General features: G+C 48.3%; 1 long non-coding RNA gene across 2 annotated transcripts; it reads left to right on the top strand.

Annotated features, from left to right (window-relative positions):
- The first annotated feature begins 10,406 nt into the window (after window positions 1–10,406).
- LOC141082937 (uncharacterized) lies at window positions 10,407–58,183 on the top strand. 2 transcript variants are annotated; one of them, XR_012230614.1, is made up of 5 exons: window positions 10,407–10,530; window positions 13,983–14,071; window positions 21,022–21,189; window positions 52,044–52,146; window positions 57,326–58,183. It is a non-coding gene; the product is annotated as an uncharacterized lncRNA (long non-coding RNA). The 2 variants fall into 2 exon arrangements; XR_012230615.1 differs by lacking the exons at window positions 10,407–10,530; window positions 13,983–14,071 and adding an exon at window positions 14,290–14,354.
- The last annotated feature ends 13,906 nt before the right edge of the window (window positions 58,184–72,089 follow it).

Raw genomic sequence — 72,089 nt, forward strand, 5'->3', positions numbered from 1 at the left:
CTCAAACTAGGACCCAGCTCCCAAAACCCCCGCAAACACTGAACGGGACTCATCAAAGACCTGGGCACATGGCCCAACACCACTCGGCGACCTTTTCCCGCCTGATCCGTCTTAGACCGTCTCAACCAAAACTCAATGCCCCGCGCAGTAAACACAACATCCCTAGCCAAAATACCCCCGGCTGACTGCTTGTTCCCCGACACTAGTTCCCCTACCCTTAATGCGCCAAAAAATGCCAACGAAAAGGCTAAGCGAAATAACAAAACCTCATAGCGTGAAGAACACACCGTCTCCAAAATGCTGCCCAACCGTTCAAGCACCTCAAAAGATATCGGACGCCGCAAGTCATCCCCGCTTTTTAACCGGCGAAACCCTTTCGCCGCTTGTTTCACCAAAAATGTTTTCGTCCAATCGCGGCAGCCGCGCAAGCGAAATCCAAAGGACAAACCCGCTAAAACGCGCATGGCTTTTGCACCCGACCAACCCTCGGAGGCCCCCCGCCCTAACCAAGACAACAAAACTCCCTCCTGATCCAAGCCGGGCCCGACTGCTACGTCGGCTGCTAACTGTTCCTCCCACTTGCACCATACAGCCCGGTAAGCCTCCCAGGTCTTTGGAGCCAAAGACGACTCAATCAGCGATGCCGCGGCCCGTAGGCCACTATCCATAGCTCCTCCGGACAAGCTAAACCCATGACCTCCGCCTCTGGCGCCAAAGAGCGATACCGATCCCACTGTAAACGAGAGAGAGAGTCAGCAATATCGTTCTTGACACCTGGAACATGCATCGCGGTCACTTGTGCATTCAGGTCCAAACAGAGGAGAACCAACCGCTGTAACACCCGAACGACTGGGGGAGACAATGCAGTAAGACCATTGATCGCGCACACAACACCCATGTTATCGCAATTAAAATGCACATGCCGATCCCGAAACGCACATCCCCACAAATGGACGGCTACCAGAATCGGAAAGATCTCCAGCAGAGTGATATTGCGTACCAAGCCATCCGCAACCCATTCCTTGGGCCACCGGGACGCGCACCACTGCCCCCGAAAGTAAGCCCCAAAACCAACACCGCCAGCCGCATCTGTGAACAACTCCAACACGTCACTGCTGACCACCTCTTCCATCAACAACGAACGACCATTGTACCCCTCCAAGAATGACTCCCAAATCGGCCCTGAGTTCCGCTGACAACCTGATGAAATGATGAGGGGCCCGAACACCGGCGGTCGCACTGGCCAGGCGACGTGAAAAAACACGCCCCATTGGCATGACTCGACAGGCAAAATTGAGCTTTCCCAGCAACGACTGTAGATCACGCAGCGACAACTTCTTGACCCTGCGCGCTCGGACCACCTCCGCCCGCAAATCAGCCAACTTATCCTCGGGCAGCCTGAACTCCCAATTCACCGTATCAATGACAATTCCCAAAAAACGCAAACACGTACAGGGGCCTTCGTTTTTTTCAGGCGCGAGAGGAACCCCAAAACGCTCCACCACCCACTCGATGGCCTGTAGCAGTCTCTTGCAACAATCGGAATCCGCGGAGCCCACGCACAAAAAATCATCCAAGTAATGAATAACTGAATCAAAACCGGAGACATTGCGCACGACCCACTCCAAAAAGGAACTGAAGGCTTCAAAATACGCACAAGACAACGAACATCCCATGGGTAGACACCTGTCCACAAAAAACATGCCTTCCCAATAGCAACCTAACAACTTCATGCTATCCGGATGGACCGGGAGCAAACGAAAAGCGGATTCCACATCTGTTTTAGCCATAAGGGCGCCCCGACCACATTTCCGCACCCACCGCGCTGCTTCATCAAAGGAGGAGTAAACCACCGAACAGATTTCCGGATCGATACCATCGTTCACAGAACCCCCGCGAGGGTACGACAAATGTTGGATAAGCCGAAACTTATTCAGCTCTTTCTTCGGAACCACTCCTAGAGGAGAAACAACCAAATCCGAATAAGGTGGGGAAACAAAGGGGCCAGCCATACGTCCCAACGAAACCTCCTTTTGCAGCTTTTCTGAAACCACTGAACCATGTAACAAGGCCGAACGCAAATTTTTTAAAACCCGAGGAATAGCAAAAGGGGGGTGAGGGATCACAAAACCGTCCTTGAAACCCGCATACAGCAAAGCCGACTTCTCCCTATCCCCATATCTATTTAGATAAGGGACCATCCTTTCCAGCCTCACTGGGGTCTCCCCCTTGGGAATTACCACCGCCGGTTCGGGGCTTCCCTTTCTTAAAGCACTTGGCGGCTCCATGGGACGCGCTATTGCAGTTGGAGCAAAGATGTTTAAATTTGCAGTTCGCCCCGAATTTACACGGGCCGTCGTTGAACTGCCAGCACACCCCCAACTTATGATTTCCCGTTTGAACCTGCCCGCCCCCTCCTGAGACTCCGGAACTGCCGCTACTCTGGCTGGTACTCCCAGCCCCCCATGAAAGGAGCTACCAAATTTATTTTGAGCTATGAGCCGCATCCACAGCCCAATGTCCTTCTGGTCCCAACGGATAGCCGGACGGACGGCCTTCCTCTGCCGAAATTGCTCATCATAGCGCAACCAAGCCTGACCCCCGTACACCCTATAGGCCTCCCCGATGGCGTCAAAATAACAAAATAACGCCGAGCAATTATCAGGGGACTTTTCGCCAATGACTCTCGCCAAAATAGCGAACGCCTGTTGCCAATTAACGAACGTTTGCGGGATCAGACGCCATCTACGCTTCTCTTCATCCTCCTTTTTGCTATCCTCCTTCTTTCCCTTATCCAAATTAAATTTCTCTAATGGCAATAGGGAAAATATTTCCACATACTCGTCCTTCCAAATGCGCTCCTTTACTTTTTTCTTTAAATGAGCCCCCAACTGACCCTCAAAACAAGCATACACCTCCCCATGCGCTCTATGGTCCAAGTGCACGCGACATTCTTTCTCTTTCTCAGTCTGCACCGACACCGGTTCACTTGCTCGCCCGGCCAAATCCGACCCACTCCGCCCCGCCGGACTCCCAGCTTGTGCACAAGCTGCCACTGGTGACGGTGAAGCGAGACCCCACTCCAGACGTGACACTAAATTACGCATATCCGCAAGCACGTCGCTAACCCCCCCGGCCGTGGCTACGCCACCAAATCCCAACCCCCCGCTGACCCCGAGGGATTCCGCCAACGGCCCCCCACCCAACCAGGATGATGTTGCAATTGGATGACAAACAGGGGACACAGAGCCATACTCACTGGGCTGCGAGGGGGGTGTGTGCCCTCCAGCCAGAAAACCTGGGTCCTCGGATGTACCTTCGCCAGCTTGCTGTCGACCTCTGGGACTCCCCGCAGGATTAGCCAAATGATGACTGGGCCCCCGAGGGACCCCGATGACGGGACCCGGCAATGGACGCTGACCGGGACACCGTGAGGTCTGCTCCCGCTGCCACGGCTGGCTCCTGCAGCGAAGCACTGAGGGCCCCCCGCTGCGCCTCCAGGCCCCGGAAAAGAGCCCATTGCCACTGTACATGGGCATCGCTGTTGGCGGCCCCACAGGGGAGCAGGCCGCGGTCCTGGTGTGGAGTCGTCCCCCTCCTCTTGTAGCGGCCCCCGAAGCGGACCGCCGATGCTGGGCCCCTTCGCCGCGGCCCCCTGCCGCACTCGGTGTTCCCCCACTGCCTGGGGATGATGCTGGCAGCCCTGCCAGGCTGCAGGCCGAAGCTCCCCCGACGTCCGCCCTTCTGGTGGAGGGGGAGGCAGGCCGCGCGGCGAGGAGGTTACCGCCGCGGCCTCCCGCTGATGCCGGAGCTTGCCGCCGCCCGGCGCCTGACAGGCCCGCCCCCCGTCTGGAAGTAGGCCGCGGCCTAGCCATCGCCGCGGGCCCTCGCCTGGCCTGCGGATTCCTCCTGGGCCGGGTAGCGGCGACCGGCACAGAACGCTGCGCCCGGCCTGGAGGGTCCCCGGAGGGGCTCCGGCGGCGTCGCGAGGCCCTGAGGGATGCATCGGGTGAGAGCCGCTCGGGAGGCCTCACCCGTCTGTAGCGCTGCTCCCTCCCCGCTGCTGCTGCAGACTCTCCGGACGTCCCAGGAACAATTCTGGCCACCTGAGACGCCAGCCAGCCTGGGGGCTGTGACCGCGCCGCCGCTCGCAGCTGCTCCAACACCCGCTCCACATCCGACATGGTAAGGTGACTTCTCCTTGTGGAGAGCCAGATCCAAAGAGGAAGGGGACACCCACACCCCTCCTCTATAGACCCCCCAACTCCAGGGTACTCCCCCTGGTAGCCGACCACCCCCCCGTCATGCTGGCCTCCGCCTATGCCTCCTTGGGAGGGGGGGCAGGGGAGGCTCAGCTCCGGCCAATTCTGGAACCTGGACTGCGTTTGCCAAGTAAAGGTAAAGAAACTGCACCCTGTTGTGTCCTTGCCTCCTTCCTGCAACATCCTCAGCACTGCTACATCTCTGTACCAAACACTGCACCCTCTTCCTAAACATTCCGCTACTCTGCCCTGGGACTACAGCCCTACCTGTGGAGGGCTATAACTTCATTGCTGCACTACACCATCTGTCCCAGAGGATCTGCCTGCAGCGTCGGCTTAACATCTTCATTGCCGAACACCACAGGTGATGTCACGAATCATTTATAAACTTTATTCCCATCACTCAATCCCCTTTTACATGGGCGCCCAGGACCACGGACCGGGTCACTGCTGCTGTGACATTCCCCTCTGAAGGACCGGCCCGGTACCGAGTACCCCACAGCCCTGGGAGGGCGACCCAGGTGCAACAGTTTGGGGTAGAAATTTGCAATGTAGACAATGGGCAGCCTCATCACCCTGACCCTTAGTGCCGATTACTTAGGCCTGTTTCACACATCCGTTTTTTTACATCAGCTGCAATCCGCGAAAATGGCGGGACACAGATCTGCAGCCGTTTTGAAAGCAACTTGTGCTACCGGACCGTTGTTTTGACGGATCCAGAGAAGGCAGAAATTTAAAGGAACCCGTGCCTGGGAAGGGGAGAGAGAGAGAGAGAGAGAGAGAGAGAGAAGAGAGACGGATGTGTGAAAGAGGCCTTAGTCCACCACCACACATAGAGACAAACGGATGTGTGAAAGAGGCCTTAGTCCACCACCACACATAGTCATGTATTCATGGTGTCGCCAGATTCAGGTTCCTCATCCCAAGGAGCCAGCTCAGTGTAGTAAGTTATAGGATGAGCTCCTTCGGATGAGCAACTAGATTTGATCTAATGTGCCCATAGTTTGGGTTTAAGGCCTGTTTCACACATCAGTTTTTCACAATCAGTCAAGATCCGCCGTTTTGTGAAAAAAACGGATCCGCCAATTTTCCTTGCGGATCTGTTTTTTTCCCCATTGACTTTCATTATCGGCGGATTTTGACTGATGACTGTCCGTTGCATCCGTATTTCTGCGGATCCGCCAAAATTTTGGCGTTCGCAGAGATCACCGAACGGACCATGCAACGTTTTTTTGCAGTCCGGATCCGTATTTTTGCCTTTTAACCCTGAATCAAGTGCCGCTGCTGGTTGAAAATTCTCTCTCTTTCTCTCCTTACCCACAACCTCCATTCCTCGCGCGATCTCCAGCCTCATCATCGCACGAGATGACCGGTATTATTTTTTATTTTTTCCTGCCGCGGTTCCTTTAAATTTTTACCATCGGCGGATCCGTACATCCGCTGATCCGCTGTCCCCCGTTTCTGTCAGTCCGCCTGCGGATCCGTTTTCCGCTATTTTGGCGGATTTAGACTCACAGAAAAAACTGAAGTGTGAAACAGGCCTTAACAGTGAGGTCTGAGGTGAAGGCACCGGCCCAGACCGTCAGGATACGGGTATCATATTATAGCTTAACATCTCAGCATTGAAGCTGATCACACACAAAGCGGGACTGTTCATCTCATGACAACTGCGGCAGGCAGCTGACGTCTGTCACTAGCAGCTGTCCAGGAATCTGTTTCGGATGGAGATTGTCCCCCGTCTCCATCTGCCCAGTGCCTGTTCTTCTACCCCCTCAGGCCTCTCTGTGATGTGCTGAAGCGGTTGTCTTACAGGACTGGTACCGCTCTACTGATACGGCGCCGACCTATTCCGTGTGTAAACACAGTATATAACATATCATACAGCCATCATTAAGTGCATGATTCTGCTCAGTGGAAGCAGAAAAGATGGGCAAGCGTAACTAAGGATGTGAATGACTATGACAAGGGCCAAATTGTAATGTCCAGACGAGGAGGACTGTTTCCTATAGGAAGTACCATGATGTGATCAGCAGGATAAAAGTAAAGCAGGACCCTCTCTTCCAGCAGCACAGAGTATTTCAGGAGTGTAACAGTGACCTGTCCTCTTGTGGGATGATGTTAGTAAGGCCATGGTTATATGTGACAGGGTGGTTATCATGATGTGGAGGGGAATGTGAGTATAGCAGAACCTACTTCTCCAGTAGCACAGAGTATTAGAGGAGACCAGTGTGCTAATCTTTTGAAGGCAAGGCTCTGTGCACTGATTTGAAGATAGGACTGCATGTGACAGAAGGAAGTGGAGCACAGAGTATTTCAGGAGTAACAGGACGGCTTGGTAGGGTAATTGGCGCATGATAACCTGGTCTTATGATGCTCCAGATTCTCTGCTGTGCCTAATAGTCATTTGGAGATGCGAGCAGCTGATGTGTTCAGACCGCAGAGGATTCAACCTTGACCTTCCTATTGGCCCACATACCTGTGTCAGCGTCTCCCTTTCTTGGAGGTTTGGATCACACCTAATCTCCTCCACTTCTGCCCATGCTATGGTGTTGAATACTCTGAAACATGAGGTTTAATTTGGCGTCCACCGAGAAGTGCCTGGGACGCAGCATCTGTAGGCCATGTATCAAACCTCCACAAATATGTGTTTTGGCATAAAGTCAATTAATTTTGTGTTAATTTGAGCAAGTCAGCGGTTATCAATCAAGTGTGCTAATATTTCATCGCCGTAGTGGGAGTCTGTGCCCCGATATGTTGGCTGGGAAATGACTGCGGCCCCAAAACTTCACCCTGCTGATGAAATATTGTCCCGTGGTGATGTAACCTGTCTGTAAGATATGAGAGGTGATGTCACCGTGCAGATCATCAGCACTATATCACCCACAGAAGCACTTCTCTGGGGACACATACATTCATCAGAGGCCGAGATGATGCTGGGCAAAGAGGTGGATGCTATATAGCAGACTGAAAAATACGGGAGCCCAAATGTTCAGGGGGACCAAACAAGCATGGTGGCTATGAAGAAACTCCAGTCTTATCTGTCTTGCCAGCAATGCTTTCCCTCTTGGTGTAGGTGCACAGGTAATCAGAGACAACAAGCAGGGGCGAGGATGTAGTAACTTAAGATGTAACTTTTATATATATACCTATAGGGGCTATCTCGAGCAACCAAACAAGCTAACAACAGTTATCCTCGCAGGGATCAAAGCAAGAATACACTGGTAACACGAACACAACTAACCCGGCAAAGACTGGTCACTATAGGGCCGCGGTATGGCCGACTACGGGTCCTGAGTATTAACTACGTTTCACTTATCCTCTCTGACGTCCGGCAGAGTCGTGGTTGGTGCTGCTTCGGCGTTTCAGCTGCTGGGCCCTGCCGACGAGGACCTGGCGGAGACTTCGGGCGTTCCTACGCCCAGGCGAAGTGGGGGCACGGCAGGCCCCTGAAGAGTTCCTCTGCGTTACACCTCCCGGCGGAGGCGGGACAAAAGGTGTAGGCCGCAGCCACAAGCTGGGGACGGGCAGCGGTGACCGCAGGTGGCGGCAAACAGGCCGCAGCCACGGGCCGGAACCGTACTGCGGGGCCGCGGGCGGCAGCGGACAGGCCGCAGTCGCGGGCTGGAGTGAAGCGGCGGCGGGTGGCTGCAGACAGGCTGCAGACGCGGGCTGCAGTCGGGCGGTGATGGCTGCGGGCGGCAGCGGACAGGCCGCAACCGCGAGCTGGAGTGGAGCGGCGGCAGTGGACAGTGTTATGAGTTCATTTTCCCCTTCACCATTGAGGTCTGATGAACTCCCTCTTCTGGTGAAGGAAGGTAGTGAGGCTGATTACCAAACACCTGAGCTGGTAGAGGATGACTGGGTGACGGAAATTGCTGACTGGATATAAGGCAGCCAACGCCCATCTGCCTCGCTGGTGATTTCTCTGAGGGATTCTAGGAGACCAGTCTGATTCCTGCTCCTCAAAAGCTAAGTTTTCTGCCTTGCTTTTTGCATTTGTGTTTTGGTTTTATTTTGCCTTGCTTTTCTGGATTCTGCCATTCCCTGCTGGGGTGAGCTGAATTCCTTTGTGTCTTTTTGCTCTGTCTTCAGAAAATACCTGAGTACTGATATAGTCTTTTTGAAGCCTAGCGTCTTCAGGGCCTTTTTCCCTGTCAGTCTGTTGGCTCTTGTTTTGATAGGGTTTTTGGCGGATTGCAGACAGCAGCTTTTCTATCCTGTCCTATCTAGTTAGCTTGGGCCCCATCATTTGCTCAGTCTATCTTTCTATCTGTGTTAGTGTTTTTTCTTCTTGCATCACCGTCATTATATGTTGGGGGCTGCCTATTGCTTTGGGGTCTGCTCTGGGGCAGTTTAGATTTCCCTTTCTGTCTTTAGGCTATGTAGTTCTCCGGCTGTGATCGAGGGGTCTAGGGCACCGTAGGAAACCCCAACGGCTACTGCTAGTTGTTGTTGATAGGTTCAGGGGTCTGCAATCCGATAGCTACCAACTTCTCTGGTTTTCTGGACTTAGCTAGCATTTCTGTTTTTGCCTCCTATGGTGACTCGTTCATAACAGGACAGGCCGCAACCGCGGGCTGGAGTGGAGCGGCGGTGGCCGTTAGGAACGCGGTCGGACGATTGGTGTCTCTCCGCTGGACGGCTCGGTGCCATCTCCCTTCTGTCTGCAGTGAGTCTCCCTTCAGTCTCTCCAGTCGCTGCTCTCCTCTCCTTGCTCTGGCTCTTGCTCTCTGACACCCTCTAGCTTCCTTGCTCCTTCTCTCCTGCTCCGTCAACTGATCTCTGCTGGCGTCCTCAGCCCCTTTTATACTGGCTCCACCCCCAACCTTTCTAGAACTCTCTGTGTTGCGTCCCCTAATTATGTTCCCTGGAAACAGTCCCCCTAGGAACCTTGGTGACAGCCCCCTTAGTTCCGGCCCGGGTACACAGCGGGGGCACCTCCTCCTACAAGGACATCAGTGGAGCGGGAACAGAGGCAGCACTAAGCTCCCAGGTTCCTCCTGAACACTGGAGGATAAGCAAACAGTAGTAAAAATACTCAGGACCAATTTGACTCTGAAGCAATAATTGTAAATGTCATCAGAGAAGATAAGTGGGGGTGGGACATCAAGGGAGAGGTGACAGGAGCAGCACTAAGCTCCTAGCATTCTCCTGCACATTGAAAGCTATCCATGCAAAAGTAAAAAAACTAATCATGATCAGTTGGACTATAAACTCATAGTTGTAGACACCATCTGAAAGGATAAGTAGAGGCGGGTACTTTGTTCGGAGGAGCAACAGAAACAACACTTAAGCTGCCAGCTTGTTCCTAAACCTTCAAAGCCATCCTAACAGTAGTAAAAAAAAATCAGGACCAGTTGTAGTTGTTAAAGTAACTAGGGAAGATATGCAGTTGTGGGACCATTAGGGGAAGGAGTAATAAAGGCAACCCTAACCTATCCAAACAGAAGTAATCAATTCAGGACTTGTAGTTGTAGAGGTCAACAGAAAAGTCAAGCAGAGCTGGGACATATGGGGGAGGGATTATAGATGCATTAGTAAGTTCCCAGATTTTTATGAAGCTTAGAGGCTATCCAAACATAAGTAATTCATGAGTGGACCAACTACGCATTGAACTTGCAGCTACAGATGTAATTAAAGTAGATAAGCAGGGGCATGGACATTGGGGGAAGCAGAATACAAGCATCACTAAGCTCCCAGCATTTTGTCGAATATTCGAAGAAACGTTCCAAAAATTTGGAACTATCTTGACTTTGGACTTGTAGTTGAAGTGGTTATTAGGGAAGATAAGCAGGAGTGGAAACATCATTGGGAAAGGCAATAGAAGTGGCACTAAGCTCTCAGTTTTCTGCTGGTTTTGGAAGATTTCCGAACAAAAGAAAAATTGAGGACCAGATGGACTTTGGACTTGTAGCTATAGAAGTCTTAAGATAAGATAAAGATGGGTAGAGATCAGTAGGGTAGCTACTGGGGGGGGAGGGGCAGAGGGGGCCCACCGGAGCTACACTAATGTAACTGTATCGGCATGCACAGCGCACCCATACAGTTACATTCTGCGGCAGAGCAGGGAGAATCGATCTCCCTACTCTGCCACCCGGCCGCTATGGGCCCCTGAGAAGGCGTCATCCTGAGTTAATCTGTGGGCACAGGACCTGTGATGAGGTCACACGAGGGGCGTTGTCAGGGGGTCACATGATCAGGGACTTCAGTGGCTGGCCTGGCTTCAGGACTCTGCTGTGCTGGTTGTCATGCATTGGTGCTGGATAAGGTGAAGTTTATGTGTGGGGTCAGGAGGGGTTTACAGCCAGGTGGATGTAGCAGAGCTCTGTGTGTATGAGGTGTACAGAGCGGAGCCGTGTGTGTAGAAGGTGTACGAAGCGGAGATATGCATGTATGAGGTGTACGGAGGAGCGGAGCCGCATATGTATGGAGTGAGCAGAGCCGTTTGTGTACAAGGTGTTCGGAGCGGAGCTGTTTGTGTACAAGGTGTATGGAGTGGAAACGTGTGTGTACGGGGTGTACGGAGTGGAGCCATATGTGTTCAAGGTGTATGGAGCAAATGGGGGGTGCTGCCTTATACTACAGTCTGCCTATGGGGGGAGTGCTGCCTTATATTACAGGCTGCCTATAGGGGGGTTGAGGGGGTGCTGCCTTACATTACAGTCTGCTTATGGGGGGCTGCAATATACTATTGAGTCTACCCATGGGGGGGCTGCATTATACTGTAGAGTCTGCCTATGGGGGCTGCATTATACTATATTGAGGACTATCTGGTGTATTATACTATATGGAGGCTATCTAGGGGGCCATCATACTGTACAATGTGAAGATTATTGAGGGGGCCATCATTCAGTGTTGGAGCCATCATTGGGGGATACTAAGGGGTCAGTATGTATACAGTGAGGGGGCATATTACTGTGTATAGGGGAGCTGTACAGGGGGGGACTCAGGACTTCAATAAATGTAAAGTGGGCACTTATTGTTATTGGGGAACTCAGGTTACAGTGACTGTCAAACGGGGCACACAGAGGGCAATATTACATTCTAGGAGACAATATGTGGGCACTGTTTTCTAGGGCAATTGCACCCGGCATTACTATAGTATAGAGGGATGCTTTAGAATTTAGAGGTCACACAGAACCACACAGTAGGTGCAGTAATAGGGACACATATGGCAGCAGCGGCTCAGCATTGGGGTATCAGGTGCAGTAATAGGGACACATACGGCAGCAGCGTCTCAGTATTGGGGTATCAGGTGCAGTAATAGGGACACATATGGCAGCAGCGGCTCAGTATTGGGGTATCAGGTGCAGTAATAGGGACACATATGGCAGCATCGGCTCGGCATTGGGGTATCAGGTGCAGTAATAGGGACACATACGGCAGCAGCGCCTCAGTATTGGGGTATCAGGGGCAATAATAGGGACACATACGGCAGCAGTGGCTCAGTATTGGGGTATCAGGTGCAGTAATAGGGACACATATGGCAGCAGCGGCTCAGCATTGGGGTATCAGGTGCAGTAATAGGGACACATACGGCAGCAGAGGCTCAGCATTGGGGTATCAGGTGCAGTAATAAGGACACATACGGCAGCAGTGGCTCAGTATTGGGGTATCAGGTGCAGTAATAGGGACACATATGGCAGCAGCGGCTCAGCATTGGGGTATCAGGTGCAGTAATAGGGACACATATGGCAGCAGTGGCTCAGCATTGGGGTATCAGGTGCAGTAATAGGGACACATACGGCAGCAGAGGCTCAGCATTGGGGTATCAGGTGCAGTAATAGGGACACATACGGCAGCAGAGGCTCAGCATTGGGGTATCAGGTGCAGTAATAAGGACACATACGGCAGCAGTGGCTCAGTATTGGGGTATCAGGTGCAGTAATAGGGACACATACGGCAGCAGTGGCTCAGCATTGGGGTATCAGGTGCAGTAATAGGGACACATACGGCAGCAGATGTTCAGTATTGGGGTATCAGGTGCAGTAATAGGGACACATACGGCAGCAGTGGCTCAGCATTGGGGTATCAGGTGCAGTAATAGGGACACATACGGCATCAGTGGTTCAGTATTGGGGTATCAGGTGCAGTAATAGGGACACATACGGCAGCAGCGGCTCAGTATTGGGGTATCAGGTGCAGTAATAGGGACACATACGGCAGCAGATGCTCAGTATTGGGGTATCAGGTGCAGTAATAAGGACACATACAGCAGCAGCGGCTCAGTATTGGGTATCAGGTGCAGTAATAGGGACACATACAGCAGTAGCGGCTCAGCATTGGGGTATTAGGTGCAGTAATAGGGACACATACAGCAGCAGCAGCTCAGCATTGGGGTATCAGGTGCAGTAATAGGGACACATACGGAAGCAGCGGCTCAGCATTGGGGTATCAGGTGCAGTAATAGGGACACATACGGCAGCAGCGTCTCAGTATTGGGGTATCAGGTGCAGTAATAGGGACACATACGGCAGCAGTGGCTCAGTATTGGGGTATCAGGTGCAGTAATAGGGACACATATGGCAGCAGCGGCTCAGCATTGGGGTATCAGGTGCAGTAATAGGGACACATACGGCAGCAGCGTCTCAGTATTGGGGTATCAGGGGCAATAATAGGGACACATACGGCAGCAGTGGCTCAGTATTGGGGTATCAGGTTCAGTAATAGGGACACATATGGTATCAGCGGCTCAGCATTGGGGTATCAGGTGCAGTAATAGGGACACATATGGCAGCAGCGGCTCAGCATTGGGGTATCAGGTGCAGTAATAGGGACACATACGGCAGCAAAGGCTCAGAATTGGGGTATCAGGTGCAGTAATAAGGACACATACGGCAGCAGTGGCTCAGTATTAGGGTATCAGGTGCAGTAATAAGGACACATATGGCAGCAGTGGCTCAGTATTGGGGCATCAGGTGCAGTAATAGGGACACATATGGCAGTAGTGGCTCAGCATTGGGGTATCAGGTGCAGTAATAGGGACACATACGGCAGCAGCGGCTCAGTATTGGGGTATCAGGTGCAGTAATAGGGACACATACGGCATCAGTGGTTCAGTTTTGGGGTATCAGGTGCAGTAATAGGGACACATACGGCAGCAGTGGCTCAGCATTGGGGTATCAGGTGCAGTAATAGGGACACATACGGCATCAGTGGTTCAGTATTGGGGTATCAGGTGCAGTAATAGGGACACATACGGCAGCAGAGGCTCAGTATTGGGGTATCAGGTGCAGTAATAGGGACACATATGGCAGCAGAGGCTCAGTATTGGGGTATCAGGTGCAGTAATAAGGACACATACAGCAGCAGCGGCTCAGTATTGGGTATCAGGTGCAGTAATAGGGACACATACAGCAGCAGCGGCTCAGCATTGGGGTATTAGGTGCAGTAATAGGGACACATACAGCAGCAGCGGCTCAGCATTGGGGTATCAGGTGCAGTAATAGGGACATATATGGCAGCAGCGGCTCAGCATTGGGGTATCAGGTGCAGTAATAGGGACACATACAGCAGCAGTGGCTCAGCATTGGGGTATCAGGTGCAGTAATAGGGACACATACGGCAGCAGCGGCTCAGTATTGGGGTATCAGGTGCAGTAATAGAGACACATACAGCAGCAGCGGCTCAGCAGGATGATGGGTTTGTGCAGGTTGGGGATACATGGTGATGGGGCTGGAATATGAGAAGTGAAACGTGTCGTTGTTGTATTTTCTGTAGCAGTCGTGGCTGGAGAAGTTGTCATGTCGGTCTGGGCCAGATGGAAAAGACGTGAAAAGTGAACGATTCCATCAAAAAGAACGTCAGCGGTAAGTCACCATCTATATCTGTCATGTCGGACGCTGTTCACACCACAGCGTCCGGCAGGCAGCGGTAGTTCCATCTCCGTCCACTATAGCCTCAGTGGCGCCGGCTTGATTTTACTCAGGTTATCTGGGGTTAATCTAGCTGGAAATCAGGTGGGATGTTTGGTCACGCCCACGGTCTTTAAATAGTCGTGCTGGCCTGTGGGCGTCGCCGATTATAGCTTGTGTTTTGTGCCAAGTGGTTCCGGTCTGGAGAGGAGGTGTTGGAGAGAGAAATTCATATCTGGTGTCGTATGATCCGTTGTTACCGTTTCTCCTTCCTATATTTGTGCTTTGTTTTGCCCTGTTCACATTATAGTATTGTCCTGTGTGTATGCGGCGCGGTGCAGTTTAAGTCCTCCCTGTCTGTCATTACTGTGTGGGCTTTGGTGGTTTGACGACTCACTGGGTGGAGGGTGGAGGGTTCAGCTTAGGGCTGAGCAGGAGATAAGGAGAGGCTGGAGGCTCAGGCATTTGCACCTTTAGCAAAAACCCTGGGTTGAGGGTCAGACAGGGTTTTCCCTAGTTTGAGGGACTCCGCAGGGGCCCGGGTTTGTCAGCCTCCTTTGACCTAAGCCTCGCATAACATTATAATCGGCCTAACATTTTTTCCATGGATTCCATGACTTCCATTAACCGCCAGTTGGCGGCGCTGTCCGTACAGGTCACCGAGTTGAAGGGGGCAGTTCAGCAGCAGGGCCTGGTTGTAGCTAATGTGCAAGCGGCTTCTGCAGGTGCAGGTGCAGAGCCTAAGATTCCGCTGCCTGAACGATTTTCTGGGGAACGCAGCAAATTTGTCATATTTCGGGAGGCCTGCAAGTTATACTTTCGCATGCGCCCGGTCTCCTCAGGTAATGAGGCTCAGCGGGTGGGTCTGGTGTTATCTTTACTGAGTGGGGACCCCCAAGCATGGGCGTTTTCCTTACCAGCCGACTCTGCTACGTTTCATTCGGTTGAGAATGTTTTTTCAGCACTCTGGCTCATTTATGATGACCCCGACAGATTGGCTTTGGCGGAATCTAAAATCCGCGCCCTCCGTCAGGGGGAACGTATGGCGGAAGACTATTGTTCAGAATTTCGCCGTTGGGCAGTAGACACACAGTGGAACGACCCAGCGCTGCGGAGTCAGTTTATTCATGGGGTCTCAGAAAGAGTTAAACAGGCCCTCCTGATGTATGAGACTCCTGCATCGTTAGATTCTGCCATGAGTTTGGTTATTCGTATTGATCGCCGTTTGCGTCAAGGGGCGCAGGAGACGCTGCCTCTGGGGGAAAGCAGGGGTGCCAGTGTGGTTGCTGCAGGTGAGCCCATGGAACCTATGCAAATCGCGGGGGTATCGCATGTGCAGCGTCGCGTTCCTGGGTTCAGGAAGCATGGAGCATGTTTTTACTGTGGTAAAAGAGATCATTATGTAAATGCTTGTCCTGTGCTACCAAAGAAAGTCGCACCGGCGGAAAACTGGTAAGCTCAGAGGGTATGGAGGAGGCCCAACTGAGCGTATGCATATCCTCCATGATGGTATCTCAATGTATGCTCCCTGCCAGGGTTATTATTGCGGGCAGAGAGCTACCAATATCAGTGTTTGTGGATAGCGGTTCAGCCACCAATCTCATGGATGAGGAGTTTGCACGCATGGCAGGTTTCAAGATCGAAAAACTCCCTCATCCTATTCGCGTGGTTACCATTAATGCCGCTCCCCTCCCACATGGGGAGATTACTGAGTTTGTAGCTGAGGTTAAACTCCACATTGGGGTCCTACATTCTGAGTGGGTTACATGTAAGGTACTCAATAATCTCCCAGCACAAATAGTCCTGGGTTTCCCATGGTTGTGTAAGCACAACCCGGTGATTGACTGGAGAACCCAGGACATAGTCCAGTGGAGCAGTTTCTGCCAGGAAAATTGCTTGGCCACATGTGTGTCCGCCGTGAAGTCCAGCCTTCCGGAGGCATTGCTGGATTTTGCGGACGTATTCTCTGAGAGGGGTTGCTCAGAACTACCTCCACATCGAGCCTATGACTGTCAGATTAGGTTAAAACCCGGGGCTAAATTGCCAAAGTCGAGGATGTTTAGTATTTCTGGTCCGGAGAGACAAGCTCTTAAGGATTACATTGCGGAGAGTTTAGGTAAAGGGCACATCCGGCCTTCATCCTCACCTGTAGCAGCGGGGTTTTTCTTCATTAAGAAAAAAGATGGGGGGTTACGCCCGTGTCTGGATTTCCGGGAGTTAAACCAGATTACGGTCCGTGATCCCTACCCGATGCCTCTGATCCCTGATTTGTTCAACCAGGTGGCGGGTGCGAAGTGGTTTTCCAAACTTGACCTCAGGGGGGCATATAACCTCATAAGGGTCCGCCACGGGGATGAGTGGAAGACGGCATTTAATACCCCTGAGGGTCATTTTGAAAGCCTAGTTATGCCATTTGGGTTGACAGCCACGCCGGCTGTGTTCCAACATTTCATAAATGATGTATTTGCTCATGTGCTGGGGAAATTTGTGATTGTGTACCTGGATGATATCCTCATTTATTCGAGCGACCAGGACACTCATTTAGAGCATGTCAGGCAGGTGTTACAGCTGCTCCGTGAGAATAAGCTCTATGCTAAGCTTGAAAAATGCATGTTTTTTGTTCAAGAGTTGCCTTTTTTGGGATATATTGTGTCCGCCGCAGGGTTTAAAATGGATGCCGCGAAGGTGCAAGCGGTGCTGCGATGGGAACGGCCTGGTAATCTAAAAGCGCTCCAGCGGTTCCTTGGGTTTGCTAACTATTATAGGAAGTTTATTAAGAATTTCTCTACTATAGCCAAACCGCTCACGGACATGACGAAAAGAGGTACCAATCTCGCTATCTGGTCTGAGGATGCGGTGCGTGCATTTGAGCTTCTGAAGAACCGTTTTGCTTCAGCCCCCATTCTGGTGCAACCGGACGTATCTAAACCTTTTACGGTGGAGGTCGATGCGTCTGAGGTGGGAGTGGGGGCAGTACTGTCACAGGGCTCGTCCTTGAGCAATTTGCGTCCATGCGCCTACTTCTCCAAGAAGCTGTCGCCGGCCGAACTGAATTACGACATCGGCAACAGGGAGTTGTTGGCCATCAAATTGGCTTTTGAGGAATGGCGACACTTCTTGGAGGGGGCGGCCCACCAGGTCACAGTCATCACCGACCATAAAAACCTGCTCTATCTGGAGTCGGCCAAGCGTCTGTCTCCCAGGCAGGCTCGCTGGGCATTGTTTTTTACACGTTTTAACTTTCTGGTGACTTACCGTCCTGGGGCGAAAAACACCAAAGCGGATGCCTTGTCCAGGTGTTTTCCGGGGGGAGAACCTCGGGAAGATCCGGTACCCATCCTCCAGGAAGGTGTAGTGGTTTCGGCTCTCACGACTGAGGTAGAGGCGGAGATTGCCGAGGCCCAGGAGGAGGTACCACCAGGACTTCCCGCTAATAAGTCACTCGTACCCCTTCATCTTCGTCTTAAAGTGTTGGGGGAACACCACGACTCGGTCCTGGCCGGTCATCCAGGGGTTAGGGGCACCTTGGAACTGGTATCGCGCCGCTTCTGGTGGCCAAAAATCCGGCAGGACGTGGTTTCGTACGTGACAGCTTGCATCACGTGCGCCAGGGCCAAGTCGCCCAGAACCCGTCCTGCTGGCACTCTACAGCCGCTGGGGATACCTAGTAGGCCATGGACAGAAATCTCCATGGACTTTATCACAGACTTGCCTGCCTCGGCGGGGAACACGGTCATCCTGGTGGTGGTTGATCGATTTTCGAAGATGGCGCATTTTGTGTCATTGCCTTCCTTGCCCAACGCGAAGACGTTGGCTCAGGTCTTTGTGCAGGAGGTGGTCAGACTGCACGGAGTTCCGTCGGACATAGTGTCTGATAGGGGTACCCAGTTTGTGGCGAAGTTTTGGAAAGCTTTTTGCTCACGATTGGGGATCAAGTTGTCTCATTCGTCGGCATTTCATCCGCAGTCAAATGGTCAAACTGAGTGCATGAACCAAAAACTGGAGCAGTATTTGCGATGTTTTAGGTCTGACAACCAAGAGGTGTGGTCGACGTTCCTTCCCTTGGCCGAGTTCGCATTAAATAATCACCGCCAAGAATCATCGGGAGAGTCTCCGTTCTTTTGTGTTTATGGGCACCATCCTCAATTTTGTACCTTGCGTCAGGGGGGCTCTGGGGGCGTCCCAGAGGAGGACCGGTTAGGAGTTCAACTATCATCGCGTGGCTGACTCTAGACGCGTGCCAGGTCCGGACCTGTGTGTTTGTGATTGGGTGTGGTTAGCTACTAAAAACATAAAACTCAAAATTCCATCATTGAAATTGGGTCCAAGATTTATTGGCCCTTTTAAGATTGCTGCCATCATTAACCCGGTTGCTTATCGGTTGGAGCTTCCTGCGGTATACAAGATACACAACGTGTTTCACAGGTCTTTATTGAAAGAGGTGGTAGGCTCTGTGGACACGACGCCGATGTCACCTCCAGTCATGGTGGATGGCGATTTAGAGTTTGAAGTCTCCAAGGTGGTGGACTCTCGAGTACTGCGCCGTACTCTTCAGTATTTGGTGCACTGGCGGGGGTATGGTCCGGAGGAGAGGTCTTGGGTACCAGCCTCGGACATACATGCGGATCGGCTGGTCAGTTCCTTTCACCGCCGCCATCCGGACAAGCCGGGTCCTATGAGTCTTGAGGGCCCTGGGGTCCCTCGTAGAAGACGGGGTACTGTCATGTCGGACGCTGTTCACACCACAGCGTCCGGCAGGCAGTGGTAGTTCCATCTCCGTCCACTATAGCCTCAGTGGCGCCGGCTTGATTTTACTCAGGTTATCTGGGGTTAATCTAGCTGGAAATCAGGTGGGATGTTTGGTCACGCCCACGGTCTTTAAATAGTCGTGCTGGCCTGTGGGCGTCGCTGATTATAGCTTGTGTTTTGTGCCAAGTGGTTCTGGTCTGGAGAGGAGGTGTTGGAGAGAGAAATTCATATCTGGTGTCGTATGATCCGTTGTTACCTTTTCTCCTTCCTATATTTGTGCTTTGTTTTGCCCTGTTCACATTATAGTATTGTCCTGTGTGGTTGCGGCGCGGTGTGGTTTGAGTTCTCCCTGTCTGTCATTACTGTGTGGGCTTTGGTGGTTTTACAACTCACTGGGTGGAGGGTGGAGGGTTCAGCTTAGGGCTGAGCAGGAGATAAGGAGAGGCTGGAGGCTCAGGCATTTGCCCCTTTAGCAAAAACCCTGGGTTGAGGGTCAGACAGGGTTTTCCCTAGTTTGAGGGACTCCGCAGGGGCCCGGGTTTGTCAGCCTCCTTTGACCTAAGCCTCGCATAACAATACCTGTGCAGTAATCACATATGTTTTGTAGGACTGGTATTTACCACTGACCATATTGCGGTAATATCCATGTTGGTCTTTATATAGGGATTATTTTCAGTAACAGCGCAGTCTTCTACATCCACTATTAGGGTGCGTCACCGAGTTGTAATCAAAGTTACCTAGTTAGGGGCCCACTCAGAAGTTTCGCCCCCCCTAAAGCAAAACCGTAGCTACGCCTCTGGTAGAGATATCAGGGGGAGAGGCAATAGAGGCAAAACTGAACTCACAGCTGACTGCTGAACCCTGGAAATTATCCAACCAGAAGGTTGGAACATCAGGGGTGAGAACTATCAAAGCAGCACTAATTCCGGCATTTTGCAAAACGCTGGAGGCTATCCAGAAAGAAGCCCAAAATTATGGGACCACCATTGAGTTATGGAATAATAAAATGACATAAAATGGGGCAGACATTTTAGGAGGAGGAGAGTCAATAGAAGAAAAATAGACTCACAAGTTACTATTGAGGCTTTCCAAGCGGAAGTCCAGAAATTTGGGACTAACCTGATTCTGGAGTAAGATTGAGTGTAAACTAAGATTTCCATTTCGTTCCTAACTATATTGAAGGAATTATTATATATCCTTGAAGAAAGTGAAAATCAATCCTAGCGGAAGTTTCAAGAAGCGGAAGATGTCTTGCTGATCGTTAATGACCTCATATAATATGTCCTCATATAAAGAAATGCGGTTGTAGCCAATTTAAAGGGGTTGTGTACTCTGGATCATCCTTATTCAGTGGCCACTAGATGAGATCAGAGCAGAATGAGATCTGATTGATCAAAGTGGGCATCTTTAAACATCTATAACAGCCTTAGGCCTCTTTCACACTTCAGTCTTTTGACGTCAGTCGAGATTTGCCCTTTTTTTGAAAAAAAACGGATTCGTTTTTTTTGGCGGAATCCGTTTTTTTCCCATAGACTAACATTAGCGGCGGATTGTGACAGATGGTCGTCCGTTGCATCCGTTTTTTGACTTATAAGTTGGAGTTTAAGCATCCACCGTCTGGAGTAGATGGACAAAGTAACGTTTTTTTCAGCGGCGGACCCGCTTTTTTAAACTGAGCATGCCCAGAAGATTTTTCCATTCATGTAATTTAACCCTAAAAGCCGTTCTGGAACAGACAAAAAATCTCTCTCTCTCTCTCCTTTTCCAGAGTTCTGTTCTCTCTCTCTTTCTCTCTCTGTCCTTTTCCATAGTTCTGTTCTCTCTCTTTTGCTCTTTTTCCAGAGTTCTGTTCTCTCTCTCTCTTTTTCCAGAGTTCTGTTCCTTTAAATTTCATACACTGGCGGCTGTGACGGATCCGTCCAAAAATCGGATCCGGTGCATCTGTTTTTTGCAAATCTGCAACGGATCCGTTTTTTAACACTTTGACGGTTTGGAACTGACATCAAAATACTGAAGTGTGAAAGAGGCCTTAGTCCCGCCCTTGAGTAAAAATGCAAACAATATAAGTAAATATATATTACAGATTATGCTGCCTTAACTCTGACTCCTCATAAAAATGTATTCTCTGTTTATTTCAATTTTCTCCCCTTCATTAGATTTCAGAGAAGGAAAGAACTTCACAGCTTGTGCCCATTTCTCATCACTCCCGCTCCTGGCTGTGGTTACAGGCTGTCATTGTATTTCTAATGTGCCAACGCATTTCACAGAACTGTCTGATAAGGCAACAGGATGACACTCGAGGATTGACGGAGGGATCAAGGATGGTACAGGCTTTTTTATGATTCTTTATGGGTTTTTCAGAACATTTACTGCAGGAGGACATATGGGTTTTTCACAATTTGGAAATAGTTTTGCATGTCGGGAAACTTTCCAGTGAGAAGTAGAAGTACTGGGCATTGAGACGTGGACACCTCTTGAATAGTTGACAGTAGAGTTGAGCGACTTTTGGTTTTTTAGGGTCGCGTTTCGTTTCGTGAAACCCGACTTTTCCAAAAGTCGGGTCGAGCAAGATCGTCCGATTATAGGGAAAAGTCGGGGTCGTCCCGAAACACGAAACCCAATGTAAGTCAATGGGGAATAAAAGTCGGCAGTGAGAGGAGGACAGGAAACACACCTACAGTGCCCATTTGAATGCCAAAAGCATCAATTCTTCTTACTTAAGCTTGTCAACCTTAATTAACTTCATAATACAAGTTACGCACTGAAAAATGGGGGTTATTTGGCTAAAGTTGTGGGGGGGGGGAGGGCTGGCTGCAGGTTTTCATGTGCCCTGGGCGAAAGAGCGCCCCTTTAACACATACCACAACTCATCATGCTCCGATACGGCAGATAAATAGCGGTATAGTACAATGAAAAATACCTCACTTTTTACATCTCATGACGAGGCCCATCTATTTCTCCATACAGAATCATTGGTCCCATATAATGTTTGAAACAGTATATGATGAGCTCCACATAATGCTACAGTATATGTTGGTCCCCATGGATGAAGCTCCACTGTCTTATGGGCCCAAATAATGCTCCAAACATAATGGACCCCATTTCTAATGCTCTAGTGTATAATGGGCCCTGTGAATGCTGCTCCAGTGTCTGATGTCCACCTTTGGAATGTTCCAGTGTATGGTGGGCCCCATCTATCATTCTCCAGAGTATAGTGCGCCCCAAAAATTGCTGTCCCAACATTGAAAACAATCAAATAAGTCTTCTCGCTAGGGAATCCCTGTACTTGTCTGGACAGGTGCTGTAGCTTGCTTAACAGCTCGCCAGCCGTTCTCACGCCCAGTATGGATTGCACGTGATTGCACAAAGGTTAGAAAGGGTACCGTATCCCTGGATAACATGTATGGATAGCGTACACATTCAAAATATATGTCTCAGGAGGCAGGCTCAGACGGTGTTAGGCCCAGTATGGATTGCACGTGATTGCACAAAGGTTAGAAAGGGTACCGTATCCCTGGATAACATGTATGGATAGCGTACACATTCAAAATATATGTCTATACAGCATGAGGCAGGCTCAGACGGTGTTAGGCCCAGTATGGATTGCACGTGATTGCACAAAGGTTAGAAAGGGTACCGTATCCCTGGATAACATGTATGGATAGCCTACACATTCAAAATATATGTCTATACAGCATGAGGCAGGCTCAGACGGTGTTAGGCCCAGTATGGATTGCACGTGATTGCACAAAGGTTAGAAAGGGTACCGTATCCCTGGATAACATGTATGGATAGCGTACACATTCAAAATATATGTCTCAGGAGGCAGGCTCAGACGGTGTTAGGCCCAGTATGGATTGCACGTGATTGCACAAAGGTTAGAAAGGGTACCGTATCCCTGGATAACATGTATGGATAGCGTACACATTCAAAATATATGTCTATACAGCATGAGGCAGGCTCAGACGGTGTTAGGCCCAGTATGGATTGCACGTGATTGCACAAAGGTAGAAAGGGTACCGTATCCCTGGATAACATGTATGGATAGCGTACACATTCAAAATATATGTCTCAGGAGGCAGGCTCAGACGGTGTTAGGCCCAGTATGGATTGCACGTGATTGCACAAAGGTTAGAAAGGGTACCGTATCCCTGGATAACATGTATGGATAGCGAACACATTCAAAATATATGTCTATACAGCATGAGGCAGGCTCAGACGGTGTTAGGCCCAGTATGGATTGCACGTGATTGCACAAAGGTTAGAAAGGGTACCGTATCCCTGGATAACATGTATGGATAGCGTACACATTCAAAATATATGTCTCAGGAGGCAGGCTCAGACGGTGTTAGGCCCAGTATGGATTGCACGTGATTGCACAAAGGTTAGAAAGGGTACCGTATCCCTGGATAACATGTATGGATAGCGTACACATTCAAAATATATGTCTATACAGCATGAGGCAGGCTCAGACGGTGTTAGGCCCAGTATGGATTGCACGTGATTGCACAAAGGTTAGAAAGGGTACCGTATCCCTGGATAACATGTATGGATAGCGTACACATTCAAAATATATGTCTCAGGAGGCAGGCTCAGACGGTGTTAGGCCCAGTATGGATTTGACGGCCCAGATTACACAGCGGAGGAGCAGGGAGAGGTAAAGATTGCAAATGCTGGGGCCCTGCCCAAGCAAGGGGGGCCCACTCGTGGGCGTCGGTACTGGCACTGGGCCCCTCATAGTACAGCGGTGTGCCTGACGGCGGGTGTGCACCACCACCGTCAGAGACACTTGATTGCACTATGAGGGACCCTGTGCCAGTGCCCGCGCCCAAGAGTCGGCCTACCCACCTGTCCAGGGCAACGGCACTCACAGGGTGTCGTGCGCTAGGTGTTGACCCCGGCCATGGGGGGGGAGGCAGCACAGTTAGGGAGTTTTAGAAAGTGGCATATGTTGATGTTGGACATTCAGCTGATGCAAAAGGCGAAATAAGTGAAGTACCAGGAAGAGGTGGACCAAAGCAAGCCATTTTTCTGTCACCCTATGTGTCATCAGGGGAAGGTGGGACAAAATCCTTGGAAACCCATGCGTGGTTCATTTTAATGAAGGTTAGATCATCCACATTTTGGGTTGACAGACGGGTCCTTTTTTCTGTCAGGATTGATCCAGCTGCACTGAAGACTCTTTCCGATAGCACACTTGCAGCTGGGCAAGCGAGCTCCTGTAAGGCATATTGGGCCAATTCAGGCCAGGTGTCCAGTTTAGCGGCCCAATAGTCAAAGGGGAATGACCTGTGTGGGAGAACATCGATATGGGAGGAAAAGTAGTTTGTAACCATAGTTGACAACTGCTGTCTCCTGTCACTTTCCATCGATGCAGTATTACCAGTTGTGTGAGCGGTATTTGAAAAATCAGTCCACAACATTGTCATGAAACCCCTGTCTCCAACGCCACTTCTGCTGTGTGCACCACGAACACCTCTGTCAAGCTGCCCCCGGCCCGTACGGCTCGTGTGAGAACCATCACCGCTGCTGTGTGCTGGGAATGCCTCAAGCAACCGATTTACCAGAGTTGCTTGTTTATTAGCCAATATTAGGTCAAGGTTCTCCTGTGGCATGATGTTTTGTAATTTGCCTTTATAGCGTGGATCCAGGATGCTGGCCAACCAGTAGTCGTCATCGTTCATCATTTTGGCAATGCGGGGGTCCCTTTTTAGGATCCGCAAGGCATAATCTGACATGTGGGCCAATGTTCCCGGTGTCAATGATGCACTGCGAGTGCTGGGTGGAGGAGCACTTTCTGGCAAATCCACATCCCTCCAGTCACGCACAAACCCTGTACCAGACCTTGCCACGCCAACATTTTCACTTGCCCCACGAGATGCATCCTCCTCCCCTAAGTAATCATCCCCATCATCCTCCTCCTCCTCCTCTTCTTCCTCCACCTCGTCCAGGAGAGGTTCCTGAGCAGACAATGGCTGAATGTCATCAAGGATTCCCTCCTCCTCTTCCTCCTCATCAACATTGGCTGCAGACACCTGCTCCTTAAGGTGCGTCAAAGTTTGCATGAGCAGACGCATAAGTGGGATGCTCATGCTTAGGATGGCGTCGTCTGCGCTTACCAGCCGTGTGCATTCCTCAAAACACTGAAGGACTTTACAAAGGTCTTTCAGCTTCGACCACTGCACGCCTGTCAACTCCATGTCTGCTCTCAAAGTGCCTGGCCGTGTATCCTCCCACAAATGCATTATGGCCTGCCTCTGCTCGCACAGCCGCTCCACCATGTGCAGGGTGGAGTTCCACCTTGTTGCAATGTCGATAATGAGGCAGTGGTTGGGAAGGTGGAGCAATCGCTGCAGCTTCTGCATACGAACGGAGTGTACAGGCGACCGGCGGATGTGCGCGCACAGTCTTCGCACCTTCTGGAGCAGGGCTGTTAACTCCGGATAATTTTTGAGGAAGCACTGCACCACCAGGTTCAAGGTGTGAGCCAAGCAAGGTATGTGGCTGAGTTTTGAAAGGGCTATGGCTGCCACAAAATTACGGCCGTTATCACTAACTACCTTGCCTGCCTCAAGATGTACACTGCCCAGCCATGACTCAGTTTGTCGCTTCAAGTACTCGGCCAGCACCTCGGCGGTGTGTCTGTCGCCCAAACACATCATCTGCAACACAGCCTGCTGACGCTTTCCACTAGCTGCTCGATAGGGGGACACATCGTGTGCAACAGTGGCAGCTGCAGATGGAGTGCTCGTACGACTGCGCTCTGTGGACGAGCTTTCGCTTCTGGAGGAGGAGGAGGAGGAGGAGGGTCGAACGCCTACAGCCAACTGTTTCCTATACCGTGGGCTAGGCAGCACTGTCCCACCACCGCTGTCCCCTGTGGACCCTGCATCCACCACATTAACCCAGTGCGCAGTGATGGACACGTAACGGCCCTGGCCATGCCGACTGGACCATGCATCAGTTGTGAGGTGCACCTTTCCGCTCACTGACTGCTTGAGTGCATGGACAATGCGGTCTTTCACATGATGGTGGAGGGCTGGGATGGCTTTGCGAGAGAAGTGGCGACTGGGTAGGTCATAGCGTGGTACTGCATAGGCCATGAGTTCGCGGAAAGCTGTGCTTTCCACCAACCGAAAGGGCATCATCTCAAACGAGATTAGTTTGGCAATGTGGGCGTTCAAACCCAGTGTACGCGGATGAGAGACTGAGTACTTTCTTGACCTACTCATAGTGTCTGGGAGGGTGAGCTGGACTTGAGAGCTGCATATGGTGGAAGTAGCGGTGGACAGGGCGGACTGAGAGAGGGTTGATGATGGTGATGGAGTTGGTGTTTTTTCTGATGGCCTAGAATCAGTCTTTCGTTGATATAACAGTGGGATTCCCTGACTGCTGTGGTCTTGCAACGACACCTCAACATTTGCTGCTGTGCTAACCGGTGGGCTTACAGTGGGGGAAACAATGTAGCGTTGCTGACTACCTTCGTTGTGATCAGTTGCACATGTGGCACTTGAGGTTTGGTGTTGTGTCCACGCTTGCAAGTGCATGCTGGTTAAATGTCTAAGCATGCAACTGGTATTCAAATTTTTCAGATTTTTCCCTCGGCTAAAGATCTTTGCGCACTTCTTACAGATAACCTTGGCCTGATCATGAGGATTTTGTTCAAAAAAGTGCCACACTGCACTCTTCCTACTTTGGCAGACATTTTGCGGCCTAGCACGCTGTGATCTTTTGACCCTCTGGACAAGCTGTCCAGCAACTCTTTTGATGTTTGGAACCTGTCTTTGGAGTGCTCCGGGCCTGCCAGATAACAGCTGTTGCGATGTCGATGTCTGCTGTGGATGCGCCTCATCTGAGCTATTGGAAGCAGCACCCTCTTCCCCCAATGGATGCCAATCTGGGTCAACAACTGGGTCATCCATCACCTCCTCTTCTATGTCATGTGCACCTTCCTCTGTGTCACCGTGTCTGGTGGTATAGTGTGCGGGAAGGGGCACCTGAGTCTCATCAGGGTCAGAATCTGGCTCTGTACACTGCGAGGACAATGTAGTGCTCTGAGTGAATGTACCAGCAGAATCATCCATCAGCGGCTGTGCATCAGTGCACTCCATGTCAGATTCATCTTGGCCTGGGTAATTCACCATTTCACTTGATAATCCAGGCATGGTATGTGAAAAACTGCTCCATGGAGTAATCAGTAGTATGGCCTGCGTCATCCTTCAATCTTGGTTGGGGTGAAGGACACAAGGAAAGGTGTGGTTCATGAACATGAGCCTCCAATGACGACTCAGTGCTTTTACTTTTTACAACTGAAGAAGAGGAGGCGATAGAGCTGGAGGCTGAGTCAGCAATGTAAGACAAAACTTTTTCCTGATGCTCTGGCTTTAAAAGCGATTTGCCAACTCCTAGAAAACTAAGCGTTCGAGGCCTTATGTAGCCAGACGATGACGCAGGGTCAGCACCTCCTGCATTCGGTCCTATTTTGCTCTTGCCACTACCATCAGATCCACCACCAACACCATCATTACCAGCTGCCAACCCCCGCCCAATTCCACGGCCTCTTCCACCAGCCTTCCTCATTTTTGGTAGAAATGTAGACAAAATCCAACAAACTATATAGTAATGTAAAACAAGGTACAAGGTGTCTATAGGACAGGGGAGATTTAGAATTTCTGCACACACTTGTGGACAGTGGACACTTTTGGATTGTGTGAGGCCCACTGATATCTGAGCGCTATGTGACAGGCTCGATGGCACAGCTGCCTGTGACAAAAGTGACGAGAGGATAATGGAGATTTTGAATCTCTGCGCACACTTTTGGACACTGGACACTTGTGGATTGTGTGAGGCCCACTGATATCTGAGCGCTATGTGACAGGCTCGATGGCACAGCTGCCTGTGACAAAAGTGACGAGAGGATAATGGAGATTTTGAATCTCTGCGCACACTTTTGGACACTGGACACTTGTGGATTGTGTGAGGCCCACTGATATCTGAGCGCTATGTGACAGGCTCGATGGCACAGCTGCCTGTGACAAAAGTGACGAGAGGATAATGGAGATTTTGAATCTCTGCGCACACTTTTGGACACTGGACACTTGTGGATTGTGTGAGGCCCACTGATATCTGAGCGCTATGTGACAGGCTCGATGGCACAGCTGTGACAAAAGTGACTAGAGGATAAGGGAGATTGGATTGCTTTTAAAAAAGCAGTTTGCGGAGCAGTGGGTAAACAGCAATGCCAGCGTGTCAGGAAGCCTTAAAAGGCAGTCCAACAACCAACACCACTGATACACCACTATATAGCCTCCCCTTGCACTGCACACACAGTGACTGGTGTGTTGTGCAGGCCAAATCGCTAGCAGCAGAAGCAGTTTTTTTGTCTTCTTCCCTGCCTAACGCTCTCCCTACAGAATCAGCAGCAACCTCTCCCTATACTAAGATCGGCAGAAGTAAGATGGCGGTCGGCGTGCACGCCCTTTTATACCCCCTGTGACGCCCACCAAAGCAAGCCAATCACTTGCATGCCCTTCTGAAAGATGGTGGTGACCCGTGCCTAGGTCATCACATTGCCCACAGTGTCCGTGGATCCTGATTGGCTGAAAAAGAGCGCAAAACAAACTTTTGAAACGCGACTTTGGCGCGTAAGTCGCCGACCTCGTGGCCGACCTCATCCTAGGGTCGGGTTTCGTTTCATGAAACCCGACTTTGCCAAAAGTCGGCGACTTTTGAATTTTTTCGACCCGTTTCGCTCAACTCTAGTTGACAGCACTTTTCCTGAAAGGGTGTAATGTACTAGAAAGGAAGAAATCTTGATTGAATGGACCCCTAATGGATCCTGTCACCACTTGTGACTGTGAAAAGCGTGGTGAGGGTCAGATGTAAAGATGTAGGTTCTTCAATAAATACAAAATTGGGAATGGAAATGGGGTGCAATTTTCCACTATAAACCTTGTAAAGAATGCATTTATGTTAAGGCTGGGCCCCTTTAAAGTGTTCTGATTATGGCCCAGTAATTTCTTGTAGAAAATCCCATAATTATGCACCAGGTATCCTTGTATACTCATTTCTGAGAAATCTTTTAGATCTTCAGTAATTTCATAGTTTGGCTATATGAGATTCATTTGTATAATAAACTTGCCTCAGTAAGTAATTGTCCCTTGTGGTCATAGCAACCTATCAGAGTCCACATGTGAGGCTTAGCAAATAAGAGCTAAATACTGATTGGCTAGTTTGGACAATAAAAAATATCAGAAACTTGAAACTCATTGTACATTATTTTTTTTCTAATAAGTTCTGATGACTAGTTAGTTCTGTATAACAAGTAAAAAAAAAAAAAAAGTTTTATTATACTCACCCATGGAAGGTCTGGTGCGGTCCGGGTCCGATGGGTGTCGCCGGTCTGGATCCGATGCCTCCCATCATCTTTCGATGCCACCTTTAGGCTTGCTTCATCACTCCAGGGCCATAGTGCTTCTGCACAGGCGTACTTCTCTGCCCTGTTGGTGTCAATATGATCACTGTATCACTAGATTCATTTATTGAGAGGTGTAGTTCATAAAATGGGGGGTTCTCCTGTTTTGGCACCTCATGGGCTTTTCCAGTGGGTCATGGCACCTGCAAACCATAACAGTAAAATCTGGCACTCCTTCCCTTCTGAGCTCTGTGCCAGAACAGTGGTTTACCCCCACATATGGGGTATCAGCATTCTCAGGACAAATTGCACAATAACTCTTGGGGTCCAATTTCTTCTGTTACTCTTGGGAAAACAAAAAAATTTGGGGCGAAAGATCATTTTTGTGGAAAAAATATGATTTTTTATTTTTATGGCTCTACTTCTGTGAAGCACTTGGGGGATCAAAGTGCTCACCACCATCTCGATAAGTTCCTTAGGGGGTCTAGTTTCCAAAATGGTGTCACTTGTGGGGGATTTCCTCTGTTTAGGCACATCAGGGGCTCTCCAAACACGACATGGCATCCGATCTTAATTCCAGCCAATTCTGCGTTGAAAATGTAAAACAGCGCTCCTTCCCTTCCGAGCTCTGCCATGTGCCCAAACAGTGGTGTACCCCCACATAAGGGGTATCAGTGTACTCAGGACAAATTGCACAACAACGTTTGGGGTCAAATTTTTCCTGTTACCCTTGGGAAACTAAAAAAAAAATTGGATCTGAAGTAAATTTTTTGTGAAAAAAAAGTTAAATGTTCCCCCCCAAAAAATAATGGTGTTGTAAAAATGAGAAATCGCTGGTCAACTTTTAACTCTTATAACTTCCTAACAAAAAATATTTTGGTTCCCAAATTGTGCTGCTGTAAAGTAAACATATGGGAAATGTTACTTATTAAGTATTTTACGTGACATATCTCTGTGATTTAAGGGCATGAAAATTCAGAGTTGGAAAATTTCAAAATTTTCGCCAAATTTCCATTTTTTTCACAAATTAACGCAAGTAAAATCAAAGAAATTTTACCACTATCATGAAGTACAATATGTCACAAGAAAACGTCAGAATCACCGGGATCCATGGAAGCGTTCCACAGTTATTACTTCATAAAGGGACAGTGGTCAGAATTGTAAAAATTGGCCCAGTCATTAACATGCAAACCACCCTTGGTGGTAAAGGGGTTAAACAATAGTTAATTATAAAATATTGGGGTGTTTTATCATGGTAATTTAATTAGCATTTTTATTTAGAAACATAAGTGGGTATGATTCTTGTCAGTGCTCTTAACCACTAGGCCATTTTCCTATTTATAATTGATTTGGGGATTATTTTCCTGCAAGGTTGCTGACAATTCAACTGTATACCTTTTCCTCTTCTCTCTGGATAAGCTGTATGGTTACTCGTCTGTGAAATGCGTGACTCACTCAGCTTTTACAAAAGTTTTCCACCTACCATTAAAACCGTTTTCCTTCCCAGTAATTGTCCTTTTGGCAGGGGCACGGATCAGTAATCTGCCCGCTTTGGGTTTTAAGGGATAGTCCATATAATAATAGGATAAGCAAACCTTAATCATATGGTTTAGAAACAGATAAACTCCTTGCAGTTCTTTGGCCTGAATAGCACAAGGTTTGTGTCTGGTAATTTGGTTTATATTACCTGGACAAAAGTATGTGCACCCTCCTACTAAATAGTGGGTTTGGACATTTCAGCTACACCTATTGCAAACTGGTGCATACAATCCAGTCTACAGTCCTGTGGACTCTGTAGGTTGAATGGATCTTAGGTTTGGTAACTGCCATCATAGTCATCAAGTGGCCTCCTCTTTGACTGGTCCAGGTGGTCAGATGTCCACCATAATGAAGCTGTATTCATAATTGTTGCAGCTTTGGACCCATACCGTAAGAACGCTATTACCCCTCAGGAGTTTCATAGATCGAGGGGTCATGCACTGGCGTAACTACCGGGGTAGCAGCCGAAGCGGTTGCTTTGGGGCTCGGCCCATATAGGGGCCCGGGTCCCCGGCTCCGATAGGCGCTGCCTGGTAGTGCAATTAAGTACATTACTGGCCCAACCACCGGTCCGCAGCCCAGCACCGGTCCGTTGCGGTGCTCTTGCTGGTCCACGGACATAAGGGGAGCCAGCGGCTGTGATGTAGCAGCTGATACTCACCCTGTCATCCCTGTCGGCGCGGCGGCTTCATCCAGCGCTGAGCGGTCACGTGCTACTGCTCTTTTAAGATCATGAATATGGACGCCACTCATCTCCCATAGGCGTGGCGTCCATATTCATGGACCTTAATGAGCGGTAGCACGTGACCGCTCCGCACAGGAAGAAGCTGAAGCGCCGCGAGATGCAGGGACGTGCAGCGACAGGAAGGAAGTTCAGCGACAGCGACGTGAGGGGTAAGTATGATGGGGGAGGATGAGGGAGCCCAGCCATACATACCCGGTTGGGAGCAGAGCCATAAATACAAGGGAGGGAGAGTGGGAGCGGAGCCATAAATACCTGGGAGGGAGAGTGGAAGCGGAGCCATAAATACATGGGAGGGGGAGCGGGAACGGAGCCATAAATACATGGGAGGGAGAGTGGGAGCGAAGCCATAAATACATGGGAGCGGAGCCATAAATAGATGGGAGGGAGAGTGGGAGCGAAGCCATAAATACATGGGAGGGAGCCATAAATACAAGGGAGGGAGGGAGAGTGGGAGCAGAGCCATAAATTCAAGGGAGGGAGAGTGGGAGCGGAGCCATAAATACATGGGAGCGGAGCCATAAATACCTGGGAGGGAGAGTGGGAGCGAAGCCATAAATACATGGGAGGGAGAGTGGGAGCGAATCCATAAATACATGGGAGGGAGAGTGGGAGCGAAGCCATAAATACATGGGAGGGAGAGTGGGAGCGGAGCCATAAATACATGGGAGGGAGCCATAAATACAAGGGAAGGAGAGTGGGAGCAGAGCCATAAATACATGGGAGCGGAGCCATAAATACAAGGAAGGGAGAGTGGGAGCGGAGCCATAAATATTTGGGAGCGGAGCCTTAAATACAAGGGAGGGAGAGTGGGAGCGGAGCCATAAATACATGGGAGGGAGAGTGGGAGCGAAGCCATAAATACATGGGAGGGAGAGTGGGAGCGGAGCCATAAATACATGGGAGGGAGCCATAAATACAAGGAAGGGAGAGTTGGAGCGGAGCCATATATACAAGGGAGGGAGAGTGGAAGCAGAGCCATATATACAAAGGAGGGAGGGTGGGAGCGGCGCCATCAGGATGGGACAGGGGAGCCATGCATACAGGATGGGACAGGGGAGCCATGTATACAGGATGGGAGGGTGGGAGCGGAGCCATGTATACAAGGATCGTGACAGGGGAGCCATGCATATGGGTCGCCCTCCCAGGGCTGTGGGGTACTCGGTACCGGGCCGGTCTCTCAGATGGGAATGTCACAGCAGCGGTGACCCGGTCCGTGGCCCTGGGCCAAAAGTAAAAGGGAGATTGAATGGTGGAATGTAGTTGATTAAATGAATAGTTTGTGACGCCACCTGTGGTGTTCGACAAGGGAGATGTTGAGCCAATGTTGCAAGCAGATCCTCTGGGACTGGTGGCATGGCGCAGCAAAGATGTTATAGCTCCCCATAGGTGGAGCTGTAGTCCCAGGGCAGTGTAGATGAATATTGCGGGAAGGGTGCAGTGGTAGGCACAGGGATGTAGCGGTGCCGGAAAGGTAGCAGGAAGGAGCCAAGGACACAACAGGGTGCAGTTTCGTTACCTTTACTTGGCAAATGCAGTCCAGGGTCCTGATTACAGATGGCACAAGGGTAGGCTAGCCTGGAAGCAATTCAGGGATCTCTCTCAGCAGATGGGTTGTGTAGTCTCCTTCCTAGCGCTCACTTGAGGGACATCCAGTACTGAGTTACACTGGAGTTCCTCCTTATTATTGTCTCTCAGAATTCCTCGTATGGCAGACAGCTGTAGCTGCTATTTCTCTCTTCGCTCACACCATGCTGTTGTGCCTTTGAGTCTTAGGTGGGAGTCGAGTATTTACAACTTCCTACTCCTCTGATGTCTGCTGCAGGACCATTAGTATCCATACAACCATGGAGACAAGGCTCCAGATCATGCGCTGTCGCTTGAGATGAGCCTTTCCTCTCTGCTTGATCTCCCAGCTCCTTCTCCACATCTGCACACTTCACCCTCCTCACACTAACTGTTCCCTTCCTGGCCCTCAGAGAGCACTCCTCCCCCAATCCTGGTTCAGAGCTCCCTCTGTTGGCCTGGAGTGGGAACTGTGTTGCATGTATAGATAAACTGCTGGAGAGACCCTTCCTTGCTTCCAAGCATGACATCACCCTCCCAGGAGGAAGGCAATGACATTGTGGCGACCATACCCCTGGGAGCGCCACATTCCCCCCTTGTGCAAGTCAGCACTCCTGGGCTGATGAAAAACATATAAAACATGCAAACAATATGAACAATTATAAACATGCAAACAATATGAACAATTATAAAGGTTACAAGATTTGAAAAAGGGAAAAATTTACAAAAACCAAAAGCTCCAAAAATAGGCCTGTGATGATAAGTTCATACATCAACATCCATGGTCCATTCCTGGGCAAATGGTGAACTATTTACAAGATTGATGACCACACTCAGTCCTGTGGTTCAGTGTCCATGAAAACAAGTGGGAAAAATTCAAAAAGAACAATCTTACAGAATATCTGTAGGCACAAAACTTGAACAGTTAAGTATTTACATGTTAACAGTTACACTACTTTAACTTATTTTAGATCCCAGTCAGCATCTGGTGACGTTACTTCAGGTGTAAGGACTCCCATATCCAAATCAATAGGCAGCTTGCCAGGCCTCGCTCTCATTAGGTAGGCTGGAGTACAGTTGGTGGAATTCACAGGAATGTGATTGTAAAGGTCTACCAGATCTGGTAACTTTTCTGGCCACAGATTCCTTTCTTCCAAAGGCAATGTTTTCAGGAGATCAATCACTACCTGGTTCATCTTTTCACACATGCCATTGGTCTGTGGATGGCACAGTGTTGTCCGGATCTTCTTACAACCATACAAGTTACAGAATTCCTGGAACACTTCTGCCTCAAAGGTGGGACCTTGATCTGTAAGCACTCGCTCAGGATATCCATTTGGTCTACAGAAGTGCTGTTGGAATGCTCTGGCTGCTGTCCTGGCTGTTTGATCTTTGACAGGCACAACTACCAGGAATCTTGAGTAGTGGTCTGTTACGTGTTACAGAACCACTCAGCACCCAGAATATGTTGTGCAGTTATATGTATGTATAATAGGTTCTATGTGAGATGCATGTCCCTAATGCATCAGCCCACAGGCTGCGCCCCTGGGCAGAGGGGACATGATATTCTCCTTTTGTCCGCCCTCCCCCCACCTTTGTAATTCCCACAGTAAACATCGGCAGGCTCCGGCCACCTGCGGCTTTTGTAATGCATGTCTGGCCTGCCGCTTTTCTATTGGCCTGCCCTCTGTATTTGTGCGATATATTCTGTGTCCTGTGAGTAAAGTGTTGTCAGACTGGAAATACATGGAGAAGCAGTGATCTTTTATATGCGCCCATGTAACAAAGGAATTCCAGCCAGCGTCATTCATTCAGACTCCAGCCAACGCAGAGCGGACCTCCGAAAACACGGGGTGGTACTGAAAGAGGTACCCCAGCTTGGGTAGACCCCGTTACACTGGTGGCAGACAGCGGGATTTGATACCCATTCTACAGGAGGAAAGGAATGAATGGAAAATAACTACCAGAAGTTAAAGAGGACTACATTAAAAGATCTGGTGGAAGCCCGAGGGTTGATCGCCAGCAACAAAACAAAAGCGGATTTTATAGCAGCCATCATGGAACACGACAGTGCAGCGCCCCCCAATGTGATAGTGGAGGAGACCGAATTCCAGAGGGAGGTAAAGAACAGACTGGCGTTCTATGGCCCAAACCCTGCAGTAGAGATCATACGAGAGGTGATGGCTGATGTGTGTACTGATCTGAAGGAAAAGATGGCCGAGCGGACCAGGATAGAGCTAGCCAAGATGGAGATGGCAGAGCGGACCAAAATGGAGCTGGCCAAGATGGAGATGGCAGAGCGGAGAGAGGAGAGTCAGCGAGCAGGGGGAGCTCTGGCCTTCGACCAGGTACCTTCAACAGTAAGCCACAAAAAGATCCAGTATAATGCCTTCCGACAGTTGGGGGAGGCAGAGGAAGACATTGATGGCTTTCTGCAGGACTTTGAGCGGCAGTGTGCCCTTCATCAAGTGAAGCAGGAGGAACGGGTTCAGATTCTGGCCAGCAAGCTGACAGGCCGGGCAGCAGACGCCTATCGCACGGTACCTGATGAGGACTGTATGGACTATGAGCGGATCAAAGAAGTGATCTTGGCCCGGTATGCGCTGACACCAGAGGCCTACCGCCAAAAGTTCCACGGACTTATAAAACGCGTAACCGATACCCACGCTGAATGGGCCTGTAAATTACGGCGGTCACTGCTACAGTGGGTACAAGGGAGTCAAGCAACCACTAAGGAGGACGTCCTCCAGCTCTTCCTGTTAGAACGATTCTTTAATGGACTAAACCCCGAAACACAGGAATGGCTTCGGGACAGGCGGCCAACGACTCTTGAGGAAGCCGCTCGTCTGGCCGATGAACATCATGATGCCAGGAGGCCGCAGTTGTCCGGATCAAAGGTGGTCACTAGGGGCCCGCCCATGGACCTGGAGGGCCCCAAACTACCGAAGATTGTAGGGGGACCAGCTAGAAACCCGGCCTACCACAGTCCCCCTGGGGCGCGATGCCACACCTGTCGTCAGCTGGGCCACCTGCAAAGACAATGCCCCAACCGGACTCAGCATACCCAGTGGCCAAAGGCGGGAACAGCTACCTTCAGCCAGGCTGCTGTACACTGCCACCAAGGTGAAGCTGACCCGGCATTGGAGGATACAATTAACCAAGGTGTTATGAATGAGTCACCGAAGGAGGAAAAAACAAAAATACAAGTTAAGTCCAGAAAACCGGAGAGGTTGGTAGCTATCGGATTGCAGACCCCTGATCCTATCCACAACAACTAACATTAGCCGTGGGGGGATCCTACGATGCCCTAGACCCCTCGATCACAGCCGGAGAACTAAATAGGCCTAAAGAAAGAAAGGGGAAATCTAAACTGCCCCAGAGCAGACCCAAAAGCAATAGGCAGCCTCCAACAAATAATGACGGTGAAGCAAGATGAAAACACTAACACAGATAGAAAGATAGGTTGAGCAAACGATGGGGCCCAAGCTAACTAAAAAGGACCGGATAGAAAAGCTGCTGTCTGCAATCCGTAAAAAACCCTACCAAAAAATGTCCCAACCGTCTGATAGGAAAAACAGGCCCTGAAGTCGCTAGGACTTCAAAAAGACTATATCAGCACTCAGGTAAATTCTGAACACAGAGCAAAGAGACAAACTGATCAGAGACAAAAATGGAACTCAGCACACCCCCGACCGGGGATGTATGAACTCCAAAAAACAAGGTAAACAAAACAAAACTAATAAGTTCAATAGCAGAGCAAAAACTTATCTTTGGGAAGCAGGAATCAGACTGGTCTCCAAGAATCCAGCAGAGAAATCACCAGCGACTCAGAAGGGCGTCGGCTGCCTTATATCCAGTCAGAATTTCCTGTTACCCAGTCATCATCTACCAGATCAGGTGTTTGGTAATCAGCCTCACTACCTTCCTTCACCAGAAGAGGGAGTTCATCAGACATCGGCAGTGAAGGGGAAAATGAACTCACAACACCAAGGGGTGGAATAGATGGAGGAAGTGCTGCATGAAGTAGACCCCGTGCAGGCAGCCTGGGCAGATAATCGACAACAGCATCGACAGGTCGTGTGGGTTAATGGGAAACGTATGCAGGTACTAAGAGATTCCGGGGCAACTTTGACCCTTGTGAAGCCTCATCTCGTCCGGGACCAAGAGAAGACGGACCAGACAGTGGCAGTCCGTATAACAGGGGGAGCTATACATCAACTACCCACGGCCAGGATTCACCTGAACTGTGGAGTCGGGGATGGCCTTGTTGAGGTCGGCTTGATGGAGGATTTGCCTGCAGACGTCTTGCTGGGAAATGACTTGGGGCCCATGTTGTCTGCATTCTCGGTGGCCCCTCTGGCTGAGACCTATCCTGTGACCACCCGGAGACAAGCTCGAGCTGCGGAGGCGGAATCACACTCAGAGGAGGCCCAGGTAAGACATCCCAGCCCTGCACGTATTCCCATAGCCAGACACATTTCTTGGGCCACCCCAGATGAATTTAAGAGGGAGTTACTTGAGGATCCTTCATTAGAGGGATATCGTGGGAAGGCACAGGAGGGGAGAGGAGTACTGGAAGGGGAACAGTTTGTATGGAAGCAGGGACTCCACTACCAGATCACAGAGCAGCACCACACAGGGACGAGCCGCACTATAAAACAACATCTGGTAGTTCCCAAGAAATATATGCAGGAGTAACTGCGAATCTCTCATGATATACCCTTGGCCGGGCACTTCGGCGTCAGTCGCACCAGGCATCGTCTGACACAAAACTTCTTTTGGCCGGGGGGTAACCTATGATGTTCGTCAGTACTGCCAGACCTGTGACAGTTGTCAGCGCATTGGCAAGAGGGGGGATCGATTCAAGGCCAAATTACGCCCCCTCCCCATTGTGGAGGAACCATTTAGCCGAGTAGCGGTCGATCTGATAGGGCCATTAGCCAAACCCAGTCCGTCCGGGAAAAAGTATATATTGACAGTGGTAGATTATGCCACACGGTATCCAGAGGCGGTTGCTTTACCTAACATACTGGCAGAGACGGTGGCGGCCGCCCTGCTCCAGGTTTCTCACAGGTTGGATTTCCCCGGGAGATTATCTCGGACCAGGGTACCCAGTTTACAGCAGAGGTGACCAACCAACTGTGGAAGCTGTGCGGCGTAAAGTCCATTAGAAGCGCCCCGTACCATCCGCAAACCAATGGGTTGTGTGAACGTTTTAACGGGACATTAAACCAGCTCATTGGGACTTTTACCAGGACCTACAGGGACTGGGAGAAATTCTTGCCACACCTCCTGTTTGCCTATCGGGAGGTGCCCCAAGAATCCACGGTGTTCTCCCTGTTCGAGCTGGTATACGGGAGACGGGTAAGGGGACCCCTAGACTTAGTGCTGGAACACTGGGAAGGGGAGGGCCTCATAGAAGGGGTACCTATTGTACCCTATATGCTGGAATTCCGGGACCGCCTACAGGAGCTGACTCAGGCTGTACGTGAGAACCTGCAGGCGACACAGCGGTGCCAGTGCGTATGGTACGATCGGAGGGCCAGAGAGCGCACTTTGGAAATAGGACAGAAGGTCCTGGTGTTAGAGCCCACTAAGCAGAATATGTTTCAAGCTGCATGGCAGGGGCCCTACCAGGTAGTGGGGAAAATAGCCGACACAACCTATAATGTCGCCGATTGTCACGACCCCAGGGTTATCTGCATGTTCCATGTGAATATGCTGAAGCCCTACTGGGAGCGCCCTGAAGAGGTCGTGGCCATCTGTGCTCCTGAAGCAGAGGATTTATCAGGACTTCCCTTGCAGGATGTCTTAGGGGAAAGGACTCAGTCTAAAACATGGGACCAGGTACACTTGGGTGAAGACCAAGTCCCCCGGGAGAGACAGCAGGCGGAGGCGTTGTTGAGGCTGCGACAGAGGATGTTTTCAGAGAGACCGGGGTACACTCGCCTGGCACAACACAAGGTTGAGACCCAGGATTAGACTCCCCCCTGCGACAAAACCCCTTCCGTGTCCCTGAGTCTGTACGAGAGAGGATGCGACAAGAGATACAAGAGATGTTGCGTTTAGGGGTCATTGAAGAGTCAGATACTCCCTGGGCATCCCCCGTAGTGTTGGTGCCCAAGATGGATGGGACTACACGGTTTTGTGTAGACTATTGTAAGCTCAATGAGAAAACAGTGACGGATGCATACCCCATGCCGCGTGTGGATGAGTTGTTAGACCGGCTGGCGGGGGCAAAGTATTTGACCACCATCGATCTATGCAAAGGCTACTGGCAGATTCCACTTAGTCCTGACGCTATTCCCAAGTCGGCATTTGTCACCCCGTTCGGCTTATTCCAGTTTCGAGTTATGCCATTCGGGATGAAGAATGCCCCGGCGACCTTCCAAAGGCTGGCTGACCGGCTTCTGGATGGTCTCCAGGACTATGCTTGTGCCTACCTGGACGACATCGCCATCTACAGTGCGACATGGGAAGAGCATCTAAATCACCTAGAGACAGTATTGGACAGGATCCACCAGGCCGGAATCACCCTGAACCCAAACAAGTGTCACGAGGGCAAAACAGAGGTTCAGTATTTAGGGCATTGGGTGGGAAGAGGGAAACAGCGACCAGAACCAGCCAAGATTGAGGCCATAGCCAAATGGCCCATCCCACGCACTAAAACCCAGGTCATGGCGTTTCTAGGGACAGCGGGGTATTACAGGAAATTCGTTCCCAATTACAGCAGCGTAGCCAAGCCCCTCACTGATTTGACCCGTAAGAACCAACCCCGCCAGGTAACCTGGACCTCAGAGTGTGAGGAAGCCTTCCGCCAACTAGAGGACGCCCTCACCAATACACCTGTATTGGCCGCACCCAATCCAACTAAACGTTTCCTTGTTCACACAGACGCTTCTATGTTTGGATTGGGGGCAGTACTGAGCCAAGTCGGGCCGGACGGCCAAGAACACCCGTTAGCTTACCTGAGTCGGAAACTACTGCCCCGTGAAGTAAGCTATGCGGCCATCGAGAAGGAGTGCCTGGCGGTAGTATGGGCACTCAAGAAGTTGCAACCATATTTGTATGGACGACAGTTTTCCCTCCTAACGGACCATAATCCCCTAGTCTGGCTTAATCGGGTCTCTGGAGACAACTCCAGATTGCTGTGGTGGAGTTTAGCCCTACAACCTCTGGACTTCACCATCCACCACAGACCCGGCAAACAAAATGGTAACGCCGATGGACTAAGTCGACAAACGGAACTTGTACCAACCCCATAAACTTCGGTCATCCCCAAACCGATCCGTTGAGGATCAGACTGTGTATGCCGATCGCGTCACTGAAAAGGGGAGCCGTGTTACGTGTTACAGAACCACTCAGCACCCAGAATATGTTGTGCAGTTATATGTATGTATAATAGGTTCTATGTGAGATGCATGTCCCTAATGCATCAGCCCACAGGCTGCACCCCTGGGCAGAGGGGACACGATATTCTCCTTTTGTCCGCCCTCCACCCACCTTTGTAATTCCCACAGTAAACATCGGCAGGCTCCGGCCACCTGCGGCTTTTGTAATGCATGTCTGGCCTGCCGCTTTTCTATTGGCCTACCGTCTGTATCTGTGTGATATATTCTGTGTCCTGTGAGTAAAGTGTTGTCAGACTGGAAATACGTGGAGAAGCAGTGATCTTTTATATGCGCCCATGTAACCAAGGAATTCCAGCCAGCGTCATTCATTCAGACTCCAGCCAACGCAGAGCGGACCTCCGAAACCACGGGGTGGTACTGAAAGAGGTACCCCAGCTTGGGTAGACCCCGTTACATGGTCCACTATGGTAAAAGCATAGATGTAGCCTGACCGGCTTGGGACCAGCTTGACATGTTCCAGGGCGACCAACTCGAGTGGCTGTTTGGTTATTATTGGCTGCAGAGGAGCTCTCTGGCTGTTTTGATCCTTTCTGCGCAGGTTATATTGTCCACACTCCCGGCACCACTTTTCAATGGCTTTCCTCATACCCACCCAGTAGAATCTCTCCCGGAGCAATGCTTCCAACTTCTTCCAACCGAAGTGTCCAGCTCCATTGTGGTATGCTTCCAAGACCATTGATGCCTCTCTTTTTGGGACTACCACCTGCCAGACCAGCTCACGAGTGCGGGCATTGATACTCCTCCGACACAGATGAACAGCCGGCTTCTTTCCTTCCACAACTGCTGGGTTTCTTCAGGAGCATCCGACTCTGGGCGTGAGTCAGCTTGTGACAGTAGCTCCTTCACCAGGCGGACTGCGGGGTCGCTATCCTGCGTTTCTGCCCAGTCATGATGAGGCAATGGATTTAGGGTGACCTCTTTCAAGCCAGACCGTCTGTTTCTCACTCCTTGAGCACGTTGGGCTGCAATTGGCCGATGGAAGGGAGGTAGCTCTATTTCTTCAAGAGCCTCAGGTTCTTCTCCTGCATCTGGCAAATTAGGCATTCTGGACAGCGCATCAGCATTGGCATTCTTGTGCCCTGCTCGGTACTTGATGGTGAATTCATAGTTGGATAGCCGAGCCATCCATCGCTGCTCCAGTGCACCTATGTCATGATCCAGGACGGGATTTCGCTTTGACCCGTCCTGGTTAGACTAGGGGTTAATTGTGCTGCCTCTCTCTGGCAGCAGGAGGCTATTTAGTGCTCACTGGACCTGGGTCCGGTGTCAGTTATACTCCTGCCCTCGGCTGAGTTAAGTGACCTCTTGTATACGTGTGCCTTGTGCCTGATATCTTGCTTGTTTGTTCGGTTGTGATCTGGTTCTGTTCCTGTTACGAGTTCTGCCTGACCCTCTTGTACTGCGCTACCTCTCGTGTATGACTCTCTGCTTGTGACCCGACTTCTCTCTGCTCGTCCCCTTGGTACCACGTCGCCCTCTTGTGTATGACCTTTGGCTCTGTCTGACTACCCGTCTGTTTGTCTCTCCTGTACCTCGTTCGCCCGTACTGTGTGTGACCTCTGTTTTGCCTGACTCTGAGTTGTTGTATGGTGTCCTGTCCTATCTGAATACAGGACGCTAAGCCCCGCCCCCTTGCAGTCACATGACCATAGGTCCCGTGCCAGATTATTCAGTTTCAGTGTCCGCAGGTCCTATGCCTCTTTACTTTCCAGCGCTGACTGGACCCTGACACTATTAGCCTGAAGCACGCATGGTCACCTCTGCTGCCCTGCTCCCCAGGTTACTTTTAGCACTGCTTCTGTTCTCAGGACACGAGCACTGGCTCTATGAGCAAGTGCAGTGCGGTGTCTCTGACATTATAACTGACCCATACCATTTTTTTTTCTCTGCTCCCATTCACCTGTGTGTGTGTGATGGATCCTGTGCACACTCTTTCTGAGCAGGTTAAGCATCTGACGCAGATGTCTCAGAAACTCTTTGGAGAACAAAGAGTCCTGGCTCAGTCTCAGCAGCTGATCGCCGACACTGTGCAGGGGGTTCTTTCATTGGGGGCTCGGGATGTTACATTAATTTCCCCTGAGTCTCCAGTGAAGTTACCAGATACCTTTTCTGGAGATAAAAATGACTTCAGAGTGTTCAAGGAGGGCTGTAAGCTTTTTTTTTCCTTAAGACCACACTCTTCTGGGGATGAAAGTCAGAGAGTGGGGGTCATTATGTCTCTGTTAAGGGGAGCCCCCCAAGCTTGGGCTTTCTCCCTTCCTACCACGGCCCCTGAGCGTATGACTGTGGATGCATTTTTTGAGGCCCTGGGGCATATTTATGATGAGCCTGATCGGGTGCGTATGGCTGAGGACAGACTGATGAATGTTTGCCAGGGGAAACACTCAGCCGAGTGGTTTTGCTCAGAGTTCAGACGCTGGGCTGCTGAGGTCTGCAGGAACGACGCTGCTCTCCGGGGGTTGTTCCGCAGAGGCCTGTCTGAGCATCTGAAAGACGCCTTGGCTCTCCACCCCCCACCTGATGCCCTGGAGGAAGCTATGACACAGGCCGTCCGAATGGATCGCAGGTTACGGGCAAGGGGAGTGATACAAACCGAGACATCATTGTTCTCCCAAGGAAGGGGAGCCAGTTCTTCACTGAAAATCACGGCGATGGGAACCATCAACCGTAAGGAGGAAGAAAGGAGGCAACGGCACGTGAGAAAATGCTGTGTTCACAGTGGCGAGTCTGGACATGGGAAAAAGGATTGCCCCTCCCGGCCACTAACCAACAAACGACTGAGCCCGCGTGATTATCGTGGAGGTCACCCAGGCTCTCAGGTACCCTTTTCTGCATTTTCTAAAATGTCATTCCAAGTGGAACTTTGTTGTGGGGGTGTCTCCACATCCACAACTGCCTACGTGGATTGCGGTTCATCATTGAACTTTATTGACTCTGACTTGGTGGCCAGGTGTAAGTTAGGGACAGTTAGGTTGGAGACTCCGATTCACCTTGTTGCTATTGACAAAACACCACTGGGTAAGAATGACATTGTGTTTTGTACTGAAGAGTTTCTCCTTAAAGTGAGTTCCTTACATCAGGAACGTATTTCATGTTTTGTAATGAACAACCTGCCTGCGGGACTGGTGTTGGGGTTCCCCTGGTTACAGCTGCATAATCCTGTGATTAATTGGGAATCTCGGGATATTGTTAAATGGGGTCCCTATTGCTCTGAGAAATGTCTTGTTTCTGTGTCTGTGTCGTCCGTGGGTCTAGAAGGCATTCCGGAGTGCCTGATAGATTATACTGACATTTTCTCCGAAAAAGAGGCTGCGGTTTTACCACCACACCGCCCATTTGATTGTGCCATTGACCTGGTTCCAGGTGCTAAATTGCCCAAAGCCCGCCTGTATAACCTCTCGGGTCCGGAACGGGCTGCGATGAAGGAATATATTTCTGAGAGCCTCCGTAAGGGACATATTCGTCCTTCTGTTTCTCCTGTGGCGGCAGGGTTCTTTTTTGTAAAAAAAAAAGACGGTGGTTTGCGCCCATGCCTCGATTTTCGTGAGTTAAATAAAATAACTGTGAGGAATACTTATCCCCTTCCACTTATTCCTGATTTATACAATCAGTTGTCCGGAGCTAAGTGGTTTTCGAAATTAGACCTACGGGGAGCGTATAACCTTATCCGAGTCCGGGATGGAGATGAATGGAAGACCGCCTTTCTCACTACTGAAGGGTTGTTTGAAAATTTGGTCATGCCCTTCGGCCTGACCAACGCTCCAGCGGTCTTCCAAAATTTCATAAATCATGTGTTCTCCGATTTGATTGGACGTTTTATGGTGGTGTATTTGGATGACATTTTAATCTACTCGCCTGATAAACAGACTCACATTGGTCATGTTCGGGCAGTTCTCCAAAGGCTCAGGGAGAACTGTCTGTTTGCTAAACTTGAAAAATGTTTATTTTTTGTTCAGGAACTGTTCTTTCTGGGGTTCATCGTGTCTGCTGAAGGGTATCGCATGGATCCTAATAAGGTGCAGGCCATTCTCGAGTGGGTTCAACCGTGTGATTTGAAGGGTCTGCAACGTTTCCTAGGGTTCGCTAATTATTATCGGAAATTTATAAGGGGGTTCTCACAGGTGGTTAAACCCCTCACAGACATGACTCAAAAGGGGGCCGATATCAAGAATTGGTCAACCGCAGCGGTAGCGGCATTTCAGTTTTTGAAAAAATGTTTCATGTCGGCCCCGTTTCTTATCCAACCGGACCCCTCTGAACCATTTATTGTTGAGGTAGACGCCTCAGAGGTGGGGGTGGGGGCGGTATTGTCCCAGGGACCCGCCACTTTGACCAATTTAAGACCTTGCGCCTTTTTCTCAAAGAAGTTCTCTCCGGCAGAGAGAAACTATGATGTGGGGAATCGGGAACTTCTGGCCGTAAAATTGGCTTTTGCAGAATGGAGGCATTTTTTGGAGGGGGCTGTCCATCCTATAACGGTAATCACGGACCACAAAAACCTAGCTTACATCGAGTCTGCTAAAAGGTTGACTCCCAGACAGGCTAGATGGTCACTTTTTTTTTCTCGATTCAACTTCTCGATCACTTTCCGACCAGGATCCAAGAATATCAGAGCGGATGCGTTGTCACGCAGTCTGGATCCGGTGTCCCCCCCGGAACCTCCATCCTCCATTCTTCAGCCTGGGGTGGTGGTGGCAGAGGTTTCTAATGTGTTGGAACTAGAGATTCGAGAAGCCCAGGCTCTTGCACCTCCAGCTAAGCCGGTGGATAAACTTTATGTGCCAGCTCAGTTTCATCTCAAGGTCCTCCAGGAGTTCCATGACTCAGTTCTGGGTGGACATCCAGGGATCTCAGCGACCCGGAAGGCCATTGCTAGAATGTTCTGGTGGTCTTCTTTAGCCTCTGATGTTGGGGAGTATGTGTCTGCGTGTGAGGTTTGTGCCCGTGTGAAAACTCCCCATAACTGGCCGGCCGGGGAATTGGTACCACTGCCAATTCCTGAGAGACCATGGACTCATCTGTCCATGGATTTCATCACCAACCTTCCCCCTTCCAAGGGTAATACCGTGGTCTGGGTCGTAGTGGACAGGTTTAGTAAGCAGGCACATTTTGTACCTTTGGCAGCTCTACCTAATGCGGAAACATTGTCCAGATTGTTTGTGGAGCATGTGGTGCGGTTGCATGGGGTACCCCTGAATGTGGTGTCTGATAGGGGAGTGCAATTTGTGTCCAGATTTTGGAGAGCTTTTTGTAGGAGGTTGGGTATTAGTCTGTCCTTTTCATCCGCCTACCATCCAGAGACTAATGGGCAGACTGAGCGGACCAATCAGTCTCTGGAGCAAATTCTGCGTTGTTTGACCTCAGCCCGACAGGATGATTGGTGTTCTGTGTTACCATTGGCTGAGTTTGCTTTTAACAACCGCACTAACCAGTCTACGGGTACATCTCCTTTTTTTTTGCAATTATGGGTTTCATCCTCATTTTGGAGAATTTTCCCGCTTGAATTCTGGGTGTCCTGGGGCGGACGAGTCGATCCAGCGGTTGGGGGAGGTATGGCGGGAGGTCCAGAATAACATTACGAAGGCCCAGGACAAATTTAAATTTTTTGCGGACAAAAAACGATCCGTGGTCCAGTGTTTCAGGTCGGGGATAAGGTATGGTTATCCACCAAAAATATAAGGCTCAAGGTCCCCTCTGCGAAGCTTGGACCCAAGTTTATAGGTCCCTATGTAATTACCGAAGCAGTTAACCCGGTGGCTTTTCGGTTGCAGCTCCCGCCATCTCTGCGGATCCCAAATGTTTTCCATAAGGCCCTTTTGAAACCTGTGAGGTCCAGTGGGGAGGGATCATCATCTTCCCCGACACCGGTTCTGGTAGATGGGCAGGCTGAGTACGAGGTGGAACGAATTGTCGACTCCAGGTTGGTCCGTCACTCCCTTCAGTATTTGATACATTGGAAGGGCTACGGTCCTGAGGAACGCTCGTGGGTTCCTGCTCGATCAGTTCATGCGGATCGGTTGATCCGAGCCTTTCACGCCAAGTACCCTGAGAGACCTGGGGGTCCGGTGGCCCCCCATTGAGAGGAGGGTACTGTCATGATCCAGGACGGGATTTCGCTTTGACCCGTCCTGGTTAGACTAGGGGTTAATTGTGCTGCCTCTCTCTGGCAGCAGGAGGCTATTTAGTGCTCACTGGACCTGGGTCCGGTGTCAGTTATACTCCTGCCCTCGGCTGAGTTAAGTGACCTCTTGTATACGTGTGCCTTGTGCCTGATATCTTGCTTGTTTGTTCGGTTGTGATCTGGTTCTGTCCCTGTTACGAGTTCTGCCTGACCCTCTTGTACTGCGCTACCTCTCGTGTATGACTCTCTGCTTGTGATCCGACTTCTCTCTGCTCGTCCCCTTGGTACCACGTCGCCCTCTTGTGTATGACCTTTGGCTCTGTCTGATTACCCGTCTGTTTGTCTCTCCTGTACCTCGTTCGCCCGTACTGTGTGTGACCTCTGTTTTGCCTGACTCTGAGTTGTTGTATGGTGTCCTGTCCTATCTGAATACAGGACGCTAAGCCCCGCCCCCTTGCAGTCACATGACCATAGGTCCCGTGCACATTATTCAGTTTTAGTGTCCGCAGGTCCTATGCATCTTTACTTTCCAGCACTGACTGGATCCTGACACTATTAGCCTGAAGCACGCCTGGTCACCTCTGCTGCCCTGCTCCCCAGGTATCTTTTAGCACTGCTTCTGTTCTCAGGACACGAGCACTGGCTCTATGAGCAAGTGCAGTGCGGTGTCTCTGACAACCTAGTTTCGCAGTCTCCAAGTGAGTCAACAGATTGTTGTCCGCGAAGATAGTAAACTTGGCTGAAGCTAGGTAATGCTTGAATTTTTCAGTGACAGACAGTCTATGGCAAAGAATTCCAGCTTGAAGGAACTGTAGTTGTCAGGGTTCCTTTCAGTAGGACGAAGCTTCCTGCTGGCGTAAGAGATCACTCTTTCTTTGCCATTCTGTACCTGCGACAGTACTGCTCCAAGTCCCACGTTGCTGGCATCAGTGTACAACACAAAGGGTTCGTCATAATCTGGGTAGGCCAGAACTTCGTCAGCTGTGAGAGCCATCTTTAGTTGAGTGAAGGATCTCTCCAACTCCTCAGTCCATTCAAAGGTGGAACTTTTCTGTTTGGTCTTCTTGGACTGCCCCACCAGAAGATTTTGCATAGGGGTGGCTATTTCAGTAAAGCCTTTGATGAATCTTCGGTAGTAGCCTACCAGTCCAAGAAACTGGCGTAGTTCATGGAGGTTACTGGCCAGTCCCGGATGACTGTGACCTTGTCAGGATCTGGTGCCACACCTTCTGCACTCACCACATGACTGAGGTACTGTACCTTGGGCTTCAGGAGGTGGCATTTGAAAGCTTCACCTTCAGGCCAAATTTGGACAAAGCCTCAAACACCTCAGCCAGGTGCTCCAGATGGTCCTCATATGTCTTGGAGAAAACAATGACATCATCAAGGTACAACAGGACTGTCTCAAAGTTCATGTGTCCCAGGCAGCACTCCATCAGCCGCTGAAATGTTCCTGAGGCGGTGCAGAGCTCGAATGGCATATAGTTGAACTCACAGAGACCCATTGGGGTGGTAAATGCTGTTTTCTCCTTGTCTGCCTCTGCCACGGGAACCTGCCAATACCCACTAGTGAGATCCAAGGTTGAAAAGTAGTTAGCAGTTTTAAGTGCAGCTAAAGATTCCTCAATTCTAGGTAATGGGTAGGCATCTTTATGTGTAATGCTGTTAATTTTCCTGTAATCAACACACATTCTCATGGTACCATCCTTTTTCTTTACAAAAACTATGGGAGCTGCCCATGGGCTACAACTGTCTCTGATAACCCCAGCTTCCTTCATCTCTCTCAACATACCTTTGGCACATTGATATTGTGTTGGAGTATAGGCCGGTACCTTTCTTTTATGGGGGGATGATCTCCAGTAGGGATATGATGTTAAACCCCTTTTGCCTTCCCAAAATCTAGGGGGTGTTTACTGAATACCTGCTCATACTCCTGGGTCACCCTGTAAACCCCATTTTTCTGGTATGAAGGTGTAGAGTCAGTCCCCACCTGCAGTTGCTGGCACCACTCCTCCAGCTGCTTCACAGAGCCATTGTCCTCCACCTGGTCAGGTGAGACCAAGGGCTCTACTGCCTGCATTGCATTATTACTGACAGTGAGCATCTTAGCAACTGTGGCGTACTGAGGTATTGTGGCCTCCTCCTCCCCACAATTCAAAAGGCGTACAGGTACTCTCCCTTTACGTACACCAACTACCCCTCTGGCTGTCAGGACAGTGGGCCTGCTATCAGAGTACACTGGTTCTACCAATGCCTGGTAGTCTTTTCCTCTGAGACCTATAGCTGCCCGACACCAAACCAACATTTCACATCTGGGGGGTATTGCAATGGGGAAAGCATCACTCACTCTGATGCTGCCAATTTCTCCGCCAGAGAGTTCTACCTGTTGTCTTTGCATCAGGGCTCTGATCTCCTTCTGCAGGACTCGTTGTTAACCGGAACCAGAAGTCTCAGCCACCTGTTGCAACAAGACAATAACCTCGGAAAGACAATTTTCAATTACATTGGTACCAAGAGTCATCATGGGATTACATTCACGTCGATCAATATCCACAACTATCAGACCTTGAGATTTTAGCTCTACTCTACCCACTTTAACAGTAATTTCTTTACATCCTACTTGGGGTAAAGACTGGCCATTACTGGCAACTACTGTCAGTTCATCAGTTGGGCCATGGGTAAGTTCAGAGTCAGCCCAATACCTCTTGTAAAGAATGTACGGCATGGTGGTCACCTGGGAGCCAGTGTCCAGCAAAGCATTCAGGGGATGCCGTCAATCACCACTGGAAGGATTGGTCTCCCTCCAACATACTTGGCTCTCCAGCTTTTTGGGCCTGGGGATCCTATTCCTGGGGGTTGGCCCTCTGCCCCAGGGGTTGCTCGTTTAAATGACAGAACCTGGCGATGTGGCCTGTCCGGCGGCAGTTACGACAGATGGGACGTCCATCCTGGTCATAGCGGTCGTTGTTCCTTCCTCGGAGTGGCGGAATCCTCTTCTTCTGGAGCCACGGGACATCCTCTGGGCTGGAAGCCAGCTGGACCTTTTCCTTGGAGGACACCTGCAGGGACTGCACAGTTTTAGTAAGTGCAGCCATTCCTTTGGTCAGCTCCTGGACCTGAAGACGTAGGTCTGCAGATGGGTCCGTATCCAGAGTCTGTGCATCAGCCTCCACAGGGATGGAAGGAAAAGATGTTGCTTCCTGGTGGTAGGTGATTGCTGGGTGCCTAGGGGGTGCTGGACGGTTGACAGTTGGTTCCTGCAGTACCCGGATAGCCCTGTCCTTGAAATCAGCAAAGTCCAGGTCAGGGTTTTGTAGGGTTATGATACGCAGCTGTGGTCTGTGGGTACTGGATATGAGTCCTTCAATGATCTGCTCCTTTAACAGTTTGTCTTCCTCCTTCACACTGTCAGGATCAATTTGCTTAACTGCTCGCAGCGCCTCCTGCAGGTTGAGAGCATAATCCCTTATACTGTCCTGCACTTTCTGTTTACATCCAAAGAACCTCAGCTTGATTTCAGCTGCAGTGCGAGTGTCAAAGGTGCTTCGCAGCTTGGCCAGAATCTTTTTAACAGTCTCTTTGTCAGTGTCCTGCCAGGCTTTTACTTCTCTCTGTGCTGCACCTGTTAGCTGCCCAATCAGGAGGTTCACTTTCTGGCTTTCAGACACAGGGTATACTTCAAACAAACTGCTCAGTCTCTCTTTGAATTCACTCAGGGTATGCGACTCCCCCGAATACTGCGGTAGCCAGGCTGCTCCCGGAATGTAGGGCATAGACAGCGGCATTATGGGGACCGCTGCGGTGGGCGCTACCGGAGCCGCAGCCACATTGGATCCATCATCTTGCGGCGCTGAGCGGTTGGCGGCGGCGTCCGCCGCTGCATTGCTGCGTGGCGCAGACATCCTCTTCCCCCCTAGTTAACGTTAGGCAGGGCCGGGGGTTGTGTGAGCTTACCGGCGGCCGCTTCGCAGGCCCGATGCTCCAGGCTGTAGGCCTCGGCTCTTCCCACTTCTCGCAAGCTTTTTCCTCTTCCCGCGCGGGACTTCACTGCTTTGCGCTCTCTGGCAGGCTCCTCCCACGAAGGCCTGCCCCCTTTTCTTCGTGGGCGCGCCAATCAGCGGGATAATGGCAGCAATGGCGCCAATTTCGCACACAATCTATAGCACACAACAGTCTCTGGCGCACAGGACCCAGGGATACCGGGCTCCATAATCCTGTTCGTGACGCCAAGTTGGCTGTGGGGTACTCGGTACCGGGCCGGTCTCTCAGATGGGAATGTCACAGCAGCGGTGACCCGGTCCGTGGCCCTGGGCCCCAAGTAAAAGGGAGATTGAATGGTGGAATGTAGTTGATTAAATGATTAGTTTGTGACGCCACCTGTGGTGTTCGGCAAGGGAGATGTTAAGCAGACGCTGCATGCAGATCCTCTGGGACTGGTGGCATGGCGCAGCAAAGATGTTATAGCTCCCCACAGGTGGAGCTGTAGTCCCAGGGCAGTGTAGATGAATATTGCGGGAAGGGTGCAGTGGTAGGCACAGGGATGTAGCGGTGCCGGAAAGGTAGCAGGAAGGAGGCAAGGACACAACAGGGTGCAGTTGTGTTACCGTTACTTGGCAAATGCAGTCCAGGGTCCTGATTACAGATGGTACAAGGGCAGGCTAGCCTGGAAGCAATTCAGGGATCTCTCTCTCAGCAGATGGGTTGTGTAGTCTCCTTCCTAGTGCTCACTTGAGGGACATCCAGTGCTGAGTTACACTGGAGTTCCTCCTTATTATCGTCTCTCAGAATTCCTCGTATGGCAGACAGCTGTAGCCTCTATTTCTCTCTTGGCTCACACCGTGCTGTTGTGCCTTCGAGTCTTAGGTGGGAGTCAAGTATTTGCAACTTCCTACTCCTCTGGTGTCTGCTGCAGGACCATTAGTATCCATACAACCATGGAGACCAGGCTCCAGATCATGCGCTGTCGCTGGAGAGGAGACTTTCCTCTCTGCTCGATCTCCCTGATCCTTCTCCACGTCTGCACACTTCACCCTCCTCACACTAACTAACTGTTCCCTTCCTGGCCCTCAGAGAGCACTCCTCCCCCAATCCTGGTTCAGAGCTCCCTCTGTTGGCCTGGAGTGGGAACTGTGTTGCATGTATAGATAAACTGCTGGAGAGACCCTTCCTTGCTTCCAAGCATGACATCACCCTCCCAGGAGGAAGGCAATGCCATTGTGGCGACCATACCCTGGGGGCGCCACACATACAACTGGGGGAGCCACACAGAGCTGGACAGGACGGGAGGAACCACACATACATTTTCTGATGATTAGAAAATAATCAGCATGTACAGTACTCCAGTACAATTTTTCTTAAGTGCTCAATGCTCCATTTCCTTGTAGGTTCCAATCTTCATTAGCAGTGACGGTCATCAGTAGAAGTAGCCCAGTGCTCCCACTGAAACAGAGAAACAAGCCAGGTGCTCCCACTCATTCAAAACCTATGGTGAGTTGAGTCACATTATAAATGTTATAATTAAATGATAAGTATGCACTGCTAAACTACAACCGCGTCCATAGCCCCACCCCCTTATGACCAAAGCCTCGCCCCTTTCACACCTCCATCCCCGCCCTGCCGGGCCATGGAAGAACGGTCTTGCTTGAAGCCGGTCCCTGGTGCAAAAAAGGTTGGGGACCACTGGTGTAGGTGATCCGGGGCCCTGGCGAAAAAAATGTACACTATTAATGATTTCGCACTGCGTCTTGAAGGGGGTGTGTCTTGAAGGGGGTGTGTCTTGAAGGGGGTGTGTCTTTGAGGGGGGTGTCTTTGAGGGGGCCCCGTTTAAAAGTTTGCTATGGGGCCCAATCAGTTCTATTTACGCCCCTGGGGCCATGGCTTGATCTTACCATTTCTGGATCATTGGAAGAAAGTTCTCTAGAACAGCTCATCACGGTTAATCACGGGCTTGTTTCATGAAAGAATGTGGATGCGGAGGATGCCATGAGAATACTTCATTTCCCTATGCATAGGCAGTTTGATCGTGGTTAAAATCCTCCAAAAAATATTGTCCAATGAAGACAACAATATGTTTAAATATAGTTATTACATATCTTTATTGAAATAACTAAAAAATATTGAAAAATATAAATGCTAAACAGCTGATCTGCACGTATAATAAAATTACACGTATAATTCAGGAATAAGAAAAGAAACCCCAAATAAATATAAATAATTAAAGAAATATATAAATATACCCTATAACAATGTGATTAAAGATGATAACAAATTATAACCTTAATTTACAGCACAAAAAAGGTAGTGAAAAATTGGAAACAACATAAAAAAAGTGCTTTAGTGCCAAATGTATTGCACAGAAAATAACACAGCGCAACAATATGCTGTGTATAACACGGTGCAACAATATGCTGTGTATAACAAGTGCAATAATATACAAAGTGCTCTGCTACAAAAAGTGCTGCAGTGCTGAAGTAAAAAGTGCAACGGTGCTAGGTACTGCAGGGTACAAGGAGTTAATCCAATAGATGAGCTTTGTGAACCAGTGGTATAAAGTGCTGCGGTGCAATTTTAAAAGTATAGCATAAACACATTGACAGCCGGTATAAAGTAAACCTAAAATATGCAGGGGCTTCTAGTACCTGAGATATAAACGTGCTCCAGGTCCCTACGCGCGTTTCGGCGCTTGCCTTCTTCCGGGGGGGGGTGTACAATACAACAGGGAGATATGCATATTTATATATTGTTTGACCAATCAGTGCAAAGTAAACCACGTGTGATGGTATAGCGTGGCGCATGCGCGGTTGCTCGAGGACACCAGTCACACACGCTGAGGCGTCACCAGGGCAACATGCAACGAGGCCAGTAACCACGCCCATGTGTATCACGTGAACGGGGGCTGACCCAGAGCGCGCTGCCAAGGAGAAAACGCCGCAGTGAATGCAAATTATGGCAGAGAAAACCCGCATGCGCACTACCACACAAATGGGACTTAAATTGAAAATGAGGATGGATGAAAGGACCACATGAAAGAAATAATGTCATGTCAGGAATTGTGACTGAGACTATAGTGAAGTGAAAGAGGGGATGGATGAATGGAAAAAACGCATTAAAAATAATGACAAGAATGGGAAAATGATATAAGAAATATGACTAAGACTAAAGCATGATATATTACTGCTTTTGTGTTACATGTGATAGTCTGTGTAATCTTAAAGGATTTATTATCCGATGCAACAATCGTAGTGGCATGATCAATATTAGAACAGGTAATGCAACTGCCACATGGAGCACAACCACATCTCTCAATAGGTAACACAAAAGCAGTAATATATCATGCTACGTGCCCTTGTTCTAAAATTTATATTGGGTTGCCCACAAGATCACTGAAAATACACGTACGTGAACATGTGAGAGGAATTATTGCTGCTGAGAAAGAAACGGTAGTCGAACATCTTAAAACAATACCAAGACACTTTAAGATTTATCATAATTGTGATCCTTCTGGTCTACGGGTGATTGGTATAGATCGCATTTTTACGGATTTACGTGGTGGCAATGTTAGCCGCCGACTTCCACAGAAAGAAACCAGATGGATCTGGACCTTCCGTACACTCCAGCCTCTGGGTCTCATTGAAACTTTAAGTTATTCACCTTTTTGCTTATCATCTTAGTTTTTTATATATATTTTATATATTTATATATATTTTATTTATTTTCCTTAGATTTTATATATATTTTTATCTTGGTACCATGTTACTAAACGTTAACATGTTTTTTTTTATTCTTTAGTTTACCACGCCATCACATTATATTTTTTGAACAAGTGATGCACTTCGGATGAATAATTACGTGATTACCGCATATTAAGAAGTTTCTGGATCTGGATGTATCAATCATAACTTTTTAAGGACTAATATCTTGAAAGAAAGATTCTTAAAATTATATTTTCACATTTTTTATATATATATTTATATATAATTTTAAAACTTTTTTAATTTTCTTAATACACGTAGGCGTGGTTACTGGCCCATTGCGTGTTGCCTTGGTGATGCCTCAGTGTATGTGACTGGTGTCCTAGAGCAACCGCGCATGCGAAGCGCTATTCCATCACACGTGGTTTATGTACTTGGCACTGATTGGTCAAACAATATATAAATATGCATATCTCCCTGTTGTATTGTACACGCCCCCCCGGAAGAAGGCAAGCGCCGAAACGCACGTAGGGACCCGAAGCACGTTTATATCTCAGGTACTAGAAGCCCCTGCATATTTTAGGTTTACTTTATACCGGCTTTCAATGTGTTTATGTTATACTTTTAAAACTGCACCGCAGCACTTTATACCACTGGTTTACAAAGCTCATCTATTGGATTAACTCCCTGTGCCCTGCAGTACCTAGCACTGTTGCACTTTTTACTTCAGCACTGCAGCACTTTTTGTAGCAGAGCACTTTGTATATTATTGCACTTGTTATACACAGCATATTGTTCCACCATGTTATACACAGCATATTGTTGCGCTGTTCTTTTCTATGCAATACCTTTGGCACTAAAGCACATTTTTTTTAATGTTATGGAATTAATTTTATTAGGTTTCCAATTTTTCACTACCTTTTTTTGTGCTGTGCATTAAGGGCCCCGTCACACATAGCGATGCACCAGCGATACCGACAACGATACGACCTTGTCAGGATCGCTGGTGTGTTGCTACATGATTGCTGGTGAGCTGCCAAACAGGCAGCTTCACCAGCGATCAGCACCAGCGACACGCGGGTAACAAGCGACTCACGTCACTTAGTTACCCGCTGTGTATGTTAGAAACCAGCGCGCTGGTGCAGGGAGCTGGTAACCAAGGTAAACATTGGGCTTCTAAGTGCCACGCAGCGCTTAGAAACCCGATGTTTACCTTGGTTACCAGCTCCCTGCACCACTGGTTTCTAACATACACATCGGGTTTCTAAGCGCCGAGCGGCGCTTAGAAACCCGCTGTTTACCTTGGTTACCAGCTCGCTGGTCTCCCGCCTGCCACAAGCAGCGATGCGTGCTGGCCAGCGGGAGACCAACGATCAAAAAAATGTCCAGGCCATTTGAGCATGATCAGTGATACCCGGCAGGGTCGCCGGTCGCTGATAAGTATCACACACAGCGATCTCACTGGTGAGATCTTTGTTGCATCACAAAACTTGTGACTCAGCAGCGATCGCGCTAGCAAGATCGCTGTGTGTAACGGGGGCTTAATTGTATAATTTGTTATCATCTTTAATCACATTGTTATATGGTATATTTATATATTTCTTTATATATTTATATTGATTTGGGGTTTCTTTTCTTATTCCTGAATTACACATGTAATTTTATAATACGTGGTCCTTACAGATCAGCTGTTAGCATTTATATTTTTCAATATTTTTTAATTACTTCAATAAAAATGTGTAATAATTATATTTAAACATATTGTTGTCTTCATTGCACAATATTTTGTTGGAGGATTTTATTGTTTTTTTGTGCGTGACAATTTATTGTGTATACAATTAGTTTCAATTTTGAGCATATAGTTTGGTCGTGGTTGTACAATGGCTTGGTCTTCTACAGAGAAAAGTCAGGCACAGAATTACCATGTTCTTTGGTAAGAAGAAAAAGTCCATAACAACAAGGTTTATTGGGAAAAAAAATGGAAAAATCCATGCATTCGACCCCATCAAAAACCATTGGAATGAATTAGAACAATGAACTTTGAGTCTTCACGTTATTACTCATAATCAATGCCCAATCTTATCTCTGCCCCATAGGTGAATTAGCAGCTATCTTTACACTATCTTTTACAAAGTAGTGGAAAGTCTTCTCAAAGCATTGCAGCTGGCTTCTATATAAGCGGATCAGGAACCAACTCTGGCTATGGTTGTGGAATGAGATGTTCAGTTGAGTGCCAAATTGAGCCATCTTCATGTATGTCACTCTGAGCTGCTGTCTTTCTTTAAAGCTATGCTAGAAACTCCTGATATGAGCAGTGCATGACTTTATCCACGGGATTGACACCTGGACACTACTGTCTATTGGTAGGCACCGCCACCTGGGTATTCAACTTGTACAGGGTACCTCCTTATGTGTAAAGAATGAGAAGAATGAAAAGATACCCAAAGCTCCATAACTGAGCTTAGCCTGCCAATTTCTTCACTTGCCGTCAACATTGTACGACACAAGTTCAATTGTTTAACTCTACATTGCTGGGCAAATTTGTCTTCTTATAATGCAGCCTATTACTTGAAAAACAATTATCATCTTCTTGGAGACCGGCGCCAATTACACTACTGGACAAAAGTCAGAGAGAAAGCATTACAACATTGGGATGCAAGGGTGCACCACAGGCCATGTGGTGTATAGATAGGTGCATTGGGTGGGCACTCTAAACTAAACCTTAAGGCTACCTCATCCGGAATTTTATCCAAGCAACTGGTTGCAATGCGTACATTTCAGTTGGGTGCCTCCTTCATGCCTGAAATGACTTTTTTAGTCAATATTGAATGATCTTGAAGATTTTTACTAAGGCACGGAACGTAGAGATTTCATGGAGCCTCTTTGACTGTGAAGTCAAACTATTATCCCTAACGAGAGGTGTTTATTGTCATTTGACTGACATGTTTTTTCATTCTTTTTTATTTACATTGTAGGAAAAACCAGTCCGGTCTCTAATGAAATTCCAGCATGATTGTAAACAGTAATGGATAAATTCTTGGCGGGGCCAAACGAATCCTGTATCTTAACCTACAAGAGACAAAAGAGACCAGACCAGAAGAACCTAAAAGCATTTTCTGCCTTTCGGAAGTTCCCAGTAATTAGCTGTTGTCAATGAAGAAAGTTGGGTCAAGCCTGCCGGGTCCATTCACACACATGGGCCAAATCCGCAAGGGTCCCTTTTTTGTTAGTAGTTTTCTAAGCTAGATATTGGAGGGTGTTCATGAGGTTGGTACTCCCTGTTTGATGACCTGATGCCATAGGATGATTGGTCTCTGTTCCAGCAAAATTGGAACACCAGCTAATACAGCCATGACTGGAGGTCCCTCAGGGTCATTGGCCACATTTTTGGGGTGCCTGAATGGTAATTGTACCCACTTATAGTATGTAGTATGGAAATGAGAGAGATGAGATAATGCATAAAAAGTCAGAAAACTCTATGGGACAAGGGCAAATCCTGTGGTGGCAGAGAGGCCCCTTACCCTTGTTGCTCCCTTGTAGGAGCAGTCATGGAAAACACATTGTCACAGACACCTGAAAAGTTAACATAATCTGCCCAACGATCCTTAGTAAATAGGGTAGATAATCTCTATCTCTATTTTCTCTATTTTGATGTGCTACACTATCCAAATGGACTGATTTTTTTTCATTATTATAATTCATAATTTATTTTTACATTTTATATATTTTTTATTCCTTTATTATATACATCGGGCAAAATTTATTTGCAGCTTATTTACTACTGTTATTAATATTGAAGACGCTTGGTAATAAAGAACATATTTTTTAACAAATGAGACGTAGACGAGGTTTCCCATTTCTTTGGCGCGCTCATTATTAAAGTGTTGCATAGGTAGACAGAGCCCGCTGAGACATTAGTTTCATCACAGCTGGAGAGCGGCATCTAATATTATTTGTCTAATGATAAAAATCAGCTAGCGCTTTCATCTTCTAAATTTTTTCATTTTTTAATGTTTTTTATGAATTTTAAGAGTTTATTTTCTTTTATTTCGTGCCCTGAAATTAAAAACTGAGTGCCATCACAAATCCCTAATTTTCTTTCATAGGTTATAGTATCCTTAGTTTGCCTGAGCGGTCTGGTAACACAGAATCAGTGATCATTAATAAAGTCATAGTAAGAAAGGTCACAAATCTAGATTTTACTGGTGTAAATGTTATAGATAACCAGAATTATGCTTTTTTTTGTATCAAGATAGCTTTCACATGCTATCCTTAAGATTCAAGTCAATGGTCCGGAAAACCCACAAGTGATGATCGAGTACTAAATTGCTCGAGGGCTCGGTACTCGAATCAAGAAGGTCGGATGCTCAGAGGGACTCGATTCGAGTAACAAGCATAATGGAAATCAACGGGAAACTCAAGCATTTTTCCAGAAGAACCTAACAGGAGGGCTGGAGGAGAGAGTGCATGAAAATTAGTGAAATGGATGCCTGGACGCATCTCTGAGTCCCAGGTCGCTGCTGAGAACAATGTTGTCAGTATTACGCCACTTTTATGGAGTGAAAATAAAACATCCAAAACCGAAAAAATGGATTTTGCAGGGAAAACATGTTAGGAAACATTCTGTCCAGTATAATGACTTGTATATAAAGCACATTAAAAAAAAAGAGAACAAAAAATACCCTGCCTTCTACCCCTCACGCTATGGTCACACGTCGCGTTTTTGCTACCTTATCTGGGCATGTGCTGTGTGACATGGTCAGACACATCCTGTTTAATTTATCTTTACTACTTGGTTGTCCAAAGAACTGTGACCTCTGCTGCCAACGTTGTCAGATGGGAAGGTTTTGACTAATTGTTCAACCAGGGCCTTCTAGTATTGCACCATTTTACTAGCCTTCTCGGCGCAGAGAGGTGGAAAGTTCTCCTTGTAGTGTGGGTCAAGAAGGGTGAACAACCAGCAATCAGTTTTGGCCAAAATGTGAATAACGAAAAGGTCACAGTAAAGGCAGCGGTACATAAAGTCAGTCATGTGTGTTAGATCCCTAACAGGCAAGACTTCCCTGTCCCCGCCATGAGAATGACTCTGCATCTCTGTTATGTCCAATGGTGGCACACATAATAATAATAATAAATTTTATTTCTATAGCGCCGACATATTCCGCAGCACTTTACATTTCAGAGGGGATTTGTACAGACAATAGACATTACAGCATAACAATAATCACATAGATTATAACAAATACCAAGAGGAATGAGGGCCCTGCTCGCAAGCTTACAGTCTATGAGGAAAGAGGTAGACACGAAAGGTGGGTGGTAACAGTTGCCCTGATTGTATGGACCAGCCATAATGTTAAGTGTGTAACAGTACAGACACAGAGGGATAATGTATGCATAAAGCATGTGGGAACAATAAATGCGTTTTCAGGGCACGCTTAAAATTTTGGGGATTGGGGACTAATCGTATTGACCTGGGAAGTGTATTCCAAAGAATTGGCACAGCACGTGTAAAGTTTTGGAGACGGGAGTGGGAGGTTCTGATTATTGAGGATGCTAACCTCAGGTCATCAGCAGAGCAGAGGGCGTGGGTAGGGTGGTATACTGAAACAAGGGAGGAGATGTAGGGTGTTGCTGATCCATGGAGGGTTTTGTGGGTGAGGGTAATAAGTTTATACTGAATTCTGGAGTGGATGGGTAGCCAGTGTAATGATTGGCACGAGGTAGAGGCATCAGTGTAATGATTGGTGAGGAATATGATCCTGGCTGCAGCATTCAAGACAGATTGGAGAGGGGAGAGTTTGGTAAGAGGGAGACCGATTAGAAGAGAGTTACAATAGTCGAGGTGAGAATGAATAAGAGAAACAGTAAGAGTTTTTGCAGAGTCAAAGGTAAGAAACGGTCGAATTCTAGAGATGTTTTTGAGGTGCAGATGACAAGAGCGAGCCAGTGATCGAATGTGGGGGGCAAAGGAAAGCTCGAAGTCAAGTATGACCCCAAGACAGCGGGCATGTTGCTGGGGAGTAATAGTGCAACCACACACAGAAATGGCAATGTCGGGTATAGGTATATTAGTAGAGGGAGGAAATACAAGGAGTTCAGTCTTTGACAGGTTCAGTTTCAGATATAGTGAGGACATGATGTTAGACACAGCGTTTAGACAATCGCTGGTGTTTTCTAGAAAGGCTAGCGTGATGTCAGGAGAAGAAGCGTATAATTGGGTGTCATCAGCATAGAGATGGTACTGGAAACCAAATCTACTGATTGTTTGACCAATAGGGGCAGTGTACAAGGAGAAGAGGAGGGGACCTATAACCGATCCTTGAGGAACCCCAACAGTAAGGGGAAGGTGAGAGGAGGAGGAGCCAGCAAAAGATATAGTAAAGGAGCGGTCAGAGAGATAGGAGGAGAACCAGGAGAGAACGGTGTCCTTGAGGCCAATGGAACGGAGCATAGTGAGGAGGAGCTGATGATCCACAGTGTCGAATGCTGCAGAGAGATCCAAGAGAATTAGCATGGCGTAATGACCCTTTGATTTAGCTGTTAGTAGATCATTAGAGACTTTAGTGAGGGCAGTTTCACACATGAATTTGTGGACCCACTGTGTCACAGGGCTGGGCCTGCCTAGGAAGGGGCGTATCTACTTGGCTACCTGGTGTTCACTGGAGCTTCTGATGGTGGAGATACACTAGACTGCAGGTAGCTGCCAGGTACCACTCTTAGGCAGATCCTGGTACTGCAGATGCTGACCTCAGCGGTCAGGTACGTTGATACGGACTAGGTCGATGTTCACACACACCGGTCTTTATTCATTACGATTCTTCGCTCCAAAAGGATTCTTTTCAAAGATACTGATTTTGATTCATGTTTCATTGTTATTCCCCAATACTACTTAGCTATGTTTCCATGTCATACTCTACTTCCATCTGTCAATACTACATACAACTCTTCCCACTTCCTCCAAAGACATACTATTTGCGGCTCTCCCACACAAATGCCGCCTCATTCACAATGCATGTGTAAGGGGGTGAAAGGGAATAGCGTCATCAGATAGAACAACGCTCTGGAGCCGGAACTATCGGGGCCGTCACCGCTGTTGCAGAGAAATGACTTGCCTGACATGCCTGAATTGACTGGGCGGGAAGAGCTTGAGCACCTGACTGAAGGGGGCGTGGGGGACTTAAAAGGAGCGGAGCGTAGGAAGAAGAGGGACTTGGCGGGAAGGCGACTACAGAGCAGGACAATGGTTGACTCCCTCTCCTCAACCACCGCCATTGACGCCAGCATTTTTCAGACTGTTCTCCCCTCGAGCACTTTATCCAGTGCCACCCCACGTATGAAACCCGTAACGGGTAGTGCAGCAGACTTACCGACCTTTCCTGGACACTGTGATTCCTGCGGCCTGTACGACATCTTACTCCCAGCGTGTCGTGTCACGCTTCAACAACACACAGCAGGAACTTTATCCCAAGTTCAACGGACCCAAATTCAACGACCCCAAGAGCAACGGGTTGGGATACTTTGGCAAAGTCAGGAGACAGTGCATCTCGTTTTTACGCCACAGAGCCAAAGACTTTGTACACGGACTGCGACGCCGTCGGAAACTGTTCCAACCGTTCTCCAATAAGATCTTCAATCGATAAGTCCTTATCTTCACTTTTTACTTCTTGTGTTTTATTGTATACTTCACTGCCTGTCTCAACACCTCCCTGCGCGGAAGGTTTCCTTGAATACATATTCAATAATTGCTTTAGTAAACTTTGTTAACCCCTTCTCTGCCTCCTGCTGTTCACTGCATTCGACCAACCTTTACACATACGCTCAGGACCTTGTGTCCCAAACCTCTCTTCCATTCTCCTAACTGCGCATGTACCCTCTTTCCAGTGATCTAGACATTACTGTGCATGTGTAAGAGGGGGACAGGACGGTAGTCGTAGCCGAGGACACCAGGGCTCTGGTGTCCTGACCTCCTCCCACAGACAAACCATCAGCTTCTACTGGCATACCTGTTTGAGATGCAGGTCCACCATCAGGGATTCCGTACCTGCGTCCTGTACAAAGGATTAGCAAGCACGTAACACAGGGGAAGAGGCAGCAGTGTCACCCGCAGACACTAATTGTGGACTCAGGCGTTTGGCCCACCTAGTCGGTTACTTCGGTGACATGTGCCTTAGAATGTTGGTGGTGGTAAGGCTGGTAGTGATTAGACCCCTGCTGAACTTGGTACAGCACAGGTTGAAAATGACTGCGTTCTTGTCATCCGCGGTTTCTGTAAAAAAAAAAAAAGTGCCTTGGCCTGGAGTTTTGCCATGTGTGAGTGCTCTGGGGAACAATGGCCACCCCATTGCCTTTGCCTGCCTGTTGCGGTAGTGCAGATCTCTCACCCTCTGTTCTGCTGTCCTCGCTCTGCAAGGCACCTTCCCAGGTTGGGTCAATGACTTCATCGTCCACCACCTTGTCTTACACTTCCATACTCTGGTCTTCCTGACTTCTTGACTTAACACAATGACTTGTTGGCAATTGTGTTTCATCATCATTTACAGGCTAATGATTTTAATTTATGCTTCTGTTCTAAATAGGCGTTATATGTTTAATGACCTAATGAAATCTCATGTAACTCCCTAACGCATTTCATTGCCTAAACAAAACATTTATATGGAAAAAGAAAAGAGACATTTAAAATATATATGTATTGTATAATTTCATTTTTTAGCCCGTGTTTAGAGTGGGCCATGTCATCCTATTGGCTCATTTCAAGCCCAAAGGACAATTCATCTGCTTGACATGATGAAAATAGGTTTCTTAATGTATTTCATTGTCCCAAAATTCTTATGCTGAAGAAGAAAATGGGCTAATTGTTTTTGGTTTATGCCACTGTTCAAACTATTTCAGAATTAGATGGTCTGGGGTCTATTCAAATATTAGGAAATGAGTACACTAACTTTTTTCATTGCCCCTTCCAAACCTTTATAGGGAAGAAGAGGAGAGACTCTTTAAGAAATATATATTATTTTAGCTTTTTAGCCATTGTATAAAATGATCTATGGTCTATTCATGGTCCCTCAATACTCCACTGACACATTTTATGCTCATATGATAAAACATAAAAACACTTAATGAAGTTGGCCTCGTGTCTTTAATTGTTACTTGATTTAAACAAGTTCCCCAGGTATTTTAACCATAATTGCAGTATGAAGTAATACATCTCTCTAGAAAGGAGCAAGACAAGTGTCTCACCTCTGTGTCAGTATCTCTTCATGTACAAGATTCCCCCCCCCCCGAGGTGATCCTATTCACAAGTATTTTATATGTTAATGTTAAAATTTGACAAAACATTTTTGTGGGATACAGTCAACGTGGGGTGGATGAAGCCCAGGTTACACCTTTTCCGGCTGACACACTCATAGCTCGTACAGTCACTATGAAAGATGTCTTCCTGGACTCATTAAGGCAGTCACTGTCTCATTAACCTTCCAGAGTAGGGTGAGGTCTCTGCCCCTTTCCGACAGAGTAATTTTGTATTTTTAATTCAGGTTATTAATATGCATTCCCCAAATCCAGTTGGTTCACAATCCTGAGCAATGAGTAGGAAATATCTGGCAGCGTGGAATGACAAAATGAAATTCCAGTAATAACATGCCTTCAGGGGAATTTTTATAGGTAGAACTGGTTTTGTTTTGATCCCTCCCGAATGATTGAACTTCTTAATGGAACAGGTTGGACACAGGTCAGGATAGTAATATATAAAAACAGTCAGTCAGCTGTCTTGGAATTAAATACAGTACCCCTACAAATAAAAATGGGGTAATACACCTAAAAATAAAATTTTGGGGGATGTTTAGTTTGTCAAATCAGGGTCTCTGGAAGACAAATCTGACTGTAATGGCTAGATGTGAGATCATATAGGTAACTTAGCCCTTGCCACAAATAAAATGCTTTTTGTGCCCACGTTCACATCATCTTTGGAAGGAGGAAATGAGTAGACCAAAACTAAGGTCAGAAGAGGTCCATTGAGAAAATATTAAGCCAGTCTCCTTTAGGTTGCAATTTACCATCAGTGCAAACTGGTACTTTCACAATGTTAAGGCCTCCATACACATTAGACTACAGTCGGTCAAATCTGCTGAAATTAGTGAGATTGGTACCAACTCTCCAGACAGATTTGGCTTGTTCCAGTTGAGGTCTACATTCATTTGTGGCTTTTGTACCTGGACTAAAGTAGCCACAGTCAGTCTCTCTGTTCCAAATGGCTTTGTCAATAGCTGAAATTGGACACTAGAGTGGTCAGCATCAGTCAGCAGCTGCTAAGGCCGACCATAGTATCAAGAGAGGATTAAGAGTACATAACAGTGACATAATATTATTTAACCACAAAGCTTTGATTCCTAAATGACGAAAAGGTGGGATGAGACTTGTGAATGCCGCTTTTCTTGGTAATAAAAAATAGGCATAACCAGAAGTATTATTTACTTCAGAGTGGAGTCCACGTGAATCCCATTATATGTTCCTGCAAAGAACCTGTGAAGGTCACAAAATGATTGTCTGATAATAAAAAACGCTTTCAGATTATCAACACTGGCAGAAATGCATAGGAAAAATGTACAAAACAATACATGGAGAAAGTAAAATGCATGAGCTACAATGGAGTTACATATTCGTCTAAGGTTTCTTTTTTCTTAGGTATCAAACAGGTCAAGGACTCTTCTCAGGTCAGTTTCTGTGTATATATGCCCTTGACTTGGGTTTGTCATCCACTACATAATCCCAGATTTTCCCTAAGGCTGGGATTACACATGCGAGAAACACGGCCGAGTCTCGCATGTTAATACCCGGCACTGCCGCTGGCACTCGGATCGGAGCATGCGGCCGCATAGCAATACATGCAGCTGAACGCTCCGCTCCTGAGTGTCGGCGGCAGTGCCGGGTATTAACATGCGAGACTCGGCCGTGTTTCTCGCATGTGTGATCCCGGCCTAATTGTAACAGTCTGAGAGGAATTAATCTTGTTCACCTATCGGAGGGGTGGGAGAGGAATGGAAATCTGATGTGCACTGACCTCCTTGCTGTCATTTCTCTGGACTGTGCCTGATGCTGCACCAAGAAACCTGAACCTAGTACCTGAACTTGTACATGGAAGCCTGAATCCATACCTGAAACCTGAACCAATACCCAGAAAACTGAATCTGTATCTAAAACCTGTGCCTGGAAAACTGAACCTGTACTTGGAAACCCGAACCAGTACCTGAAACCTAAGTATGTATGCAAACATTTGAAACTTTACTGGAAAATCTTGTACCTTAAACCTGAGCTTGCACCTGGATGCCAGCACATGTACCCAGAAACCTGAACATGTATCCAGAAAGCTGAACATGTTACAGCAAACCTGAAACTGTACCTAAAATCCATGCCTGTAAACCAGAACCTGTACCTGAAACCTGCACCCGGAAACTTGAACCAGTACTGGAAATCTGAGTCTGTACGCAAACACCTGAACCAAATCTTAACTTGTACCTGAAACCTGAACCTGCACCCGGAAACCAGAAGATGTACCCATAATAATAATAATAATCTTTATTTATATAGCACCAACATATTCCGCAGCACTTTACAGTTTAACAGTTTGAAAACACAAGTCAAAAGTAACAACGTTAACTGTTGTGAGTTCATTTTCCCCTTCACCATTGAGGTCTGATGAACTCCCTCTTCTGGTGAAGGAAGGTAGTGAGGCTGATTACCGAGCACCTGTGCAGGATGATGATGACTGGGTAACTGGAATTGCTGACTGGATATAAGGCAGCCAACTCCCTTCTGCCTTGCTAGTGATCTCTCTGAGGGATTCTAGGAGACCAGTCTGATTCCTGCTCCTCAAAAGCTAAGTTTTCTGCTCTACCTTTTGCATTTGTGTTTTGGTTTTGTTTTGCCTTGTTTTTCTGGATTTCTGCCATTCCCTGCTGGGGTGAGCTCAATTCCTTTTTGCTCTGTCTTTAGAAAATACCTGAGTACTGATATAGTCTTTTTGAAGCCTAGCGTCTTCAGGGCTTTTTTTCCTATCAGTCTTTTGGCTCTTGTTTTGATAGGGTTTTTGGCGGATTGCAGACAGCAGCTTTTCTATCCTTTCCTATTTAGTTAGCTTGGGCCCCATCATTTGCTCAGCCTATCTTTCTATCTGTGTGAGTGTTTTTTCATCTTGCTTCACCGTCATTATATGTTGGGGGCTGCCTATTGCTTTGGGGTCTGCTCTGGGGCAGTTTAGATTTCCCTTTCTGTCTTTAGGCTATTTAGTTCTCCGGCTGTGATCGAGGGGTCTAGGGCACCGTAGGAACCCCCCACGGCTACTGCTAGTTGTTGTTGATAGGTTCAGGGGTTTGCAATCCGATAGCTTCCAACTTCTCTGGTTTTCTGGACTTAGCTAGTATTTCTGTTTTTGCCACCTACGGTGACTCATTCATAACAGAATCACCAGCCATACCGCAGATCCTAGGGTACTCAATAGCAGGAAAGAATTGTAAAAAAAAAAAAGTATGTATATTCTTTCCTCTATATCTCTGAGGCCGTAGGGGGAATTTTTTTTTTCTTTCAATGGAGATAAAGCAATTGTCTGATCGTGTGGAGCAGCTCACTGCGGAAGTGCGGGGAATTTCCGCCTACCTTGCTCATTCACATGCTGCTGAACCAAAGATCCCTACTCCTGGTGTGTTTTTTGGGGATCGGTCTAAATTTTTGAATTTCAAAAATAATTGTAAATTATTTTTTGCCTTGAAGCCTAACTTGTCAGGGAGCTCCGCGCAGCAGGTTAAAATTGTCATCTCTTTGCTGCGTGGCTATCCCCAGGATTGGGCGTTTTCTTTGAAACCAGATGATCCTATTCTGACTAATGTGAACGCATTTTTTCAAGCCTTGGGGTTGTTGTATGATGAACCTAATGCTATTGATCAGGCTGAAAAGACCCTGTTGGCATTGAGCCAGGGTCGAGATTCTGCAGAATTGTACTGTCAAAAATTCCAAAAGTGGGCGGTCCTTACTACCTGGAATGATAATGCCTTGGCAGCTCTCTTTCGGAAGGGTTTGTCAGAAGCCGTAAAAGATACTATGGTGGGATTTCCTGTTCCCTCTGGTCTTGACAATTCTATGTCATTAGCCATTCAGGTTGATCAGCGTTTACGTGAACGCAGGACTGCACGAGAGGTGTTGCCACCTGTTGAACAAGTGTCTGAACCTATGCAATGTGATAGAGTTTTGTCCAGGGAGCAACGTCAGGAGTTCAGAAGGCCTAATAAGCTGTGTTTTTTTGTGGAGATGCCTCGCATATTATTTCTGTCTGTCCTAAACGAGAGAAACGTTTTGCACACACGTTTTCTGTGGGTGGTGTTCAACCTAAGTTTCTTCTGGCAATTACTCTAATCTGCTCCCTGTCCACATTTTCCGCCAAGGCTTTTGTGGATTCGGGAGCAGCCCTGAACCTAATGGACTTGGATTTTGCTAAACGTTGTGGATTTCCGATGACACCTCTGCGGACGCCTATCCCGTTGAGGGGGATTGATGCTACACCTTTGGCGAAAAATAAACCTCAGTTTTGGACCCAGGTGGTAATGCGGGTCGCCCCAGACCATCAAGAAAATTGTAGATTTTTGGTGTTGCATAATTTGCATGATACCATTGTTCTGGGGTTTCCCTGGTTGCAAATTCATAATCCAGTTTTGGATTGGAAATCTGTGTCTGTGGTGAGTTGGGGTTGTCGGTGTGCCTTTAGTGAGGCTCCGGTGTTTTCCACCTCTCCTCAGTCGCATGATGTTCCTGACTATTTGGCGGACTTTTATGATGTATTTAGTGAGAATGAGTCTGCGTCCTTGCCTCCTCATAGGAGTTATGACTGTGCAATTGAACTGAGCCCGGGGTGTAAATTTCCCAAGGGTCGGCTCTTTAATTTATCTGTACCCGAGCACGAGGCTATGCGATCCTATATTAAGGAGGCGTTGGAGAAGGGTCATATTAGACCATCCTCTTCACCCTTAGGTGCCTGTTTTTTTTGTGGCCAAAAAGGATGGTTCATTAAGGCCTTGTATTGATTATCGTGCCCTCAACAAAATTACTATTAAATATCAGTATCCGTTACCCCTGATTTCGGATCTATTCTCCAGAGTGCTTGCTGGTTTACCAAGCTTGACCTCAGGGGGGCGTATAATCTTATCCGCATTAAGCATGGGGATGAATGAAAGATGGCGTTTAATACTTTGGAGGGTCATTTTGAGTACCTGGTGATGCCTTTTGGGCTCACTAATGCCCCTTCTGTCTTCCAGTGCTTCATGAACGACATTTTCCGAGACTTTGTGGATAAATTTTTGATTATCTATCTGGATGATATTTTGATCTTCTCCAAGGATTGGGATTCTCATGTGGAACATGTTCGGACTGTGTTCCGGATCTTGAGGGAGAATTCCCTGTATGTCAAAGGATCGAAATGCCTTTTTGGGGTACAGGGGATTTCATTTTTGGGATTTATTTTGTCTCCGTCAACTATTGAAATGGACCCGGCCAAGGTACAGGCCATTTATGATTGGGTTCAGCCCACTTCTTTGAAGGCCCTCCAGAAGTTTTTGGGTTTTGCTAATTTTTATCAGAAATTTATAGCAAAATTTTCTAGTATTGCCAAGCCATTGACTGATCTGACTAAGAAGGGTGCTGATGTGTTGAATTGGCCTCCGGAGGCTGTTTCTTCCTTTCAGGAGCTGAAGCGAAGATTCACTTCTGCCCCGGTTTTGCGGCAACCTGATGTCTCACTCCCGTTCCAGGCAGAGGTGGACGCTTCTGAGATTGGTGTAGGAGCTGTTTTGCCCCAAAAGGATCCTGTAACATCTAAAATGAATCCCTGTGCTTTCTTTTCCCGAAAGTTCTCTCCATCTGAACGTAACTATGATGTGGGGAATCGGGAACTGTTAGCCATGAAATGGGCATTTGAGGAGTGGAGACATTGGTTGGAGGGAGCTAAACATCAAGTCGTGGTGCTCACTGACCACAAGAATTTGATTTACCTGGAGTCGGCCAAACGCTTGAACCCTAGACAGGCTAGGTGGGCCTTGTTTTTAACACATTTTGATTTTGTGGTCTTTTTTCTTCCTGGCACTAAGAATGTCAAGGCTGACGCTCTCTCTATTAGCTTCTTTGCTGATTCTCCTGTGGTGACCAAGCCTGCTACCATCTTAGGCGAAGGGATAGTTCTTTCTGCCATCTCGCCCGATTTGAGACGTGCTCTGGAAGAGTTTCAGGAGGACAAACCTGAGCGTTGTCCCAGTGGAAAGTTGTATGTTCCTGACCAGTGGAAGAAGAGAGTGATGTCTGAAGTTCATTGCTCTGCATTGGCTGGTCATCCAGGTATTTTTGGTACTAGAGATCTGGTGAGTCGGTCTTTTTGGTGGTCCGCCTTGTCTCGTGATGTCAGGAATTTTGTGCAGTCCTGTGGTACTTGCTCCCGGTCTAAACCTTGTTCTCGCTCTAGTGGGTTGTTGATGCCGTTGCCGGTCCCCAGGAGGCCATGGACCCATATTTCAATGGATTTCATCTCTGATATGCCTGTCTCTCAGAGAATGACTGTTATTTGGGTGATTTGTGATAGGTTCTCTAAGATGGTTCATCTTGTACCACTCCATAAGTTGCCATCTTCCTCTGAGTTGGTGCCCCTGTTTTTGCAACAGGTGGTTCGTTTGCACGGGATTCCCGAGAACATTGTATCTGACAGAGGAGTTCAGTTTGTGTCTAGATTTTGGAGGACTTTCTGTTCCAAGCTGGGAATTCAGTTGTCCTTCTCCTCTGCTTTTCACCCTCAGACCAATGGGCAGACGGAGAGAACAAACCAGACCTTGGAGTCGTATTTCAGATGTTTTATTTCCGCTGATCAGGATGATTGGGTTTCATTTTTGCCCTTGGCCGAATTTGCTTTAAATAATAGAGCTAGTTCTGCCACTTTAATGTCACCTTTTTTTTGTAACCTTGGGTTTCATTCTCGATTTTCTTCAGGGCAGGTGGAGCCTTCGGCCTGCGCAGGTGTTGACACAGTGGTGGAGAGGATGCACCACATCTGGGACCAAGTGGTGGATAAGTTATCTCTCCCAGGAAAAGGCCCAGCAGTTTTCCAACCGACATAGGACCATTGGTCCCCAATTTAAGGTTGATGATATGGTTTGGTTATCATCAAAAAATATCGCTATGAAGGTGGCTTCTCCTAAGTTTGAGCCTAGATTTATTGGACCTTACAAGATTTTGGAGATTATTAATCTGGTCTCTTTTCGTTTGGCTCTTCCTGTCACATTTAAAATCCATAATGTGTTTCATAAGTCCTTGTTGAAGAGGTTTGTTGAACCAGTTGTTCCTGGGGTGGTACCTCCGGACCCTGTATTGGTTGAAGGTAACATGGAATATGAGGTAGAGAAGATACTGGAATCCCGTCTGGCTAGACAGAGACTCCAGTATTTGGTTAAGTGGAAGGGTTATGGTCAGGAGGATAATTCCTGGGTCTCTGCCTCTGATATTCATGCCAAAAGATTGGTGCGTGCCTTTCATTGGGCTCACCCTGATCGCCCTGGTGGCTTGGATGAGGGTTCGGTAACCCCTCCTCAAGGGGGAGGTACTGTTGTGAGTTCATTTTCCCCTTCACCATTGAGGTCTGATGAACTCCCTCTTCTGGTGAAGGAAGGTAGTGAGGCTGATTACCAAGCACCTGTGCAGGATGATGATGACTGGATGACTGGAATTGCTGACTGGATATAAGGCAGCCGACGCCCTTCTGCCTTGCTGGTGATCTCTCTGAGGGATTCTAGGAGACCAGTCTGATTCCTGCTCCTCAAAAGCTAAGTTTTCTGCTCTACTTTTTGCATTTGTGTTTTGGTTTTGTTTTGCCTTTGTTTTTCTGGATTTCTGCCATTCCCTGCTGGGGTGAGCTCAATTCCTTTTTGCTCTGTCTTCAGAAAATACCTGAGTACTGATATAGTCTTTTTGAAGCCTAGCGTCTTCAGGGCTTTTTTCCCTATCAGTCTTTTGGCTCTTGTTTTGATAGGGTTTTTGGCGGATTGCAGACAGCAGCTTTTCTATCCTTTCCTATTTAGTTAGCTTGGGCCCCATCATTTGCTCAGCCTATCTTTCTATCTGTGTGAGTGTTTTTTCATCTTGCTTCACCGTCATTATATGTTGGGGGCTGCCTATTGCTTTGGGGTCTGCTCTGGGGCAGTTTAGATTTCCCTTTCTGTCTTTAGGCTATTTAGTTCTCCGGCTGTGATCGAGGGGTCTAGGGCACCGTAGGAACCCCCCACGGCTACTGCTAGTTGTTGTTGATAGATTCAGGGGTCTGCAATCCGATAGCTGCCAACTTCTCTGGTTTTCTGGACTTAGCTAGTATTTCTGTTTTTGCCACCTACGGTGACTCATTCATAACAGTTAACAATACAATAATTAAAGCAAAATAAGACGACCCTGCTCGTGAGAGCTTACAATCTACAATGAGGTGGGGGAGATACAAAGTACAGGTGTGTATTTACAATGATGGTCCAGCCATCTTGAGAGAGTGAGGGATGGATGGGGATAGTGAGTGGGCCACACATGCACACTTCCACATAAAATGACTTTGATTAGTGAACGTGACAGGCCACTCTGAACAAATGTTTTGAGGGAGCGCCTAAAACTATGCAAATTGTGGATAGTCCTAATTTCTTGGGGTAGAGCATTCCAAAGAATTGGAGCCGCGCTGGAATAGTG

The sequence above is a fragment of the Dendrobates tinctorius genome, unplaced genomic scaffold (genome assembly GCF_039654945.1).
Source record: "Dendrobates tinctorius isolate UK_male_01 unplaced genomic scaffold, ASM3965494v1 ptg000019l, whole genome shotgun sequence".
Taxonomy (NCBI): domain Eukaryota; kingdom Metazoa; phylum Chordata; class Amphibia; order Anura; family Dendrobatidae; genus Dendrobates; species Dendrobates tinctorius.